Source organism: Staurois parvus, unplaced genomic scaffold, assembly GCF_062004578.1.
Source record: "Staurois parvus isolate SC_StPar_1 unplaced genomic scaffold, SC_StPar_1.0 ptg000132l, whole genome shotgun sequence".
In the NCBI taxonomy this organism is placed as follows: domain Eukaryota; kingdom Metazoa; phylum Chordata; class Amphibia; order Anura; family Ranidae; genus Staurois; species Staurois parvus.
This window is the reverse complement of record NW_028317928.1, coordinates 962,687-1,029,462: the sequence shown is the minus strand read 5'-3', so window position 1 is coordinate 1,029,462 and position 66,776 is coordinate 962,687. Positions and strand designations below refer to the sequence as shown.

The following is a 66,776-nucleotide window of genomic DNA, read 5'->3' as shown; positions in this document are numbered from 1 at the left end:
ACCAGAAGCGCAAAAGGTGTATGCGCATATATGTAAATATCCAAATGTAATCATCTGGGTCTAGGCGAGGATGGCGGAATCATCTGGCACACCATAGGCACACAAGGCAATTCCAATCACTCACAGGACACTCTCTGCTCCTGCTCTCAGGGACAGCTCCAAGCAAGCATCAGACCACCAGATCAATATCATCAAGAACTGGGGTAATATCCACCTTAGAGGCTTATATAGACCAAGCCAGAGACATATGAAGCATTTTCTTGTGTCCACTAGTTTCCCTGAAGGCAATAGATATTGGATTTTTATATAAATTGGCCACATATGTGCAGTGCACACTCCATGCAAACCATGGACACTCAAAGCAAATGGGCAGAGAATGGGCGCAGGTGGGTACATCCATTCTACAGCATCCATTAAGAACAGGGGAGGGGGAAAGTTCTGCATCTGGCACTAAATGAAACCATCCTGTTACTGTCAACATGCTAAGGAAATTTCCAAACTAAACTTTTTTTTTTTTGCAATGAAAACTGAAAAGAGCCATGAATAGAGGGTATCATTCCAGAGGAGTAGGTAACCCTAGATAGACTCTGTTTGCATGCAGATGGCCTTAGTTAATGTCCACCGGTGATGCTGGATTTCCATAACTGAAAGAACTGTAATCCAGTGAATGAGAGGGGTGGACCATCCCTGGTCCACCTAAGAAAGTCAGACTTAGAAAGAAAGGCCTAGTACTAGGTGATTCTGGAGGTCCTCCTGCCACGAAATGGGGTGGGATGTATTTGACTTGCTACAGCTTCTAAAGCACACTGGGAGAAGCTCATAGTGTGCTGAGAAATAGTAAGCAGTTTCAGTCCAAGAGAGGAGCCAAATTATTATTATTATTATTATTATACAGCACTTATATAGCTCCGACAGTTTGCTCAGTGCTTTACATAATGGAGGGAGACAGTACAGTAACAATACAGTTCATTACAAGAGGGATTAGAGGGCCCTGCTCCTTGGCGCTTACAATCTAGGAGGGAGGGGACAATGGTACAAGAGGTAATTAGCTGTGGGGGATGGAGTGGTCGGAGTAGTGGATTCCAGTATTAGCTGGGGTCGGGGTAGGCTTCCCTGAAGAGATAGGTTTTCAGAGTGCGCCTAAAACTGAGCAGAGTAGGTGATAGCCTGATAGATTGGGGTAGGGAGTTCCAGAGGATGGGTGAAGCCCTTGAGAAATCCTGGAGACGAGCATGGGAGGAGGAGACAAGGGAGCTAGAGAGTAGGAGGTCTTGCGAGGAGCGGAGAGTACGGTTTGGTTACTGCATATTTGTAAAAGATAAAATAAATAACAAGCATTAAAAAAAGCTATGTCTTATTTGATCAACTTTCTAATCAGCTGTTTATGAGCAATATGTTCTGCTATGAAGTAAACAGAAAAGGATGATGAAATCCCGTAATTTTCATCTTGTCAGTGAGGTAAGACATGGAGCAAGAATGGAAGATTGCACAACACTATAACAGCTCCCAGAAGGAAGAAGAAATTGAGGCTTTGTATTACACAATGGCAGGTGTAACTGGAACACATCTGATGTCCTCAAATGACTGCATACTTTAAAAATATTTTTGTAGACTTTCTTACTTGTCCCAAAAATGTATTGGTTTACTTTAGCCCTTTTGTGACCAGAGGTCATTGATGCCTAAATGCCCTGGCCAAATTTAAAAGCTTATCAGTTAACTTTATTTAGTTATATTTACCTTCACAATAACGCTATGAATAATTCGCACAGCTAAATACTTTTACAAAATATGTAAGGTTTTTTTAAATTTGGTACACTTTTTAATAACAATTTTTATTTTTTTACAAAATTAAAAAAAATAAAATATATTTTTCTTCTTTTTGAATGTGAACTAGATCCAAAGGGTCATGTTAATCATTTTAAATGAACTGTAGTGCAATTCTGCAAATTGGAAAAGGCACTGAAATCTGCATAAGTGTGAGCCCAGGGTAACACTTTTTCATCAGTTAACAGTTTTGTTTTACATCAATATATACAATTTGACCATCAGTGTTAAATTATTATTATTATTATACAGGACTTATAGTATATTGCGCCGACAGTTTGCTCAGCGCTTTACATTATGGTGGGAGACAGTACAGTAACAATACAGTTCAATACAAGAGGGATTTGAGGGCCCTGCTCCTTGGAGCTTACAATCTAGGAGTTATATATAGTATATATAGTTCTGTCTCTCCTAAGCATTGAAAGTGTGATCTCTGTAACTTACAGTTGTGATGAGATAATGAGATAGTGATAACTCCAATCTTAGTTGAACAACACAGGCAGTGACTCAATCAGATGACACCTTGTAGATCTTGTGAAGTTTGTTCCATAAATTGAGAGAATCTTACAACGATGAACATCGGATAGGTCAAATGATCATAATGTGATCTGCTTCATGACATGAGGCTAGAACCTGAAATGCATTACTGGGAAAAGGGGAGGGTTATTTATACAGCAAGAACTAAACCAAAGGAAAGAGAGGAGCAGAGACAAAATACAAAGAACACTTAAAGGCATATGACAGTCATGTAAAACATGATACATATATATATATATAGATATATATAGATTATATATAGATATATATAGATTATATATAGATATATATATATATATATATATATATAAAATTAAATGAAAAACAATAATGCTTATTTGCTGCGTTCCCACATCAACATAAACATAGCATATAAAGCACAGCACAAAAATACATAATTAATATAGATTATTAATCAATAAACAAACATAAAAAAATGTAAATGCATGTAGTCTTATTTATTATGCGTGTATGCTTGCTGTCTGTATAGTAAATGTGTGTACCTAGTGTTCTTTTATTCATTATACTTGTATGCTTGCTGTTTGTACAGTAAATGTGTGTTTATATTCATACAGTATTAAAGGAGAGGTCTATATATTAACAATACAGATCTCTCCCCTGTCAGCTCCAGCATGCTGTTTTGTTTTGCTCTGCATAGCAGAGCAATACAAAGCAGCATGTTTGCACAGTAAATCACGCCCAGCACACAGTTAACTTTTTGATCTCCCCAGATGTTAACCCCTTCCTGCCCAGTGCCATTAGTACAGTGTCAGGGCATTTTATTAGCACTGATCACTGTATTGGTGTCACTGGGGATATCAGTAGCAGTTAGTCAGTTCCCCCTTCCCCCCCAGTGTCAGAATGCCCGCCACAGTCCCACTAAAAGTCGCTGATTGCCGCCGTTACTAGTATAAAAAAAATTCAAAATCCCAGTATCTATACCGCCATTTGTAGACACTTTAACTTTCATGTAAAGCAATTAATTTACACATATTGGGTTTTTTTTAACAAAGACATTGAGCAGAATACATTTTGACCTAAATATATGACGTAATCTGATTTTTAAATTTTTTTTACTGGACATGTTTAATGGCAAAAAGTGAAAAATATTGTTTTTGTTTTCAAAATTGTCGGTCTTTTATTTTTTATATGTTTATAAAAAATAAAAACACAGAGGTGCTCAATTACCACCGAAAGGAAGCTTTATTTGTGGGAAAAAAGGCCGTAAATTTCATTTGAGTGCACCACTGCACGACAGCACATTTGTCAGTTAAAGTAACGCAGGGTCATATCACAAAAAATGGCCTGGTCAGGAAGGGGGGTAAATCCTCTGGAGGGCAAGTGGTTAAGGGTTCCTCCAACCAAGGGCAGACTGACAACTCATTGGGCCCCCAGGCAATAGGGGATCATGGGTCCCCCGTATCCTTGCCCACACTCAAAGCACACCCAAAAAAGCCTATAAAAGTTACCAGGGGCATTTCATGGGGCCCCCTACTGACCCCGGGCCCTCGGGCAGTGCCTGACTGCTTGAATGGTCAGTCCGCCCCTGCCTCCAACAATTCACCTTAAAGAAAAATGAAACCTGTCACTATCAGCTGAGGGAGTCATCTCTTTTGAACACATTTTGCCTCCAGGTACAGCCCATATTTGTTGCATATGAATTCAAACAAATTAATATGCAGCATTACATTACGCAGATTTTATTACATGACACTTGAATCAACTGGAAAAACAAGTCAAACTGGAAAACCCAGATGTAAAAATACGATTACTATGACATCATTCAGATATTTTTATCCTGAACATGTCCTTTTACCATGTTGTATATTTATCATTTAATAGTTTATGTAACTCTAATAAAAATATGAAGAACAATTTCATAAATGAGGAAATATCTGCAGATACAATAAACGTATTGTCATCAAGTAGCGGAAGCAGGCAAAGGAGGCAGTACCTTTATACCAAAGAGACCAGAGGCGGACTGACCATATGGAAACTCGGGCACCACCGTGGTTAGTAGGGGCCCCCATGAGATGCCCCTGGTACCTTTTTCATAGGCTTTTTTGAGTTTGGGCAAGGACACAGGGGCCCCATGATCCCCTATTGCCCAGGGGCCCCATGAGTTGTCAGTCCGCCCCTGGAAGAGACCTGATCATGAGAAAGAAAGGCTAAGGTTACACTTACTAAGTACTACCTATAAAAATCTTCCCAAACACATAAAGAAACATCGAATATCCATGAAAAAATCTACTAGATACAAATTATAAATGTCAGATGATATGGGGGAGATTTACTAAAATTGGAGCACTCAGAAGCTGTTGCAGCTGTGCATGGTAGCCAATCAGCTTCTGACTTCAGCTTGTTCAATTAGGCTTTGACAAAAAAAAAATGGAAGCTGATCGGTTACTGAGGCAGAATGGAACCAAATAAACCACTCATGTGACCGCAACGGATGATCAACCACGCTTCTACGTCATGACATCATCGGAATCCCTCAAGAGTTGGTTCTGGCCAGCTGAGTGGATTTGCTTAAAAAAGGCCTGGATTCTTTCTTGGATACACAGAATATAACTGGATCAGGGGCACCTCATGACAACTCATGGGGCCCCCCGGGCAATAGGGGATCATGGGGCACCTGTGTCCTCACCCACACCCAAAAATCCTATGAAAAGGTACCAGGGGCATCTCATGGGGCCCCCTACTGATCCCGGGCCCTCGGCAGTGTCCGAGTGCTTGAATGGTCAGTCTGCCCCTGAACATTTATAGGTAAAGTTGATCCAGGGAATATCCGATTGCCTCTCGGGGGATCAGGAAGGAATTTGTTCCCAGCAGGAGCAAATTGGATCGTGCTTTGCTGTTTTTATTTTTGCCTTCCTCTGGATCAATGGTGGGTGTATGAATATAACTTTTTTTTTGGTTGAACTGGATGGACTTTTGTCTTTTTTCAGCCAGACTAACTACGTAACTATGGAATTGGCGCCATGCGTCCAACGTGGGGTATGGCACCGATTCACATCAGAAGAGGAGCCCACCCCAACCCCCGCGACCAAGTATAGAGAATGGGGAAGGTACAGCTCAGTGTGCATCACAGCACCTGGGGAAAGAGGAACCCCAGCAAGCCCTACAAATCCAAAAGTGTCAAAAATGGAGACAAAAAGTTGAATTAACTGTCAAATGCATAAAATGGTTTTTGTTCTGTTTTCTTTTTTTTTCCATTTTGGAATGGGGTTTCCTCCCTGATGATTTGCTGTATTGTTCTGTTTGTACTCCCAAACTGTATTTTTTATTCTGCTAACAACTTTAAATAAAGAATTTAAATAATTAAACATATTGTACTCACAAAAGTGGTATAAAGACATATTTCTCGCATAACTTCCATAAGGAATATTTCCTCCATTCATTAGTGCTTCATTTGAAGAGCGACCTCTAATATCCTGGCTAACACCCCTTCATTAGAGACAATTTCAAACTCAAATGACTGGCTTGACCACGGGAGCAAACAACAACAATGCAACAAAGTACATACTAAACCACTTCTTAGTACATCTCAAAACACAAAATTCTAAATTCCCTATCAAGAGCTAAGTCCATGGTTCAAAAAATGTCCCACCTACAAAACTCAGAGAGAAATTCAGATGGTATTCATATATTCCAGCCATGGGTTCCAAATTGTGCCGAATTTCCAGAGGCATGCAGGGCTTACACAAATCACTTTACATTTTGGCAGTGCTTCATTGAACAACATTGGGAATGTATTGTGGGAAGAGGGTTGAGAATCTCAACATAGAACTGTTCATTCCCTTCATACACTTGGTGTATAATAGTAATAACAGGAGTGAATGTCACTGAATTATAAGAGATTTCAGAAAACAACATGGCCTATCTATAAAGCTTAGGTGCTATGCAACCACTGGCCAGTAGAATGTTAAATGTAAAGTGTGCCAAATGTAGAGCCTTTTAACTTGGCATGGGAACACTTAACCTTCAAATGAAAGTATTTGTAATTCTGGAGAGGAATAACACCCACAAAGTCTCCAAGGGTGACTAAGGCTCGGTTAACACTGCCGCGACTTGGGATCCGACTTGTGAGACCCCAAGTCTTATGGCATGTGAAATCCCATGTTAGTCAATGGGAGCTGTCTTAATTAGCACTACTGAAGTTGCTCCAACTTTAGAAAAGGTTCCTGTACTACTTCAAGGTGACTTCTATCCTACGTGTGCCCATAGACTTTAATGGAAGTCAGCTCCTCATCTATATTGATGTGATTTGGATCTGACATTACAGGAAGATTACCCAGGCATTCCTTGAAAGTTTCTTCAGAGTTGCTTCAAAGTAGTACTCAAGTCGCCTGTCAAAGTTGCACTGTAAGTCGAGCGACTTTCAGGTCATAGTAGTGTGAACAGAGACTTAGGATGGAGGGATGAGGACCCCATTAAATATCATTCCACTGGTAGCAGCAAGGTCCTAGGGTAATAAACAGGTTCAGTGCCCACAGGTTGAAGGCCTTTAACAATTCCCCTTCAGGTAATTGGGCTCTCCTCTCAAGCCTGCACCTTCTTTTCAGGTCTCCCTGTTTGCCTGTCTTTCCACCCCAGTCTTGTTTCCCCCAAAATCACTCTGACATCACTTTCTGTCCTCCATGGGCTGAACCATGCAGCCAACGATAATCAAAAACCAAGAGAAGGGAAAGCACCTCTAAGTGTAGACTTAGGTAGAAATTTTATTCAAACTCACAAATGGCCACAGCAGATCTGTGTATCCAGCTGTAGTAGGGAGCTTGACAAAGGAGTGTGCAGGCCTACATTGGCATTGCGCATGCTCAGAAACGCGTTGCTTGTTCCGGGTATGTCATCACAGCAGCACTGCGGTCCTGGTGGTTTCCAGCCCTGTCCTTGGATGGTGGATAGTTTCCCAGCTGGCGTCCAACCCTCTGACAGCTGGATACACAGATCTCCTGTGGCGTTTCTCTCCCCAGAGAAAAGCAATCAAGTCCCGGTTTTATTATTATTATTATACAGGATTTATATAGCGCCAACGGTTTGCTCAGCGCTTTACATTATAGTGGGAGACAATACAGTAACAATACAGTTCAATACAAGAGGGAATTGATGGCCCTGCTCCTTGGAGCTTACAATCTAGGAGGGAGGGGTGAATGGTGCAGTAGGTAGTAACTGTGGGGAAGGGAGTGGTGGGAAGAGTAGAGGATTCCAGTATTAGCAGAGGGCGGGATAGGCTTCCCTGAAGAGATAGGTTTTCAGTGATCGCCTAAAAGTAAGTAGAGTAGGCGATAGTCTGATAGATTGAGGTAGGGAGTTCCAGAGGATGGGTGACGCCCTGTAAGAGTCTTGGAGATGAGCATGGGAGGAGGGGATAAGGGAGCTAGAGAGTAGGAGGTCTTACGAGGAGCGGAGAGTACGGTTTGGGTGATATTTAGAGATAAGATTGGTTATGTAAATTAGGGCAGTGTTGTGGATGGCTTTATATGTCATTGTTAGTGTTTTGAATTTTATCCGTTGGGCAACTGGGAGCCAGTGGAGGGATTGGCAGAGAGGGGTGGAGGACACTGAGTGGAGGCCAGTGGAAGGATTGGCAGAGAGGGGTGGCAGATACAGAACGGTTAGTAAGGTGGATGAGTCTGGCAGCAGCATTCATGATAGACTGAAGAGGGGATAGCCTGCCATGAGGTCGGCCAATGAGGAGGAAGTTACAGTAGTTGAGGCGTGATATAACAAGGGAGTGAATAAGTTGCTTAGTGGTTTCCGAGGTTAGGAACGGTCGTATCTTGGAGATGTTGCAGAGGTGAAGTCTACATGATTTTGTCAGCGATTGGATCTGGGGCTGGAAGGACAGATGGGAGTCTAGTAACCTGGCATGAGGGGATGGACTGATGATTGTGTTACCGATATTTATGGTGAAGTCAGTGGAGGTGGCATGGGCTGGGGGGAATACTAAGAGCTCAGTTTAGGAAAGGTTGAGTTTGAAGAAGTGGAGTGACATCCAAGTCAATATGTCACTTAGTAGGCTAGTGATGCGAGTGGAGACTGAAGGGGTGAGGTGAGGGGTAGACAGATAGATTTGCGAGTCATCACCATAGAGATGGTACTTGAAGCCATGGGAGTTTATCAAGTGACCAATGGAGGAGGTATAGATGGAGAAGAGAAGGGGTCCAAGGACAGAACCTTGAGGGACCCCTACAGAGAGAGGGAGTGAAGAGGAGGAGGCAGTGTTATAGGTAACACTGAAGGAGCGCTGCGATAGATAGGAGGAGAACCAGGAGAGAACGGAGTCTCTGAGGCCAAGAGAGTCTAGTTTTTTGAGGAGGAGGGGATAGAATTGTGTCAAAAGCCATGGAGAGGTCGAGTAGTAGGAGTATTGCATAGTGGCCGTTGGTTTTAGCAGTTAGTAGGTCATTGGTGAGTTTGAGTAGGGCAGTTTCAGTGGAGTGTAGGGGGCGAAAGCCAGACTGTAAAAGGTCCAGAAGGTTGTTGTCGGTGAGGTAGGAGCTCAGGCGATTGTAGACTAAGCGTTCTAGGAGTTTAGAGGTAAATGGCAGCAGGAAAATGGGTCTTAGATTGTTCAGGTTGGTGGGGTCAAGGGAGGGTTTTTTAAGTATGGGAGTGACGTGCGCGTGCTTTAGAGAGGAGGGGAAGGCACCTGTAGAAAGGGAAAGATTGAAGATGTGAGTGAGGGAGCATAGGATGGAAGAGGAGGGTGACTGAAGGAGTTGTGAGGGGACAGGGTCCAGGGGGCAGGTGGTGAGGCGGGCTTCTGAGAAGACCTTAGTGACCTCTTCGGTGGTAGCGAGGTCAAAGGAGGAAAGTGTTGAGGGAGGTATGGTATGAGGAATGCAAAGTGGGGTGGGTGTCTGTGTAGTGGTGATGTCCCTACGAATTGCATCAATCTTGTTTTTGAAGCGGTTTGCAATCTCGTGGGCGGTGAGTGAGGCGCTGGGTGGCAGTGCAGGCGGAGAAAGTAGAGAGTTAAAAGTAGAGAAGAGCCAATGAGGACTGGAAGAAAAGGTATTAATGAGAGTGACAAAGAAGGCTTGTTTAGCAGCGTGAAGGGAGGAAGTGTAAGTTAAGAAGGCAGATTTATAACGGGTGAACGCTTGGTGGGATTTGGTTTTACGCCATAATCGCTCCAGCGTGCGATTGTGTCGTTTGAGATTTCGGGTGTGATCAGTCTGCCAAGGTTGTAGCGGTCGGGGTCTGGTGCTTCGTGTTGTTAGGGGAGCAAGCAAGTCTAAAGCGGATGAAAGCGAGCCTTATGATGAGCCTTCTGTTCTTTTCCAGTATGTGAGTGGCCATTTGAGTTTTAATAAAATTTGTGCTTAAGTCTACACTTAGAGGCGCTTTCCCTTCTCTTGTTTTTTGTCTTTTAGAGTCTGCTTCTTGCTCCAGCGATCAGCTTGCCCAAGTGGTTGGACTTATGGGATTTTATATATCTTCTTATTGCTTCTTACTGGACTTTTTACTTTCTAATAACCCCAGGTGTGCTGATCAAATTGCTTCTACTCCTCGACCTGTCTGCGACTTTCGACACGGTTGACCACCCCCTCTTCCTCAAAAAACTGCACTCTCTTGGCCTCAGAGACTCCGCTCTCTCCTGGCTCTCCTCCTATCTATCACAGCACTCCTTCAGTGTTACCTATAACGCTGCCACCTCCTCTTCACTCCCCCTCTCTGTTGGGATCCCTCAAGGTTCTGTCCTCAGGCCCCTTCCCTTCTCCATCTACACCTCCTCCCTTGGCCAACTGATACACTCTCACGGCTTCAATGATCACCTCTATGCCGACGACACGCAAATCTATCTCTCTACCCCTCACTTCACCCCTTCAGTCTCCACCCGTATCACAAGCCTACTGAGCGACATATCGGATTGGATGTCACTTTACATATTCAAACTAAAGCTCTACAAAACTGAGCTCCTAGTTTTCCCCCCAGCCCACCCCCCCCTCTGACTTCTCCGTCAGGACCAACAACACCACCATCAGTCCCTCCCCTCAAGCCAGAGTACTAGGTGTCATCCTAGACTCCAATCTGTCCTTCCAGCCCCAGATCCAATCGCTGACAAACTCATGTAGACTTCACCTCCGCAACTTCTCCAAAATACGACCGTTCCTAACCTCGGAAACCACTAAGCAACTCATTCACTCCCTTATTATATAATGACTTGACTACTGTAACTCCCTCCTCATCGGCTTACCTCTCCGTAGGCTATCCCCGCTTCAGTCTATCTTGAATGCTGTGGCCAAACTCATCCACCTTACTAGCCGCTCTGTATCCGCCACCCGTCTCTGCCAATCCCTCCACTGGCTTCCGATTGCCCAATGGATAAAATTCAAAATGCTAACATTGATGTATATAGCTGTTCATAATACTGCACCAAACGACATCACCGATCTGGTATCCAAATACCACCCAAAATGTACTCTCCGCTCCTCACAAGACCTCCTACTCTCTAGTTTCCTGGTCTCCTCCTCCCATGCCCGTCTCCAGGACTTCTCCAGGGCTTCCCCCATCCTCTGGAACTCCCTACCCCAATCCATCAGACTATCACCTACTCTCCTCACCTTTAGGCACACTCTGAAAACCCATCTCTTCAGGGAAGCCTACCCCGCACTCAGCTAATTACTGAACTCCTCCACTCTCCCTACCACTCCATCCACCACAGCTATTTCCTCCTGTACCACTATCCCCCCCCCTCCTAGATTGTTAGCTCCAAGGAGCAGGGCACTCAAACCCCTTGTGTATCGAATTGTATTGTTACTGTACTGTCTCATGTACTGTCTCCCATTATAATGTACAGCGCTGAGCGAACTGTTGGCGCTATATAAATCCTGTATAATAATAATAATTATCAAAAAAAATCTACCTTTCCAATCACTTTAAAGGCTTTATTTACATGGCCATGAAAAAAATCACATGTCCAAGTGAATTTTTTTTACGGCTATAAACACGGCTGCATTGTTTTCAATGGCGCCAATCACACAGGGGTGTAAACGTGCATTCAGATCCGTACCATAGAATCCAAAAATCTGTGTCTAAGAACATGTGCTTTATGTGCTTACATGTATAAACACATGAATACACATTTATAAGTGTGTAAATTAAGTCTAAACAAAGAGGGAAAATAAATAATCATTATGTACACATACATGACCTTACGTGTTTCAAAGCATCTATACACATGGGTTTTACAGATTGTTACGCTGGAACTTTTTTACTAGGAAACACATATGTACAGTGAGGAACAGAAGTATTTGAACACCCTGTGATTTTGCAAGTTCTCCCACTTAGAAATCATGGAGGGATCTGAAATTCACATTGTAGGTACATTCCCACTCTGAGAGACAGAATTTTTTAAAAAAAATTCAGGAAATCACATTGTATGATTTTTAAAAAATGTATTTGTCTTGCACTGCTGAACATAAGTATTTGAACACCTGAGAAAATCAGTGTTAATATTTGGTACAGAAGCCTTTGTTTGCAATTACAGTGGTCAAAAGTTTCCTGTAGTTCTTGACCAGGTTTGCACACACTGCAACAGGGATTTTGGCCCACTCCTCCACACAGATCTCTTCTAGATCTGTCAGGTTTCAGGGCTGTAGCTGAGCAACACGGAGTTTCAGCTCCCTCCAAAGATGTTCTATTGGATTTAGGTCTGGAGACTGGCTAGGCCGCTCCAGAACCTTGATATGCTTCTTACGGAGCCACTCCTTGGTTATCCTGGCTGTGTGCTTTGGGTCGTTGTCATGTTGGAAGACCCAACAATGACCCATCTTCAATGATCTGACTGAGGGAAGGAGGTTGTTGCTCAAAATCTCACAATAAATGGCCCCATTCATCCTCTCCTTAATACAGTGCAGTCGTCCTGTCCCCTTCGCAGAAAAGCACCCCCAAAGCATGATGTTACCACCCATTCGCTTCACAGTAGGGATGGTGTTCTTGGGATGCAACTCATCCTTCTTTTTCCTCCAAATACGACGAGTGAAGTTTAGACCAAAAAGTTCTACTTTGGTCTCATCTGACCACATGCATTTCTCCCATGCCTCCTCTGGATCATCCAGATGGTCATTAGCAAACTTCAGACGGGCCTGGACATGTGATGACTTGAGCAGGGGAACCTTCCGTGCAATGCATGATTTGAAACCAGGACGGCGTAGTGTTCTACCGACAGTGATCTTGGAAACTGTGGTCCCAGCTCTCTTCATGTCATTGACCAGCTCCTCCCTTGTAGTTCTGGGCTGATTCCTCATCTTTCTTATCATCAGTGATACCCCACGAGGTGAGATCTTGTATGGAGCCCCAGTCCGAGGGAGACTGACAGTCGTCTTTAGCCTCTTCCATTTTCTAACAAGTGCTCCAACAGTTGATCTATTTTCACCAAGCTGCTTGGCAATTGCCCCGTAGCCCATTCCAGCCTTGTGGAGGTCCACAATTTTGTCTCTGGTGTCTTTTGACAGCTCTTTGGTCTTGCCCATGGTAGTAGTTGGTGTCTGACTGACTTTGGGGACAGGTGTCTTTAAAGAGCTCAGACAGGTGCTACTAAGATAGATTAATGAGTGGAGTAGAGGTGGCAGTAACAGGTCTTCGAGAGCCAGAATTCTTGCTGTTTCTTAGGTGTTCAAATACTTATGTTCAGCAGTGCAAGACAAATAAATTCTTTAAAAATCATACAATGTGATTTCCTGAATTTTTTTTTAAATTCTGTCTCTCAGAGTGGGAATGCACCTACAATGTGAATTTCAGACCCCTCCATGATTTCTAAGTGGGAGAACTTGCAAAATCGCAGGGTGTTCAAATACTTCTGTTGCTCACTGTAAAAACATAAGTAACATTTTTATGGCCATGTGTTGACAGGAAAAGATATTGCCACCTAGGGACAGTCTTCTCATTGCAACTTGCTGCACCTTAGCATAGTAGTTAGTTTTACTTTTCTTCATTTTATATATTATTTATTACAGGTACTTATATAGCTCTGTCAATTTATCAGTGCTTTACATATATATTGTACATTGACATCAGTCCCTAACCTAAAGTACCTAACTTCCATTCATACTAAGGCCAATTTAGACAGGAGCGAATTAACCTACCAGCAGGGGCGGACTGACAACTCATTTGGTCCCTGGGCAAGAGGGGATCATGGGGCCCCTGTGTTCTCGCCCACACTCAAACCACACCCAAAAAGCCTATGAAAGGTACCAGGTGCATCTCATGGGGCCCCCTATTGACCCTGGGCCCTCGGACAGTGCCAAATGGTCAGTCCGCCCCTGCCTACCAGCATGTCTTTGGAGAGTAGGAAGAAACCCACGCAGGCACAGGGAGAACATGCAAACTCCAGGCAGGTGGTGCTGTGCTTGGGATTAGAACCATCGACCCTAGTACTGTCAGGCAGATGTGCTAACCATGTAGCCACTGTATCTCACAGAAACTTGATTTGAACCATCGACCCTAGCACTGCCAGGCAGAAGTGCTAACCATACACACAGTATCTCCCAGAAATGAGTCCCCCCCTCACATTTTTGTAAATATTTGATTCTACCTTTTCATGTGACCACACTGAAGAAATGACACTTTGCTACAATGTGACGTAGTCAGTGTACAGCTTGTATAACATGTAAATTTGCTGTCCCCTCAAAATAACTCAACACACAGCCATTAATGTCTAAACCGCTGGCAACAAAAGTGAGTCCACCCCTAAGTGAAAATGTCTAAATTGGTCCCAAAGTGTCAATATTTTGTGTGGCCGCCATTATTTTCCAGCACTGCCTTAACCCTCTTGGACATGGAGTTCACCAGAGCTTCACAGGTTTCCACTGGAGTCCTCTTCCACTCCTCCATGACGACATCACGGAGCTGGTGGATGTTAGAGACCTTGCACTCCTCCACCTTCCGTTTGAGGATGCCCCACAGATGCTCAATAGGGTTTAGGTCTGGAGACATGCTTGGCCAGTCCATCACCTTTACCCTCAGCTTCTTTATCAAGGCAGTGGTGGTCTTGGAGGTGTGTTTGGGGTCGTTATCATGTTGGAATACTGCCCTGCGGCCCAGTCTCCGAAGGGAGGGGATCATGCTCTGCTTCAGTATGTCACCGTACATGTTGGCATTCCTGGTTGATATAGTTAGATATGTTTATCATTTATACATTTCCATTTTATAATGATTTATGTACTATATTTACACAAGGCTCCCAAAAGTTTTATAATAAATTGTGATTATTTGTGTCTTTTAAATTGTCTTTTTATTTTTTTAAAATGTGATTTTTCTATTTCAATGGTTTTTATTAATTTTTTAAACAGTATAAAACAGAGGCAATAAAACACGCCCACACAGGGGCTATCAATTGCACAGATAAAAAAAATGCAAAAAAAAAAGGGAAAAACAGTGCTCCAACGCCAACAGGGCAAAAGGTATGCCCACGCAGGGGCTATCGATGGCACATAGGTTACAAAACATTAATGTAACTGACTATAACAACTAGAGGCAGCTGTCCAGTCACACCAAAAACAGAGAGAGAGAGAAAGGAAGAAAGAGGAAAAAAAAAAAGGGGCAAAGAGCAGGGGTCTAAGAGCCCCAATACCGAATGCCATTACATCCCCAGACTAGCCAGGGGGAGTGTGGGAAAGGCATATTGCACCCACAGCTCCCATATTTTCAAAAATTTACGTTGGGAGTCGTTGCATATACTCGACATCTGTTTATTGAGCATCATAGTGGTCATACGATCCCGCACCCCCCAAAGAGGGACAAACAGACTCTTCCAGGCCTGAGCAATTGTTCTAGTGGCCGATAAAAACAAATAGGAAGTCAACTTCTGCTGGTGAGCCAAGAGGCCTGGTATGGGGCAATGAAGCAAGGCATACCGAGCATCCCGATGTATGGAGAGATGGAACAAGGTGAAAAGGAGGCCAAACACACGAGACCAAAAACGAAACAGTCTCAGGCATGACCACCAGATATGCAATACATCTCCACGATGGCCACAATCCCGAAAACATTGATCACTACAGGCAGGGTTAGCCCGGGCAAACCGAGCCGGAACCCAATACCAACGTAACAATACCTTATAGGCTGCCTCCAGTGTGGTTGTATTAAATGAGCATTTAGCTATGAGTAACCAGGCCTTATTCCAGTCCTCCGGATCCACAGCCATTCCCAGGTCGCGCTCCCATTGAACAACATATGAAAGAGAAGTATGCGACGAGCGTCTGTTCAGAGCAGCATAAAGAAGGGATATAAGGAGCACCCGGACGCTGTGCCCCACAGCGAGAGCAGCCAGTGTCGCAATTGAAGGTATCGAAAGAATTCCACCGAGGGGACATTCCAGGATTCCAGAAGAGAGTTCCAGGTGGGAAAGGACCGAAAAATCAAAAAGTGTCGCACCTACAAAAAACCATTAGTCCCCCACCAAGAAAACGCCCTTGGGTGATCTAAACCCGGAGGGAAAAGAGGGTTGTTAATAATTGGGAGCAAAGGCAGAAAAGGTGACATCAGGCCACCAGAGTAATGTACCAAGTCCCAGACTTGTAAGCCATGAAGTAACATCGGACTCAGTGCCATAGGGAGCAGAGCAGAGGGAAGCCATAGAAGCGTCGACGTTGCGATAGGGGCACAATTAGATAGTTCCAACAGGACCCAGAGGGGGATGTCGGAAGAGGCGTGCAACATAGACAGCGGGGCAATCTAGCTCGCCTGATAATACTTAGTTACATGAGGCACCCCAAGACCACCCTGGAGTCTATGAGCAAAAAGCGTATTTCTGGATACTCTGGGGTGCTTATCGGCCCAGATAAAACGCATAAACTTTGCCTGAAGCAACCGAAGAAAAAGAGGGGGAACCCGCACTGGGAGTGTGCGAAAATAATACAACAATTTCGGCAAGATGGTCATTTTCACCGAATTAACCCGTCCTATCCAAGACAGGTGCAGAAATTGCCAAGAATGCATAAGAGAGGATAGAGAGCTAAGCAATGGATAATAATTCGCAGCAAACAAGGAGTCATAAGTGGGGGTCAAGGGAATGCTTAAGTATTCAAGAGAAGAGGAAGCCCATTTGTAAGGGAAGTGGGATTGTTGGCGCGAAACCAAATCTGAAGCCAAAGTAATATTGAGGGCGACAGTCTTATCCAAGTTGATACGGAGACCCGAAATCAAGGAGAAGTGCTCAAGAACCTGTTGCAAATTAGGAAGCGTCGTCAGAGGGTTAGTAAGAGTCAGGAGGGCATCGTCCGCAAAAAGGTTCAGCTTAAACTCCTGTCCCGCGTAAGAAACCCCTGATACATTGCAATCGGTCCGAAGCGCTAAAGCCAGTGGCTCAAGCGCCAGGACAAAGAGCGTTGGGGACAGGGGGCAACCCTGTCTCGTCCCTTGCCCAATAGGAAAGGGATCTGAAAAATACCCAGCGTATTTAACGGAGGCCAAAGGAGAAGAATACAAGGCCTGAATCCAAGAAAGAATAGAATCCCCAAAACCCTGAGACAGCACAAACCGCAAATATTCCCAGGATAGAGAGTCAAAGGCTTTATATATGTCTAAAGACAGTAAGAAACCCGGGATTTTCCGCTGTTGCAGAAAATGTATAAGATGGACCACCTTACGAACGTTATCACCTGCCTGCCTCCCAGGGACGAACCCTACCTGGTCCCTGTGGACCAGGCTATGCAAATATTTATTGATGCAAAAACTAAGGATCTTGCCCAATATCTTCAGGTCTTCATTAAGAAGAGAAATGGGCCAGAAGGCTTGCGGTTCCTGTACATCATCGGTCGTCTTAGGAATCATGGCGATATGCGCTCTAAGCGCATATGGAGAGGGCAAGGAGCCCTGTCGTAACGCATTAAAATAGTCAGCCAAAAAGGGCGCCAACAGGGCTGAGAATTTCTTATGATAAAGACCGGAAAAGCCGTCGGGACCTGGGGCCGTGGTGGACCGTAAAGATTTGATAGCTTGGAGCACTTCTGGTACAGTGACACCGGTGTTAAGGGCCACCTGTGCTGCCTCGGATAACCCAGGAAGTCAGAGATCTTGAAAGAATGCCTCTGCTTGAGCCACGGGGAAGGGATCTGGTTAGGCGCGAAAGGAAGTCTGAGAAACGGGAAACAATCTGCTGGGATTTAGAAGTACAGCCACCTGTAGGAAGTCGCAGTCGAATCGGTTTATGGGGTTTCCCCACAGAATTGAGTTTCCTGGCCAGCATTGGGCCCAGCTTATTAGCACAGGAATAAAATTTGTGTTTGGTCCAACTCAGGGCCCGTTCCGCCTCCAAAGAGGCAAGTAGGTCCAACTCTGCTGCCAGAGCGTCCCGAGCGCGTTTATGGGCCGCAGATGTAGATGACTTCCAACGCGCATCTGCAGAGGCCAGGAGAGAATGAAGCTCCAAAAGTTGGCGCTCCCACTTCTGGATCGCCGCCAGCTGTATAACATGACCCCGCACCATGGCCTTATGCGCCTCCCATAGGGTCACAGCCGAAGAGACCGATCCCAAGTTTTCCGTGAAGTATGTTTCGTAAGAAAAATTCTATTTGTTGGCAGGTAGTCTGAGTGGTCAATAAAGAGTCATTGATGCGCCAATGAAAAGGGCGCTGTTCTGACCCAGAAAGGGCCAGAAGGAGTACCAAGGGATCATGGTCTGACCAGGGTGAGGAGGGAATAGTTATCCTCCGAACCAAGGGAAGCTGCTGAACATGCATGAATATATGGTCAATTCTACAAAAACTGTCATGAGGATTGGAATAGAATGTAAAGTCGCGCTCGGTTGGGTGAAGCTCCCTCCAGACGTCCGCCAGCCCCGCCGTCCGCAAGAGAGAGCGCATACTTTCCTCCAGCACTAAGTCATGAGAAGGGGCCGCCCCCGTGCGTAGCGCCTATCCAATGTAGAATCCAAGGTAACATTTGAATCTCCCAAAACAAGAAGAAGACCCTTGGAGTGTTTGGAAACAATGGTGCAAAGATGCGAAAAGAATTTATGCTGAAAACGATTAGGTGCGTAGTAAGAGACAAAAGTAACCTCCTGGGCCCAAAGGGTGCCTTGCAGAAGCAAATACCTGCCTGTGGGGTCCGCTAAATTCCTAGCACAGACAAAAGGGAGATTGCGTTTGAAAGCTATCAGTACACCCCGACGCTTCTCAGGAGCCGAGGCCGTGTAAAAGGTGGGATAGTGAGGTGAAAGATAACGCGGAGCGGAGGACTGAGAAAACCTGATCTCTTGTAAACATACCACATCAAGTTGTTGCAATTTGAGGTGATGAAAAACTTTAGCCCGCTTCTGAGGCGAACTGAAGCCTTGAACATTTTGCGAATGTATTTTCAAAAGGGGCGAGGCCATGGCGGCAGCAGCATAGCACGCTCAACAAAAAAAGCATAAAGCAGCCAACAATTTCTACTCCCACTGGCAATCGGACCGTGGCGTCCCGGAACCCTGCATAAAACAAAAACAAAAAAAACAGAGAAGAAAAAAAAAAAGAAAGAAAAGGAGAAAAAGACACAAGAAGTATATACAACAGTGCAATCATGTCACGCCAATGGTGACGTGCATCCTACACTCGAAGGATACCAATTAGGGGTGGCTCTACCACCAGACACATGGCTGCAAATGGAAACATCAAGAACATAAGCCCTCAGGGGGCAAAAAGACAAAAGGGCATTGAACATAATAGCACGGGGTAACAAATAAGGACACTATGAGTCCCAGGAGCGAGAACCTCCGTGATGACCTCCCCATAGAATCCCGGAGAACCATGGGGGCCAACCGCCTCCCACCCAACCGGGCCTACCAGGTCAACCTCCCACCCTGGAGCCCGAGGGAACCAGCACCCCATGCCACCAACGGAGACCCGAATAACATCAACCGGACCCCAAATAGGCTGGAACAGCAGAAAGTCATAATCCTCAAGTCCAGGAGGAGACCCCCTCCCCCCCAACCAGGGATGGAACCCAAGGGAGCAAGCTGGATTAGTCCCAACCTGGAATGCCAACAAACCGGGAAAGCCCAGGGGCCAAACTCATGGTGCCATCAGAGAAGTCCATCGGTGAAACGACACGTGGGAGGTCCAAGATGCATCTTCAGCCCGGAGAAGAACAGGAAGGACTTGATCGCGAAGGGGTCTGAGGGAGGGCCCGCTTCCTGTTGGACGACCGCTCCCAGATGTGGCCCGGAGGAAGCGGCCTCGCCGGGGATCCAGATGAATGAGCTGGGCTCCGATCAGCAGCTTCTGGCGAAAGAAGGTGTAAAGATTGCAAGAGAGAATGGGCCTCCTCCGGCGTAGCAACCGAGTGACTGTGGCCCTGGTAGTTGAAGGTGAGGCAGAATGGAAAGCCCCATGCGTATTTAATACTATGTTTCACCAGGACCGAAGTGAAGGGCTTCAACTGGCGGCGCTTCTGAAGAGTGGTCTGGGAGAGGTCCGCGAAGAGCTGGTAGCGATGCCCCTGGAAGCTGAGATCAGGGTTGTTTCTGGCCACCAAGAGGATCGTTTTCTTAGTGCGGTAATAAGTAAACTTGATAATAATGTCCCTCGGGGGCCCATCCGGTCGTCTGGGGCCCAATGCACGATGTATGCGGTCAAATTTGAGCCAGTCAATGGGGATAGCGGGCGTCAGCTCCTGAAACAGAGCAGTAGCAGTCGAAGTGAGATCTGTGACCGTTTCCGGGATACCCCTTAGCCGCAAATTGCCACGGCGGGAACGGTTTTCGAAATCCTCAAGCCGCAGCATCGCGTCCGCCAATTCTTTCTTGAGGTCGCACAAATCCTGTTTGTGATTTTCAATGACCGTGGCCGCAGCGTCCATTCTATCCTCGGGATCGTTCGTCCGGGTGCCCAACTCCCGAATTTCTTGCGAAAGACGGTCGGCCAGCTTGGAGGTAGCAGAGGACAATTCCGCCTGCAGCATAGATTTAAAGCGGTGCAGGAGCTCAGCATCCCACAAGGATGGAATGGGAGACTGCTGGGATGTCCCTGCTGCCAGGTCTTCCATACCGCTAGGATCCACTGGTAGCGGCAGCGGGGGACCCACAATCAAGGTCAGGGCTTCATTTGCTGCCTCCGGCGGGAGCCGCGGACCCGCGGCCGGGGTCCTGGAAGCCTCCGGCGGTGGCCCAAAATCGAGGCGGCTTCAGCCGCGACCTCCGGCGGGTAGGCCGCAAATTCTGTCGCAGCCCGCCGGTCACTGGAGGCACAGGCGGCCGGAGTTTTCTTGCCCATAGGGGCACACAGAGGACAAGGGGCCAGCTAGCAAGCAGGGGGACCCCCCTGAGGGTCAGAAATCGGCCAATGTGTCCAGCGGCCGAGGGAGAAGATTAAAAGGCAGCCAACATGGCTGCTGCTCTTGAGCGCCCCCCCTAAAATGTGATTTTTAATTATATTTGTTAATTAGTTTGCCTTTTGAAATTGTTCCTAAAATAGGCTAATGCGATGGCAATATTAGTAAACCCGCTCTACTAGAAAGCCCTATAATAGAAGACGTAGCCAGCATTATGTTGGCCATGGCAAGTGGGTATTGCACCTTGAAATAATTTGCCTTAGTGACAGAACGCTCCGATTCTGATAGTGTGAGGGGTAGAACTCTACCCAGGGCTTTCCTAATGCATGGGCATCCCTGGGCTCAGCCCAGAGGCCCCAAGTGCATGGGGGCCCCATGATAATTTTTCATTACATCATATTTGCCAATGTCCTGAATTTGTTGGGAAAGTCACACTTTTTGCTAAGCTGTCCCAGAATGGCCTAGGCAACGTGTTGGAACCTGTACTGTGCCCTCTTGATCCAAGTATTGTGTCCTGAATCCTGATCAATTGCTCCCCCTCCCTGTACTGAGAGCCCTTCTACCCCCATTCCTGTACTGTGCCCTTTGTGTTGGTTAGTCTTTAATTTATGGCGTGTATTCTTATTGTTTAAAATTGATTTTATTGAAAGTACTAATAAATACAATGTTTAATTTAATCAGTTATTTATACTTTAATTCTTGAGAGTAGGTGTGTAAATTGGGGCAGGTTGGTAGGGAACCCAGTGCAATACTTGCCCAGGGGCCAATGATGCTATCAAGACAGCCCTGACTCTACCCTCCCAGTTATGAAACTCTGGATGTTGTTTTGGTGTGCAGCCCCACCACTGGCCAAACTCTTTGCTTCTACATTGAGGATTGGTGTATTGGGCCATAGATGGGCACTGTATATTTTTAGAGTACAATGAGTGCATCCAATTATTAGATTTTAGCTGATTGAAGTTATTTTGTTTCATTAGGTCAGTGCATTATATATTGGTGGTTGTTTCCAAGTCAATTAAGGAGAGCTGTGAGACCTGTGTGACGCATTAAGTGATCCCTTTGTCTTTAGGATTTATTATAATCATTTCAACTGTTTGTTTATAACAAAGGGTGGAATTGTTTGCATGTTTGGTAACTTATTACGCTTTGTTCTTTTAGATTGCGCATTTCTCCGTTCACCTGGACTAAAACAAAATGAAGGTCGTTATGCTCGAAGTTTATTTCTGAGTTGATGGATTGTGCTGAAGCGGGGCCAATTATTTTTTCAGTTTATATCTGTGATGACATATTGTCCTGTGAAAAAACAGTATTGGAATATTTTGTTATCACAAACATATTTCCATGTCTTAAAACATATAGAAATCAGTGAGTGCTTAAAAATAGCTGCTATTGCACATAAAAGGCAACCAAATAACCTTCAAAAGACATGTAAAATATAAACATGCAGCACTTGTAAACCCACATAAAAAAGGCAAAGTAAAACACATACAAAATGGTGCTAAATTAATAAGATAAAGTGGGATATATCATCAAGGTGCTACAGTGACTTATAGTCCTTGTGAACGTGAATAAGTAAATAAATAAATGTCCATAAATCTGTGACAATCTGCATTCAAGTGATCATGAATTATATGCAATGTAGTGATAGAGTATTCGGTGATGATATTCGGTGATGTGCCAGGGGTATAGTAAAAATATGTACTCACCTCAGTCCCGGCTCGGACTGCTCACTTTAATCCGATTGGTGGAGATAGGTGTTTCCGGAACTGTGGCCTACGCGGGGACATCCTGCACATTTGGTGGTCGTGCCCATGATTGATTGGCTTCTGGTCTAGGGTTTTTGGTTTGCTATAAAACACTGTTTCATATTACGGTCCTTAGGGATACAAAGGTGGCCCTCCTGCATTGCCCAATTTTGGGTATGTCTAGGTCTCAGCAGAAATTGGCATCCTATCTTTTTATTTTGGCCAAACGTGCTATAGCTCAAGCTTGGAGAACCCCTTCGGTTGTCTTCCAGGGGGTGAAGACCCGGATGAATGCTATGTTGTTCAATGAACAGATGTCTAGCATTCTTCATGATTCTCATCCGAGATTCCTTAAGGTTTGGGAACCTTGGATATGTTATTCCTTGCCATCCCTGCCTCCTACTAGTTATGGCCTCCTATAGTCGCTGCCTATGCTAGTCCCGGATCCGTGATCCTTCTAGTTTCCCTTCTTTCATGTTTTCTTTCTGATTCCCTTTTGTTTTATTTTATTTTTCTCTTCTTCTAACCTTTTTTCTTTTCTCTTCTTTTTCCGATATGTTGGATTACTGCTGCTATTTGGTTCAGCTTTTTGCCGTCCCTTCTTGATGTCATTGGACATTTCATTATTTGACTAATACAAAGTCAGCAGGATGTCTCTGTTTATGTGTTATTGTTCTGCTCTGCCCCTGCGATGGTGTATTTTGAGCTTGTTGTATTCTTAAAAACAAAACTTTCTTAATAAAAATATTGAAACAGAAAAATACGTACTCACCAGATGCGTATTTTTAATACGCATATATGTATAAGATATGTTTCAGCCAGAGGTCCCCTTTAGGTGGAACGGATGATGCAGTCTGGAAAACGAATCTCCCTCCTCTGGATCCTAAGCAGCCCTGCAGCTGTCTTCCTTATGTGTAAAGTGTATTTCAGCCAGAGGTCCCCTTTAGGTGGAACAGATGATGCAGCCCGGGAAAGGAATCTCCCTCCTCTGGATCCTGAGCAGCCCTGCAGCTGTTTTCCACACTAGGCTCTGCAAATTATTTAGATCGGTCTAGAGCCAGAAAAGATGTAGCCCATAGTGTAGTAATTTCCACTAATGGCAATATTTATTAAGATTATGTAGCCATGTACACGGGTAAGTAGATAAAGAGTAGATAAAAACAATGCATCAGGTCTCAGTTATAATGTGGATTCTGATTTTGGTTCTCCTCCCTGTCAGCTCCAGCACACTGCTTTGCATGGCTGTGCATAGCAGAGCCATACAAAGCAATGTGCTTTCAGAGAAGCACAAACACAGCACACATGGTAAAATGGCACACAGCACACAGTTAACCCTTTGATCTTCCCAGATGTTAACCCCTTTCTGCCCAGTGCCATTAGTACAGTGTCAGCGCTTTTTGTTAGTACTGATCACTGTATTGGTGTCACTGGGGATGTCAGTAACACCGAGTCAGTTCCCCCCCCAGTGTCAGAATGCCCGCCGCAGTCCCGCTATAAGTTGCTGATCACTGCATTTCTAGTAAAAATAAAAAAATAAAAAACCCAGTATATATATACACACCGCCATTTGTAAATGCTATAACTTTCACGTAAACCAATTAATTTACACGTATTGGGATTTTTTTTTAGCAAAGACATGGAGCAGAATACATTTTGACCTTAAATTATGCCGAAATTAGATTTTTTAAAAAATTTTTTACTGGACATGTTTAATAGCAAAAAGTCACAAATGTTGTTTTTTCTCAAAATTGTTGGTCTTTTTTTTTCTATAATACAAAAAATAAAAACCGTACAGGTGATCAAATACCACCAAAAGAAAGCTCTATTCGTGGGAAAAAAAGGACATAAATTTAATTTGGGTGCAGCGTTGCATGACCCCACAATTGTCAGTTAAAATAACGCAGCTCCGTAAGGCAAAAAATGGCCCGGTCAGGAAGGAGGGGAAATCCTCTGGAGGGCAAGTGGTTTACCTATGCTACAAAAAGATACAAAGATTTTTTTTAACAAGCATTGCTGTTAACCACTTCCTGTTCGGCTGTTGTATATAAACGGCCAGACGGTGGCAGTGCAGGGTCGGGTGGCTGTTTATAAATGGCCTCCCCGGACCCTGCTTGTGCACGCTCCCTGGGAGCGCACAGCACCGCGATCCGGTGCCCGCTGTATCCTCCGGACACAGTGGAACACCAATCATTGGACGGGACCTCTGTGTGATGTCCCGATCATGTGATCACTGATTGGCCAATCAGTGATCACATGCAGAGTAGTAAGCAAGATGTGTGTGACACTTGTGACATCATTGCTTACTACGTGTGAAATCTGTGAATGATCACAGAGATCACATGGTACAGGGCTATTTACAACAGCCTTGTACCATGTGACAAGCTGTGACCAATCACAGCTCGCTCAGTAGTTCTCAATGGATGGACTTTTGTCTTTTTCGGCCAGACTAACTGTGTAACTATGTGTGAGAGGCAAAGTGGTTAAACTCCCAGCACAGGTAAGATTTGTATTTGTAGGAATTTTTGTAGTGTCAAATGATATTGGCTGCTTTTCATGCGTTACCACCTTGGTTATGTATATTTCCTGAAACCTTTGTCACTAGTATAAGAGAGCTAAAGGTAATATGAGAAGCTGCTATTTCTGTAAAAAAAAAAAAAACCAAGCGCTTCCTGATACGTACATTTGGATTTACACTTAGAACGCACCAAGCAGTGAGTATACATGGAATGTTTTTTTTATATGGCACTGACATATAACATGTCTACGGCGAGTTTTTATATTTCCTCCAATGCACATGGACACTTAGAACTAATGAATACTACTGACCCGCTCTATTTATCGGCTTGATCCAAGGCAGGCATTATATGAATGTTTTTTGACATTCCTGTCCTTAAAGGAAATTTGTCGCAGAGAATCAAGGAGGCTATTATTTATTTTATTTATTTCAGGTACTTATATAGCTCCGTCAATTTAAGCAGCGCTTTACATATATATTGTATATTCACATCAGTCCCTAACCCTCAAGGGACGTACAATCTAAGGTCCCTAACTCACATTCATACATACACATACTAGGGACAATTTAGACAGGAGCCAATTCTATTATTGCTGATCATTCCTTCTGAAAGAACTAACTTTGGCTGTCATATTTCCATATTGTGTGTGTGAACTTGTAGATTGGAGGTGCTAGATCCAAGCAGTATGTTGTTTATTTCTAGAATTATTATTATTATACAGGATTTATATAGCGCCATCAGCTTGCTCAGCTGGGTCCTGGGAGACTGAATATAGTGAATGCGGGGTCCGGGGAGAGCCGATATAGTGAATGCGGGGTCCTGGGAGACTGAATATAGTGAATGCGGAGTCCGGGGAGAGCAGATATAGTGAATGCAGGGTCCGGGAAGAGAAGATATAGGGAATGCAGGGTCCGGGGAGACCGGATATAGTGAATGCAGGGTCCGGGGAGACCGGATATAGTGAATGCAGGGTCCGGGGAGAGCCGATATAGTGAATGCGGGGTCCAGGGAGAGCAGATATAGTGAATGCAGGATCCGGGGAAAGCGGATATAGTGAATGCAGGGTCCGGGGAGAGAGGATATAGTGAATGCAGGATCCGGGGAGAGCGGATATAGTGAATGCGGGGTCCTGGGAGAGTGGATATAATGAATGCAGGATCCGGGGAGAGCGGATATAGTGAATGCGGGGTCCGGGGAGAGCGGATATAGTGAATGCGGGGTCCGGGGAGAGTGGATATAGTGAATGCAGGATCCGGGGAGAGCGGATATAGTGAATGCGGGGTCCTGGGAGAGTGGATATAATGAATGCAGGATCCGGGGAGAGCGGATATAGTGAATGCGGGGTCCGGGGAGAGCGGATATAGTGAATGCGGGGTCCGGGGAGAGCAGATATAGTGAATGCAGGGTCCGGGGAGACCGGATATAGTGACTGCAGGGTCCTGGGAGACTGAATATAGTGAATGCAGGGTCCGGGGAGAGTGGATATAGTGAATGCGGGGTCTGGGGAGACCGGATATAGTGAATGCAGGTAACGGGGAGAGCGGATATAGTGAATGCGGGATCCGGGGAGACCGGATATAGTGAATGCAGGGTCCGTGGAGAGCGGATATAGTGAATGCAAGTTCCGGGGAGAGCAGATATAGTGAATGCAGGGTCCGGGGAGACCGGATATAGTGACTGCAGGGTCCTGGGAGACTGAATATAGTGAATGCAGGGTCCGGGGAGAGCAGATATAGTGAATGCAGGGTCCGGGGAGAGCAAATACAGTGAATGCGGGGTCCGGGGAGCGCGGATACAGTGAATGCGGGGTCCGGGGAGAGCGGATATAGTGGATGCAGGGTCTGGGGAGAGAGGATACAGTGAATGCGGGGTCCAGGGAGAGCGGATATAGTGCATGCAGGGTTCGTGGAGAGCGGATATAGTGACTGCAGGGTCCAGGGAGACCAGATATAGTGAATGCAGGGTCTGGGGAGAGCGGATATAGTGAATGCAGGGTCCGGGGAGACCAGATATAGTGAATGCAGGGTTCAGGGAGACCGGATATAGTGAATGCAGGGTCCAGGGAGAAGGGATATAGTGAATGCGGGGTCCGGGGAGAGCAGATATAGTGAATGCAGGGTCCGGGGAGAGCGGATATAGTGAATGCAGGGTCCGGGGAGAGCCGATATAGTGAATGCGGGGTCCGTGGAGAGCAGATATAGTGAATGCAGGGTCCAGGGAGATCAGATATAGTGAATGCAGGATCCGGGGAGAGCGGATATAGTGAATGCAGGGTCCGGGGAGAGTGGATATAGTGAATGCAGGATCCGGGGAGAGCGGATATAGTGAATGCAGGGTCCTGGGAGAGCGGATATAATGAATGCAGGATCCGAGGAGAGCGGATATAGTGAATGCAGTGTCCGGGGAGACCGGATATAGTGAATGCGGGGTCCTGGGAGAGCGGATATAATGAATGCAGGATCCGGGGAGAGCGGATATAGTGAATGCGGGGTCCGGGGAGAGCAGATATAGTGAATGCGGGGTCCGGGGAGAGCGGATATAGTGAATGCGGGGTCCGGAGAGACCGGATATAGTGAATGCGGGGTCCTGGGAGAGCAGATATAGTGAATGCAGGGTCTGGGGAGACCGGATATAGTGACTGCAGGGTCCTGGGAGACTGAATATAGTGAATGCAGGGTCCGGGGAGAGTGGATATAGTGAATGCGGGGTCTGGGGAGACCGGATATAGTGAATGCAGGTTACGGGGAGAGCGGATATAGTGAATGCGGGGTCCGGGGAGACCGGATATAGTGAATGCAGGGTCCGTGGAGAGCGGATATAGTGAATGCAAGGTCCGGGGAGAGCAGATATAGTGAATGCAGGGTCCGGGGAGACCGGATATAGTGACTGCAGGGTCCTGGGAGACTGAATATAGTGAATGCAGGGTCCGGGGAGAGCAGATATAGTGAATGCAGGGTCCGGGGAGAGCAAATACAGTGAATGCGGGGTCCGGGGAGAGCGGATACAGTGAATGCGGGGTCCGGGGAGAGCGGATATAGTGAATGCAGGGTCTGGGGAGAGAGGATACAGTGAATGCGGGGTCCAGGGAGAGCGGATATAGTGCATGCAGGGTTCGTGGAGAGCGGATATAGTGACTGCAGGGTCAAGGGAGACCAGATATAGTGAATGCAGGGTCCGGGGAGAGCGGATATAGTGAATGCAGGGTCCGGGGAGACCGGATATAGTGAATGCAGGGTTCAGGGAGACCGGATATAGTGAATGCAGGGTCCAGGGAGAAGGGATATAGTGAATGCGGTGTCCGGGGAGGGCAGATATAGTGAATGCAGGGTCCGGGGAGAGCGGATATAGTGAATGCAGGGTCCAGGGAGAGCGGATATAGTGAATGCGGGGTCTGTGGAGAGTGGATATAGTGAATGCAGGGTCCGGGGAGACCAGATATAGTGAATGCGGGGTCTGTGGAGAGCGGATATAGTGAATGCGAGGTCTGTGGAGAGAGGATATAGTGAATGCAGGGTCCAGGGTTTGGCAACAATTTAAGGCTAGGTTCACATCGATGCAGGTTGCAGTTGATGCATTTTCTGGGTGCATTTCGCATTTTTTTCACACCTGTTTTTAATGCATTTTGTATATTTTGTGCTTTATATGATTTTACCTGATTATCAAAAAGCAAACAGCCACCGGCATCCTTAACAACCAGTGAAGAATATGATTGTTAAGGAGCAGGAGGGCACCCCGTCCTTGACAACCGATAAGTCATCACCGCTGACAGCTGAATATAAACAAACCTATTGCCGGCAAGTAAAAAGATTTTAAAATTGGGAAAACAACAGCTTACCCCTCCCCCCCAATCCATACCAGATTCTTTGGTCTGGTGTGGATTTTAAGGGGAACCCAATGCCAAATTAGAAAAAAACGGCGTGGTGGCCCCTGCAAAATCCATACCAGACCCTTATTCGAGCAAGCAGCCTGGCAGTTCAGAAAAGGGGGGTGTGTGAGGCCCCCTCTATAACCATACCAGGCCACATGCCCTCAACATGGGGGGGTGTTTTGGGATGAGGGCCCCCCCAAAGCACCTTGTCTACATGTTGATGATGACAAGGGCCTTTTACCTACAACCCTGAACTGTGGTTGTGGGGGTCTGTGGGCGGGGGGCTTATTGGAATCTGAAAACCCTTTTAAACAAGGGTGACCCCAGATCCTGGCTCCCCCTATGTGAATGAGTATCGAGTACAACATTTTTTTAAAAAAACTGCTGACCCGAATAAAGAAAAAAAAAGAGCTCCGCTCCCGATGAAGGCTCTTGCTGTCTGACAGCTCTTAAATAAGCCAGGGGGTGGAGCCACCTGAAGTCACTGGGTGACCCTGCCCTCTTGCAACATTATTGACCCAGCATGCCCTGGTCGATGATGTCACAAGGGGGCGTGTTCACCCAGTGATGTTATCCGGTGGCTCCACCCCTTGGCTTACTTAAGGGATGTCAGGCGGCGGGAGCCTACGTTGGAAGCAGAGCTCTTTTTTGTTTGTTTTTTTCGGGTCAGTGGCTTTCATCGTGATTGATGTTGGATCTTCTTCAGGGGTCAATTTTTTTTTAAATAAAAGACTTGTCAAAAACTGTGGTTGGTTTTTTATTCACTTTTTTGGTGAATGAGTAGGGGTACAGCCAAGGATTGTGGGGAAGAGGCCCTTGTCCCCATCAGCATGGGGACAAGGTGCTTTGGGGGGGGGGAGCCCCCTGCCCCAAAGCACCCTCCCATGTTGACGGCATGTGGCCTGGTACGGTTTGGGGGGGGGGCTGGGGGGCTCGCTAATCCTCCTCTTTCCTGACCTGCCAGGCTGCATGCTTCGATAAGGGTTTTTTTACAAATGTTTTTAATTGCCGGCAATAGGTTTGTTTATATTCAGCTGTCAGTGGGGGAACCCTGCTGACAGCTGATGACTCATTGGTTGTTAAGGACACAACGGCTGCCTGCTTCTTAACAACCGTGTGGTTTACTGGTTGTTAAGGATGTTCCTTAACAGTCAGTTTAATGTCACACAAAACACAACATGCAAAATCCATCAAAAATACAATACTTGCATTTTTGGTGTGGTTCCATTGAAGTCTATTACCTGCAAACCGCAATCTGCTGTGGAAATAAAGATGTAAAAGTGAGCGCTCTAAAAACAGCAGCTAATGCACCAAAGGTAACCAATATAAAACCTTCATCAATCAAATAAATAAATAAAGTGCAGCACTAAAATGTCAGTAACAAATGATATTTATGCAAATAATCACAAAGTGACAGTCCGTGCAGGTCTAGGTAAAGATAGTAACAATCGCAATCCAGTTTCGGTGCTCCTAAAGTGATATGGCAAGAGTACGCACTCACCAGATGCGCAATGGTAATGCGCATTAAAGCAGTAATGGTCCCCTCTAGGTATTGGATGTCGTCCTGGACAGGAAAGATCCACCCTCTGCATGTAGGTGGTGCTGTAGGAGCTCTCAGAAGGAGATGAAACTAGGCACCCGGAGGCCCCTTTAATGGGTGGGTGAATATGGAAGCCTATTTAACAGGATCTCCTCTCTGGATAATAATACAGCACTGGATCTGAGTGGCTCTGGAAATTATTAGCTCCACATAGGAAGCCAAAGAATAGTGTCCATAGTGTAGTATTTCAATTATTGTAGAAATTTATTAAAACATATATAAAACAGCAGGATAAGGGCAAGTAAAAACAGCAATGTGAAATGGACTGACAGTCCAGATACCAAGATGGCCGCCGGGCCTCCACGTGGCTCCGGCGGTGTGACGTCACGACGTACTGGCTCCGCCTAACACGTTTCGTGCGCACGCACTTCTTCAGAGATGGATACCAAAAAAACACACAGATGTGAACTAGATCCAAAGGGTCATGTTAATCATTTTAAATGAACTGTAGTGCAATTCTGCAAATTGGAAAATGGACAGAAATCTGCATAAGGGTGAGCCCAGGGTAACACTTTTTCATCAGTTAACAGTTTTATTTTTTCCCTTTGGGATAAAGGTTTTACATCAATATATACAATTTGACCATCAGTGTTAAATGGTTTGTCTCAACTCACTAACTGCCACTTTTGCTGGATAGCTTGATCTGTTAATGGAATTTGACAAATAACAGACTTACTGGCCGAACTACCAGGTGAAAATAAAGGAGAAAAGCTTACAAATGAAAACTAATGCAGCCATATCTAAGAATTGGTAGGCTGCAATATAAAAAATAGGGTTTAACAGCTACTGGGTATTGAGCTACTGGGGTCTGTAATACCAGCTATCAGTATTATTGGGCACAGTAAAACAAAAGCTGGGCACTGGGAAAATCTTGCTGGGCACTAGATTAACAACTACTGGGTATTGATCTAGGGGTAGAGAATTCCATTATTGTAAATGTAGACATGGTAATCTGTCATAAAGGCTGTGATTGTGAAACAGTTTGCTGTTTATTGGGGACCCACCTACTATGGTACACATTGATGCTAATGACAAAGTCAGAAGAAGATTGAGCATCCTTAAAAATAATTTCAGGCAGGGGTGTAGACATTCCCCAGAGTGCCCTATACAAGTGCCCAGTGCCGCTTAGCTGCTGGTCAACAGCACATAGGGCATAACGGGGGGCGGGGGGGCATGCTATAGCACCCTATAACACCTTCATCTCACAGAGATCATTATTTTTTTCTGACCACCACTCAGGGGCGGACTGACAACTCATGGGGCCCCCGGGCAATACGGGACCATGGGGCCCCTGTGCCCTTGCCCAAACTCAAAAAAGCCTATGAAAAAGGTACCAGGGGCATCTCATGGGGCCCCCTACTGACCCCGGGCTCTCGGGCAGTGCCTGAGTTCCCAAATGGTCAGTCCGCCCCTGCTTCTATGAGTTCCCAACCAAGTGCAAAAATCTTGAGTACAGCAATGAGGAACAACAACAGAAGATAAAGAAATGTTGAGTTAAAAACACAGCAGAGGTCTCCGATCCAGAAACATGAAAATCCAGTTTAGCTGATGATATGGGAATTGTTTGCAGCATGCCAGATACTCAATTTTCTTGGTTATAGAATAACAACAGGTAAGTTTGATAGAATTTATATAAAGGTACCAGAGTTTGACTATAAGTAGGGGAGGGTTTTCATGGGGGCAACTAGTCTGATGGTAGTTGAGGAAATAGACAACTGTTTTGCAGTAGACCACCTGGAGAGTAGAATTAGGATGGTAGTATGGAGGGGTTACTGCACTCAAACGAACCTGAAAGAATGTGTAGAGAGCTGTAGGAAATTAAGAAGGAAAGGATAGGTTGAAGAAAGAAAAGAAGTAAGAACTGGGTGAGAGGGTGGAGACCCTCTAGGGAGGTCAGGGAAAGAGAAAGGAGTGTCCCTGGGGGGAGTATGGGCCCACCAAAGGTGTTATCAGGGTTATGTTGTGTGTAAAGCAATTGACAGGGGAGTAACAATGTGGTATCAAAGTTAGGTGGTAGATAGTTCAACACCCAGGGGTCCCAGAGTTTCTCAAATTCGGCTACTTTATCCAGGATCATTGCTTGTGTGACCTTGTTTAGAGCCGCAAGGACACAGAGAGAAGGAGTTTTCCAGGCTTTCTCTAGTCTTTGTTTAGCTACAGTGGTGACTTGGAGTAATAATTTAAATTGTTGGTTGGTTATGGTCTGCTTTTTCTTGTTCAAAAGAGCCACAGTTGGGTTGGAAGCAGGGGCGGACTGACAACTCATGGGGCCCCCGGGCAATAGGGGGATCATGGGGCCCTTGTGTCCTTGCCCAAACTCAAAAAAAGCCTGTGAAAAAGGTACCAGGGGCATCTCATGGGGCCCCTACTGACACCGGGCCCTCGAGCAGTGCCCGAGTTTCCAAATGGTCAGTCCGCCCCTGATTGGAAGCGATGGGAGAAATTTAAAAGTTTAGATAGAATGGCAAAAATATTTGACAAAAATGTACTGTGGGACTGGTTTTAAAGTTTTTAAACATCTTTTTTTGTTTTTTAGATTTCATGATGTCAGATCCTGTGAGTGAAGGTGTACCTCCTCACTATGAGTCTCTAATCAGGAGACTCCATCGGAAGTCCCATCCGCAGTCCTGGTGTCAAATGTGCCCATAGCATCTTGCTTACAGAGCATCAATCCTCCTCCCCCCATGTACTACATCCCTCCTACAGCCCAGACATGGAGTTCCCCTAGTGTGGCACCACAATGGCATCTCTCCATCATGTCCCAAAACACAAAATCGTGTTTACAATTTTTCCAAACCTACCTGAAGGGAGTAAGTATTAAAGGTGATCATATGGCAGGCAGTTTAGTCATACAGGGAGCTCAGGAAATTATGAGAACGACATATAAAAGTGTACCTATTCTTTTGCAATAGACAATATGAAATACAGGGGGAGAGTAGAGATGGAAGAGGCTCTCCATTCTTTATTTATTATTATGATGTTTTTGTTGGTGCTTTTGAGGACATCAAAGTTTTTAATATTTAAAATAGTACAGATTTACATCCAAAAGCTGTGTATTGCCCACTCATTCAAGTGTATGTTACCCCAAAAGTTCAAATTTGATATAGTGTATGTGTAACGCTTACCCCTAGAGGAGACCCTGATGTTTGAGTCTTCGAAACCCCTCTAACTGGCCAGTGTAATGGTGATCGTTGGGGACCAAAGTTCTGGTGTTGGAGACCCTTATGTTTGAGTCCTATGATTTCGGACTGCAATGACACTTCTCCTCCGACACACCAAAACTGAAAAGGAATATATATTTGGGCAACCCACAGGACAAATTACTAAACAAAATGGAGATAACCGTGAACAAGTCCACAACAACAGATACCATTATTGTTTAACTCTAAAAGTAATTGGCTGACAAAATGTCTTTGCCCCTAAGCTCTAAAACCAGGGTGGTACAGAGAACTAAAGGCCCACTAGTCCATTAGTCTCTGCAAACCCCTCTAACTGGCCAGTGTAATGGTGATCGTTGGGACCCAAAGTTCTGGTGTTGGAGACCCTTATGTTTGAGTCCTATGATTTTGTTGGGGCCCAAAGTTCTGGTGATGGAGTGCTCATACCTGAGTGAATCCCACAAAACCAGGCTTAGGTTCCCAGACTGTATCCTAAAAATAGGTGACCCACTGTCCAATTAAGCAGTGAGAAGAATGTTGTGGCCAGCAGCCTCTCACCATAGAATGATCTGTGATTTCACTTCCTTCTGCTCTCTACTTGGTACTGATGATGTCAGCTGCAACTCAGGACTCTTCCATAGACCTTGGGATGTCAGCAGTGGCACAAGACTCAGTGACAGCAGTCCTCTCTAGTCTCAATGGCAAACTCTAAGGTCCCTTTCACAAGGGGAGGACTCCGTTTTGATCAGCAAGGGAATCTGTCCGCTGATCCCCTTCTGGTCAGAGCTGATCAAGCAGATGACAGGTCAGTTTCTGCAGAGTGGACACAGACAGAGCCCACTCTACTCTAAGGGTGGTCGGGAGGAAATAGACTCCGTTGTCCATTTACACCTGACTGCCCTCCAATCCGACCCCCTTCTGTTTTTTTTTTTTTTTAGCAGACTGGCTTGGACCTGGAGGTAGGTAGGTTTAAATGGACACAAGTTCATTCACACCCGCCTGTCAATAGTGGTGAAAGGACCATCCAATTAAGTCCACCTGATAAAGTAACAGGCGGACCTGATCGGACCCTTCACATGAAAAGGGCCTAAAGCAGCCGGCTCTCCAAAACAGCAGCTCACTCACCTCTCAGCTGTGGCAACAGAGTCTCTCCCTCTCTCTGACACCATGGATACCCCAGCAGGCAACTCTCTGACACAGCAGCTCACTCATGGTCACCTCTCACTATTCCCCACACAATTCATCTATTACTTTTTTATCATCCTTATATAATGTATAATTTGTATTGTTTTATTTGTGTTTATGTTGATATTATATATAACACCTGTTTTTTTTTATGATTAAGTTTTTTTTAGAACTTGTGTGAAGGTTTATAGAACTACCTATGTGGTGTATTTTAGTATATTATTTTTACATATTAACATAGTCTGTTGGACTTCTCTTCCAACCATTATGCATGTTGAAATATATATATATTTATAAATTACAAAATATACGAAAAATATTTTTAAAAATATTTTTTTTTTAAATATATTCTTTAGATTTTTTTTTACATATAAATAAGTCATTTTAACATATATTTTTTACATATATTTGTAAATGCAGTACAATTTGTATTTTTAAAGACAAACAGTATATTTGAAATGGTATTTTTAAAAATATTTTTCCTATATTTTGTAATAAAAAAGCATCTCAACATACAGTATATATATATATATATATATATATATATATATATATATATATACAGTATATATATTTTTGTTTATTGAAATATATTTTGAAATAAATATATATATATATATCTATATATATATAGATATATATATACTGTATATATATGCTGTATGTTGAAATGCATTTTTATTACAAAATATATGAAAAAATATTTTTAAAAATACATTTTAGAATATATTGTATGTCTTTAAAAATACAAATCTACATTTTTGTACTGCATTTACAAATATATGTAAAAATATATGTTAAAATGACTTATTTATATGTTAAAAAAAATCTGAAGAATATGTTTAAAAATATATATATATTTTAAAATATTTTTCATATATTTTGTGATATTTCCCGCCCGCCATATTAGGTAATGACGGCACAAGACGGTTCTCTCGTTCAGGGAGGACGTTATATGATGTCCTCCCACTCTAACCGCGCATGCGGCGATCGGCAGTATGCTGTGTCCTCCGGACACAGCGGATAACCAATCAACGGAAAGAGCTGAATATGTCAGCTCGGTCATGTGATCAGCTGTCACGCTGACAGAGGAGAGGAGAGCCGGTAATCGGCACTCCTCAGAGGGGACATCTAAACAGATCATCAGGGCACTGATGATCAGTGTGCCCTGATGATCAGTGTAGCCCCAGCAGTGCCACCTGTCAGTGTTCATCAGTGCCACATCAAAGCCACATATCAATGCCTACCAGTGCACATCAGTTCCACATCAATGCCACATATCAGTGCCTACCAGTGCACATCAATGCCACATATCAGTGCCCATCTGAGCTGCCTTTCAGTGTCATCTATCAGTGCCAGTCAGTGCCACCTACCAATGCCAGTCAGTGCCACCTATCAGTGCCAGTCAGTGCTACCTATCAGTGCTGCCAATCAGTGCCACCTATCAGTGCCAGTCAGTGCCGCCTATCAGTGCCAGTCAGTGCAGCCTGTCAGTGCCGCCTATCAGTGCCTGTCAGTGCCGCCTAACAGTGCCAGTCAGTGCCGCCTATCATTGCCAGTCAGTGCCACCTATCAGTGCCAGTCAGTGCTGCCTATCAGTGCCACCTATCAGTGCTGTCTATCAGTGTCATATATGAGTGGTGCCTTTCAGTGCCCATCAGTGATGCCTGTCAATGCCCATCAGTGCCACCTACCAGTGCCTCCTTATCAGTGCCCAGCAGTGCAGCCTATCAGTGCCTATCACTACAGCCTCATTAGTGCACATCAGTGAAGGAGAAAAATCACTTATTTACAACATTTTATAACAAAAACTAAAAAAACTACTTTTTTTTTCAAAATTTTCAGTGGTTTTTGGTTTGTTTAGCAAAAAATAAAAAACCCTAAAAATAAAAAATAAAGCTCTATCTGTCTAAAAAAAAAAGATAAAATTTCATATGGGTACAGTGTTGCATGACCGCGCAATTGTCATTCAAAGTGTGACAGCGCTGAAAGCTGAAAATTGGCCTGAGCAGGAAGGGGGTATAAGTGCCCTGTAGGCAAGGGGTTAAAAAACGCATTTCAGCATGTTGTCAATAGCCTTGTACCGTGTGACCTCTGTGATCATTCACAGATTTCACACGTAGTAAGCAATGATGGCAGAAGTGACATCTTGCTTACTACTCTGTATGTGATCACTGATTGGCCAATCAGTGATCACATGATCGGGACCACAGAGGTCCCGTACAATGATTGGTGTTCCGGAGGACACAGTGGGCACCGGATAGCGGTGCTGCGAGCTCCCAGGGAGCGCGCACAAGCAGGATGCGGGGAGGCCGTTTATAAACAGCCACCCGCTCCTGCACTGCCACCGTCCAGCCGTTTATATACAACGGCTGGAAGGGAGGTGGTTAAAATATATTGGCGTAGGCCAATATATTTTAAATATATGTCGCATGTATAATTTTTTTTTCTAAATATATTGAAAATATATTTCTCTTCCATATGGGTCTGCCCTGAAAGAATCCCAATCTGGGTTGAATTATCCGCTAGGCAAATCAGTTCACATAGTATCTCTAGTAGACCAATTAAATATCAATGGAAATTAGCAGAGTATTTTTCAAAGCTGCATGAAACTAATTAAACCTCGTTTTTTTTTCCCCCTTCAGATTGTGGTCATTGTAGCGGCCATCCTGCAGATTTGTTTTGGCATTCTATTGGTCTTTATCTACTTGGCTTTCTCGATTCTAAGTGGCATTACTTTTTGGGGCTCTGTGATGGTAAGTGCCATTACCAGGGGCGGACTGACCATTTTGAAACTCGGGCACTGCCCGAAGGCTGGGGTCAGTAGAGGGCCCCATGAGATGCCACTGGTACCTTTTTCATAGGCTTTTTTGAGTTTGGGCAAGGACACAGGGGTCCCATGATCCCCTATTGCCGGGCAGCCCCATAAGTTGTCAGTCCGCCCCTGACCATTACAATTTATAATTTAACACCTATTGGCCAGTCATAGATTAGCTTTTACCAATATGGCAGGGAAGGGTTTGAATCAATGGAAGATGTTGGCCTCCCATTGGGGAGTTTTCCCTCACTGCCTGTCCTGGTGACCACTGTCGTTCGATCACTGGGACAGGAAATGGGGTTTAATCTTCCCTCATGAGAGCAAAGACAAAAAAGAATAACCTGTAAAAAGTTCTAACCCTTCCTGTTCACTTTCCAAAAAGAAACATGGCTGACGTTACACTTAAGATGGCCATAAGTAAAAATTTTCCATTTAAATATGCACAAGTGTTTTAATAGATTAAGCCCCTGTCAGTGGCATCACTAGGGGGGGGTGCGGGCCACCCCGGGTGACACCATCACAGGGGGTGACACCAAAATGAAAAGAAGAGCTGTCAGTGGCTGTCATCCATCCGAGCGGAGTGTCCCCCATTCTCATCCCTCCAGCAGCCCCACGAACAGCCGAGCCATGTGGGGGGTGAGATGTCGGGTTTATTTGAACAGCCGAGCCATGTGGGGGGTGAGATGTCGAGTCCCGGTGGGGAAGGGTGTCTGATCCTCGGGATCACATTGGCTGCTGCAGGCCAATTCACACCAAGCCTGTCCTCCGTACACCGGAGCGGAGCCTGCCCCCACCCTCTGATTGGACGGCTCCTACTCTACATGTCTCCTAAATTGTAAGCTCTAACGAGCAGGGCCTCATTTTCCTCTGGTACCAAATTGTATTGTAATTGTAATGTCTGCCTTCATTTTGTAAAGCGCTGAGCAAACTGTTGGCGCCATATAAATCCTGTATAATAATATAATAATGTCTGTCCATGAATGGTAATGACCCCACCCAGAGCCTGCCCCTCTGCATCACACATCACTAGTCGGTCCCTGCACAGGACATCCTTCCATCTTCCAACACAGAGCCCAGGACCGGGGTGACACCACATGTTGCCGCAAAGGGTGACACCAACCCTAGTGACACCTCTGGTCCCTGGTGTGTGATGAATGCCTGTAACGGAACTGACCCCAGACTGCACTTGGATACTTCCGTTAGAATACCGTTTCCCCATCCGAACACCGACCACAGACACCACAGCCAACCATACAAGACTAGACGACACCAGTATTGAAGTAAACCAGGAGGTAGACTTGTTTATTTGAACAGAGATACAAGATATATACACTCAGGGGACAAATCCCCCCTCCCTGCATAATGATACAGGGCGGGGCAATCTACATTTAGTAACAAGAGACACACAGGTATTCAAACTTCACACCAGCAGACAGTCCCATCAGGAGGGAGGGCTGCTGGAGACAACCCCCCCCCGCCCCACTAAGCTAATACACATAAACACATACATCCCATAATAGTTTGCTCCCAAGCCAGACAAACAATAAAACAATGGAATGCAACCACATAACATTAACCATTAGCCGCCCGGACAATGGCCGTTTGGCGGCTTCAAATGTGTCCCTGCATTCCGGGTGCACGCCATTTGGCGTGCTCCCGCACATGCGCCATTTGCGCTAATGCAGAGCGGCGCAGCAGCGCGATCTGTCACCGGCCGTGCACCTCGGACACGGCCGATGACAGATCCGAGTACCGGCTCCTGTTGCTGGTATCATGTGACCTGCTGTGACCAATCACAGCAGGTCACATGACAGTTGTATACAATGGATGGCTTCATTTATGATGCCATCCATTGTATACTAGTGCCTAGCTGTGAATGGTCACAGCTAATCACATGCACATGTCATATGATTAGCTGTGACCAAATCACAGCTAAGCACAAAAAAAAAAAAAAAAAAAAGCTGAATGAATCGATTTCATTCAGGTAAATGCTTGCTTATAGCAAAGTAATTCTTTGCTATAAGCAAATTGTGTAAAAAAAAAAAAAAAATACTGATCACTTCCCCAAAGTAGTACAATGTTACTATGGTAACATTGTACTACTTTGGTCATAGTAAAATATGAAAAAAAAAATCTTAAAAAAAATAAAAAAAATGTAATAAAAAATTAAATATAATAAAAAAATAAAAAAAAATAAAAAAATATATATATTGTTTTCATACTGTCACCAGTCAGTGTCCCTGTTCACCGCCATTCCAGTTATATGATGACGCTGTACTGCACTGGTGACAGTATGTAAAAAAAAAATAGTGAAAATACTTTTTTAAATTTTTTCATTTTCCGAAAAATTATGACAAAAAAATACAACTTCAAAAAACTCGCCATGCCTCTTATGAAGTACGTCGGACTGTCTACTCTGCAAAAAGGGGTCATTTGGGGATATCTGTACTATTCTGACATTCTTGGACCTCAAGAAATTAGATTGGCTGTCAGTACTTCAGGATTGATCAATATTCAGATCTATACCATAGTTTGTGAACTCTATAACTTTCCTACAAACTAAAAAATACATCCTAATTTGGGTTATTTTCACCAAAGACATGTAGCAGAATACATCTCGGCCTAAATTTATGAAGAACAATTATTTATTTGTAAACTTTTATAACAGAAACAAAGAAAAATGTGTTTTTTTTCAAAATGTTTGGTCTTTTTTTGTTAATTTAGCAAAAAATAAAAACCCCAGTGGTGATTAAATACCACCAAAAGAAAGCTCTAGTTGTGTGAAGAAAATGATAAAATTTTAGTTTGGGTACAATGTTGTATGACCGCGCAATTGTCATTCAAAGTGTGAGAGCGCTGAAACCTGAAAAATGGCCTGGGCAGGAAGGTGTAAAATTGCACGGTATTGAAACGGTTAAACAATCAACAACCCCCACCCCACCTATGTATGTCTACACAATATTAGGACAGATCACCCTGTACCCCTAACAGGCACAGGGTGACTTACACATAAGAGGGATATGGGGAGCTGAGACAGGGGTCTCCCCACCTCTCCAAAGTGAGCTGGGTTCCATGGGCCCCCCCACCCAAAGTAACTCCCGTCACAATGCCAATATACAGGTTTAGCCTTCCAACATGGATTGGTAGCTTTTCTCGCTAACAGTTGGATATCTGTATGCTTCAGTACAGAGCTATTGACAAAACTTTGAGCATTTGGTGGGTTGGCTGCTGGTACACAATGACGGCAGTATATAGGAGGGCCTAGAGCAACCTTTCTCAACATCTTAACCCCTTGGAAAACCTTTTAATAGTTTTCAGGTCTTGTGGAACCCCAAATATTCTTTGTAAACTGCGCTCAGTGCACAAGAAATAATAAACAAACAATTTTTACTATAAAGATAGATGAATACATTTTGGCCAAGATTTATGAAGAAAGATTATTTATTTGCAAAATTTTATAAGAAAACACTTTTTAAAAACATTTTTGGAATTTTTCATTTATATAGCAAAAAAATAAAAATCCCAGTGGTGAATAAATACCACCAAAATAAAGTTTTATCTGTCTAAAAAAAATGCTAAAAAATTCATTTGGGTACAGTGTTGCATGACCGCGCAATTGTCATTCATAGCGCAGAAAGCTGAAAATTGGCCTGGACTGGAGGGGGGTGAAAGTGTCCGGAATATACTGTATGCGGTACTGTGAGATATAGCATGAAGCTCTGTGAGTCTTGATCCTGATCCCCTTGACAATGTCTGTTGAGATGAAATCTACGTCGGGGTGGGACAGAGTTTTGGACTGACATCACCCACGCTAGCTGGAGTCGGCACCATTGGCAATTTTTATTACATTCGCTTTATGTAAAGATACATTGTAAGTCATTTTTTGGGTTTTATCAAATAAATCTTTTTAACGGTACCGCACTATTGGAGATTTATCTCTTTTAAACCCAGTCCCTAAAAGACTAGGAGGAGATCACAGTACTCCCTTGTCGGATGATCTGGATCAAGACTCAAACAGCTTCATGTTACATCAGACCACCTATAACCTGGGGTCTGTGCATCTGGTAAGAGGCTGTGTGCACTGGTGGTGGATTCACATCTCACTGGGTTTATTTAAACAATAAATTCACCTTTTAACAAAATTATTGACTGCCCATTTTTTTGCAGGTTAAAAAAATGTGCATTTATTATTTTTTGTTTCTGGAGCCTCTAAAGCATTGCCCCAGCGACCAGCAGATTGCTGGTGCCATGAAGGTCTCCTGCAGACCTGTCAGTGAATCTGTGTGCCCATACATCCCGTACGGACAAGCAGATACTTACTGACAGGAAGTCTCAACAAACTACCGGGAGAGCACCGTGGTAGTTCATTGAGAACTACAAGCCGACAGCTGCAAAGGCTGTTGGGACTTGTAGTGTTCTTATTCACGGAATGCTGTAAATGAGTGATGCGGCCATGCGGGCGGGTCCTCGCACGGCTGTGTTTTCTTAAATTGTGACAGCTAGCGGGGGGGGGGAGAGAAGATGCCCCCCACTAGCTGTCATAACAGGGAGCAAGAGGAGCGGGGGCCAGGTGAACTTATCCTTTAAGATAATATGGACATTTGATTTCACATAGGATCGAGGTTAAAGCGGAGCTCCACCCAAAAGGGGACGTTTCGCTTTAATGCTTTGTCCCCTGCTCCCTGTTAAGGATTGGCACCTTTTGGGGAGCGGATACCCGAATTTAAAAAGGAACCCGCTCCCACTTCCAGTGCGATCGCCTAAGGCGATCGGAAACAGAAGTTGTCCTCTCCCCTCCCTCCCCGTAGTCTTTTGGGACACCTGACAGGTCCCAGAAGACTATGGAACTACTCGCACAGTGGGCACCCAGCTGTGAAGCCGCAAGCTGTCACAGATGGGTGCCCACACTAAAGATGGCGGCCGGTGAAACCAGCCGTGGTGAGGACATCGCTGGACTGACTATTTTAAAAGTCAGCAGCTACAGGTTTTGTAGATGCTGACTTTTTTTTTCAACTGTAACTCCACTTTAATTGAATCGGTTTATGGACTCATGTTTGAATATTTTATATAGTTGTGGAACCCCTGCTAAATCCATTGGGGGTCAGTGTGAAAAATGCCTCCCTTACTGGTTTATGGCCAATTTGTTTTTAAAAAGCATTAGATCAATCAGATCTAACCATAAAGAGTACCTGTCAATCTTTATTGTTATCACAAGGGATGTTTACATTTCTTGTGATAGCAATAAAAGTGATCTAAAATTTTTTTAAATAAACAGTGTAAAAATATAAAAAAAGTAATAAAATAAATATATTTTTATATGTAAATGGTGTTCGCACCATACGTGTGAGGTATTGCCGTGAACAATATAGCGAGAGCAATAATTTTAGCACTGGACCTCCTTTGTAACTCAAAACTGGTAACCTGTAAAAATGTTCAAAGCGTTGCCTAAGGAGATTTTTAACCATTTGCCGCCCGCCCTATGGCCGAATGGCGGGCGGCAAATGTCATCAGCGTTCCAGGTGGACGCCATATGGCGTCCTCCCACACAGCGGGAGGCGCAGCGGCACGATCTGTCACCGGCCGTGTACCTCAGACACAGCCGATGACAGATCTGAGTATCGGCCCCGTTGCCGGTACCATGTGACCTGCTGTGACCAATCACAGCAGGTCACATGACAGTTGTATACAATGGAGGGCTTCATTCATGCCATCCATTGTATACTACTTCCTAGCTGTGAATGGTCACAGCTAATCACATGCACATGTCATGTGATTAGCTGTGGCCAAATCACCGCTAAGCACAAAAAAAAAAAAAACCCTGAATGAATCGATGTCATTCAGGTAAATGCTTGCTTATAGCAAAGTAATTCTTTGCTATAAGCAAATTGTGTAAAAACAAAAAAAAAAAAATACTGATCACTTCCCCAAAGTAGTACAACATTACTATGGTAACATTGTACTACTTTGGTCATAGTGAAATATGAAAAACAAATCTTAAAAAAAAGAAAACAAAATTTAATAAAAAATAATAAAAAAAATAAAAAAAATATATATAATTTTTTTTTTCATACTGTCACCAGTGTCCCTGATCACCGCCATGCCAGTTATATAATGACGCTGTACTGCACTGGTGACAATATGTAAAAAAAAAATAGTGAAACTAATTTTTTTCATTTTTTAATTTTCCGAAAAATTATGACAAAAAAAATACAACTTCAAAAAACTCGCCATGCCTCTTAGGAAGTACGTAGGACTGTCTACTTTGCAAAAAGGGGTTATTTGGGGGATATCTGTACTGTTCTGACATTTTTGGACCTCAAGAAATTAGATTGGCTGTCAGTACTTCAGGATTGATCAATATTCAGATCTATACCATAGTTTGTGAACTCTATAACTTTCCTACAAACTAAAAAATACATCCTAATTTGGGTTATTTTCACCAAAGACATGTAGCAGAATACATCTCGGCCTAAATTTTTGAAGAACAATTATTTATTTGCAAACTTTTATAACAGAAACAAAGAAAAACTTTTTTTTTTTTTTAATTTTTGGTCTTTTTTTGTTAATTTAGCAAAAAATAAAAACCCCAGCGGTGATTAAATACCACCAAAAGAAAGCTCTAGTTGTGTGAAGAAAATGATAACATTTTAGTTTGGGTACAATGTTGTATGACTGTGCAATTGTCATTCAAAGTGTGAGAGCGCTGAAACCTTAAAACTGGCCTGGGCAGGAAGGTGTAAAATTGCCCGGTATTGAATTGGTTAAGTACCGTAGCTTGGTGCCATTCCATGACCATGCATAGTGTTAAAGCATGATATGTTAGGTATCTATTTACTCGGCGTAACATTATCTTTCAAATTTTACAAACAAATTGGGCTATATATTGTTTCTTTTTCATTCATTAAATTTTTTTTTTAAATCGTGTTTGAAAAACCAGAAGTAAAAAAAACTAATTTTTTTATTCCATAGGTGTTAAGGCCTAAAACATAATCCAATAATGACAATGGGGGTACCATCATCCAAAAATTGGTAACTAGCCAAAAAGAGGGAAAAGAGGAAAAAGCTCAACTCGTGGACTATCTCTGTGCCCAATGGACAAGGGATTCACACATTTAAAATTGTAAACATATTTTTATTACAGACATATTAAAATCGTCAAAAGAACACAAAAAGATCAACATCCCCACAGTAACATTTTACAATCTCAGGCTCCTATTAAGCCACGCTGATTTTTCATCTGACAATTAAAAATGACTAGAATCCAACAATGGATTGTAGGTGCCAAATGAAAAGAAATGGGAAACGTTTTGGCTGATCGTCCACGTTTCGCAACAATCGGCCCTTCCTCAGGAGAAATGTGAGCTAATATTTATGTGAGACAAAACATAAATACACATTAACAATCAATTCAAAGAACATCTTTTATATACAATATAATCATGGACAATGTTCAGTAGGGGCGGTTATGAAACTGCTTACTCACAACCAAATGGGCAGAAACCTAGGGAAGCTAGTAGGGATACCAAGGAAGAATGCCTGAAACCCATCCAAGATTATATTGTACGGTATATATATATATTGTATATAATGATTATATTGAGGTACGATCCTCAAGTTGACATGACTTGGTCTACGTGTTTCATAGGACAACCCAATTGGACGCCTACCAACCTGTGAGAGAAATCCCCAGGGCTCAAATTAAAAAAACACTCTGTAAAATTATAATGAAAAATATTAGATAGTAGCCCAAGGGAAATGGGGGAATTAAAATGGATGATATCTTGGGAAAAAACGTCAGGTGTGTGCAGTCTCTTCACAAACCAGAGATCACAACTGATAGTACGTGGCACTTATGCATAGCAGGGGGTCCTAGAATGAAGTCTACAAGATTTGTGCACAGAACATCCATTTCCCATGGCTAAGTGCACTCTGAAACACGTTGTCTAACCTCTCAACACCATCCTACTACACAGAAGGACCTCTATCTTGACTCCAACACAGCATGCCCACTGAGAACCAGCCAATGGTTTGTGTACTGATCGTGCAGCCTTCATTCTTCATTATGTGTTAATGCCAAGTACTATCAGATTTGACATCTACTTTTAAGACTTAATTTACTAGTCTTCCATGCTGCTGTTCTATATTTTGCTAATTAATCTCTTAGAAAAACAAAATAGGGTGGTATTTTGTTGAGCTTGCATGAATGCTTGCAAGCTCAACATTCTTGAAAGCTAAACAAAATGCCACCCTATTTTTTTTCCTGTATCCTCTGAGAGATTATTTCCTGTATCCTCTGCTCCAACTAGTGGCCAAAATGCAGCATCATTTTCTCATTGAGGTATTACACAATCGGGCAATAGAAGGAGCTGATGAATTCATCTCAGAAAAATATGGTGACATTTTATTCACTTTGCACCAATGCTTGTGTTATTTGTGAAACTAATGTTTTGAAATAATGTGGATTTGTTATTTTTTTGCAGTACATCATTGCTGGATCTCTGACAATTGCAGCTCGGACAAAACCCTCTTCGGTGAGCTTTTTTTCTTTTTTAATTTACTACATTGCTGGAAAGTGACATTGCTATAAGCAGGGGCGGACTGACAACTCATGGGGCCCCCGGGCAATAGGGGATCATGGGGCCCTTGTGTCCTTGCCCAAACTCAAAAAAGCCTATGAAAAAGGTACCAGGGGCATCTCATGGGGCACCCTACTGACCCCGGGCCCTCGGGCAGTGCCGGAGTTTCCAAATGGTCAGTCCGCCCCTAGCTATAAGGTGTTTATATTCTTTTCTTCAAACTTTAAAAAAAATTGAAGGAAGTGGTTTGAAGGCGTTACAAAGGCAATTTATTAATTGGGGTGGGGGCAGAATCAGGGGTGGACTGACAACTCATGGGGCCCCTGGGCAATAGGGGATCCTGGGGCCCCTGTGTCCTTGCCCAAACTCAAAAAAGCCTATGAAAAAGGTACCAGGAACATCTCATGGGGCCCCCTACTGACCCCGGGCCCTCGGGCAGTGCCCGAGTTTTCAAATGGTCAGTCTGCCCCTGGGCAGAAGGTTTCATTTAGAATAAAAGGTTATAAAACTTGTAGTTTGGGAAAAAAGCAATATTGCACTTTTGTCCCAGGGATAGTGTAAAGAATACTTCTGGCTGAGAACCAGAGGTGAGAGAACCCTGAGCAGTGCCAAGACAAAGTCATCCAGCTCCCAGGGCGAAGATGCCATGCGGTGCCCCCCCCCCCCCCCAATGTATGAACATTATGTGCCAGCAAAAATCCCCTCCCTCCCCTCCAAAAAAACGTGAGCACCAATCTTCATACTTACCCCCTAAGCATAAATTCCCTTTGGAAGCCAAAATTCTCCCTAAACAAAAATTCCCCATTTTCAGTACAAATTTGCCCTCCCAGCTCAAATCCTCTCCCTCCCCAAATTCCCCCTCCTAGCACAAATCCTACCTCCCAAATCCCCCTTCCTAACAGAAATCCACCCTCCTAGTACAAATCTCTCCTCCAAATCACCCCTTCTAGAACAAACCCCAAATCCCCACTGAGCCCAGGGCAGCCATCCCTCTTGCCCACCCCTTGCCCCGGCCCTGACCCTGAGGTCTGACAATAGCTAACCTGTCACCTTCCTCATAACATGCGTAGCACCCTCTACTTTTAGCTAGTATTTTTGCTGTGAGTCAGAGGCTTGTTAAAAACCTGGGATGAGTCAGCCTGGGAGTGAAGCAGTGAGGTTACCTCAGAGCAGGCTGGGAGGCTCTACAGGTCAGGGCTTCTGGAGCCCTCCCACCCTTCTAGAAACTGGAGGAACTTTCTAGAGGAGGGGCGGAGGAGGCCTAGATTTGCATGTTTAAGTGAACTTCCCCAGGCAGGAGGCCAGTCATGATGGCTAAGAGTAACCCCTAAATGTGGAAGAACCTGAACAGAGGGGAGTTAGTTGGTGCTGGGTGAAAGATATACTGAAAGAAGGCGCTGGCGCATGGAGCCTGGGAGGGGGCCCCAGGGAGGGCAGCCTACCTACAGGCTGGAGCAGACAGAAGGATCTCTATTGCCCTACAGTCTCCAATGTAGGAAAACCTGTTAGCAGCGAAGGAGCCAGCCCAGCGTAAGGTCTGAAAGCAGCTGCAACCCACTAAGCTACAGGAAAAGGACAGTGTTAATACTTCTTCATCCCTTGGACCACAGAAGAGAGAGGGTAGTCAGGTGTAATACCCAACTAGTTTTCATCTGGGACTACTCTATGGTAGATTTTGGAATCCCTTTCCCAGGGATACCCTCAGGACAGCCGGGTGAATGAGGAGATGATTGTTGATTTTTGGTCTATATTTTGGGTTTGCGAAGAAGTTGTCCTCAATTTCTGCAGTTTTTTTGGGCATCCCATATACCCCTAGACCCCATCCAAGTTGTTAACCCATAATAAAAACAAGCTCAAGGACTGTTTTACTGCCTCTGAGAAAAAGTGCAGAAAATGCATGTTGCCTGGCTGTGCAGAGCTTAGGGGGACCCATCAAAATCCTGAGTGTTCAGCACTAGCAGACTCAAACAAACTTTAAAGTATCAAAGCAGCTGGGTGGAAAATTGTTGGCTGAACAGTGACTGCATCCAGTCAGATGCTGTCTGATATAGTCACTGTTCAGGTATCCAGACACCCACGGCTGGTGCTACCACTAGGCAAACTAGGCAGCCATCTAGGGGCACAGCACGGTTTCTTTACTCTACGCCATGGTCAGATCTAGAGGGGTGCTGGGATGGGCTTTGGGGGGATTTGGGTACGGTGGGAGGATTTTATGCTGGGAAGGGTAATTTGGAGGGGATTTAGCTAGAGGAGGGATTAGGGTGAATTTGTCCTAGGTGGGGGGATTAAAGGAAGAGGAGTAATACTGGGAGTGGGGGTTTGGGGGGGATTTGTGCTATGTTAGGGTGGCAATTGGATGGGACTTGTGTTAGGGTGAGGATTGGGGGAGATTTGTGTTAGGGTGAGGTTTGGGGGGGAGATTTGTGTTAGGGTGAAGATGGGGGGGGGGATTTGTGTTAGGGTGGCGATTGGAGGGGATTTTGTTAGGGTGATGATTGGGGGGATTTGTGTTAGGGTGAGGATTGGGGGGGATTTGTGTTAGGGTGGCGAATGGGGGGGATTTGTGTTAGGGTGGTGATTGGGGGAGATTTTTGTTAGAGTGGTGATTGGAGAAGATTTGTGTTAGGGTGGGGATTGGGGGGATTTGTGTTAGGGTGAGGATTGCAGGGGGATTTGTGTTAGGGTGAGGATTGGGGGAGATTTGTGTTAGGGTGAGGATTGGGGGAGATTTGTGTTAGGGTGAGGATTTGGGGGATTTGTGTTAGGGTGAGGATTGGGGGAGATTTGTGTTAGAGTAAGGATTGCGGGGGGGGATTTGTGTTAGGGTGGGGATTGGGGGAGATTTGTGTTAGGGTGGGGATTGGGGGAGATTTGTGTTAGGGTGAGGATTGGGGGAGATTTGTGTTAGAGTGAGGATTGGGGGAGATTTGTGTTAGGGTGAGGATTGGAGGGATTTGTGTTAGGGTGAGGATTGGGGGATTTGTGTTAGGGTGAGGATTGGGGGATTTGTGTTAGGGTGGGGATTGGGGGATTTGTGTTAGGGTGAGTATTGGGGGATTTGTGTTAGGGTGAGGATTGGGGGGGGATTTGTGTTAGGGTGGGGATTGGGGGGGATTTGTGTTAGGGTGAGGATTGGGGGGATTTGTGTTAGGGTGGCGATTTGAGGGGATTTGTGTTAGGAGGGGGGATTGGGGGAATATGTGATAAGAGAATAGAATGGGGGGGGGGTTGTGCTAAGAGAATGGATGGGTGGGGAGTTGTGCTAGAAGGGAGGATTGGGGGAATACGTGCTGGGGGGGGGATGTTGGAGGTGTGTGCTGGGAAGGGTGATTTCTGCTAGGAGAGGGGATTGAGAGGAAATTTGTGCTAGGAGAGGGGGATGAGAGGACTTTCGTTAGGAGATGGATTGGGGTAGTTAATTGTGCTAGGAGGCGGGATTGAAGGGATTTTTGCTAGGAGGGGGAATTTGTGGGAGATGGTTCGTGCTAGGGTGGAAAAGTTGATGCGAAAGAGGATGTGTGCTAGGAGGGGTAGAGTAGACCTATAGGTGAAGTTTTATATTTTTTTTGGGGGGTGGGGGGGTGCAAGTAGATGGTCTTGCCTAGGTGTTGCAGCAGTCTGAATACAGCAGCCAGCAGGGGACATTTCTCTGGATGGAGAGATCCATGCATGTATGGCTTGCTTAAATCCATCAGGTTCCACTGACCACTAAAATATCACTTTTTTGGAGGAATGATGTTATATAATTGATTTACACTTGGCAAATATTACTTGAATAGGACTGTTTATGTTATTGCTGTATCATTGGCATATTCTTCCCGTTATCTCCTTACAGATCAGTGGCTCTCTGTGCATGAACATCATTAGCTCCATTTCCAGCATGGCGGCTCTGATCTTAAATGCTTTCGATTTGGTGAACGCCGTGATTGTTCCAACGATCTTCCCTTCCAACAGTTACCATTACTTCAATATGCGCACCAACTTATCAGTCAGTCACCGATTTGTAAGTGTTATTCTGGTGATTTTATATAGAGTTTTTTCTATATTTTATTTATTACATTATCCGTTAACTGCTAGCCTACCGGGCACTTCTACCCCCTTCCTGCCTACCAGGCACTTCTACCCCCTTCCTGCCTACCAGGCACTTCTACCCCCTTCCTACCTACCGGGCACTTCAACCCCCTTCCTGCCTACCAGGCACTTCCACCCCCTTCCTGCCTACCGGGTACTTCTACCCCCTTCCTGCCTACCGGGCACTTCTACCCCCTTCCTACCTACCGGGCACTTCAACCCCCTTCCTGCCTACCGGGCACTTCCACCCCCTTCCTGCCTACCGGGTACTTCTACCCCCTTCCTACCTACCGGGCACTTCAACCCCCTTCCTGCCTACCGGGCATTTCTACCCCCTTCCTGCCTATCGGGCACTTCTACCCCCTTGCTGCCTACCGGGCACTTCTACCCCCTTCTTGCCTACCGGGCACTTCTACCCTCTTCCTGCCAACCAGGCACTTCTACCCCCTTCCTGCCTACCGGGCACTTAAACCCCCTTCCTGTCTACCGGGCACTTCTACCCCCTTCCTGCCTACCGGGCACTTCTACCCCCTTCCTGCCTATCGGGCACATCTACCCCCTTCCTGCCTACCGGGCACTTCTACCCCCTTCCTACCTAGGGAGCACTTCTACCCCCTTCCTGCCTACCGGGCACTTCTACCCCCTTCCTACCTACTGGGCACTTCAACCCCCTTCCTGCCTACCGGGCACTTCTACCCCCTTCCTGCCTACCAGGCACTTCTACCCGCTTCCTGCCTACCGGGCACTTATACCTCCTTCCTGCCTACCGGGCACTTATACCCCCTTCCTGCCCAGGCCAATTTTCAGCTTTCAGCTCTGTAGCACTTTGAATGACAATTGCGCGGTCATGCAACACTGTACCCATATGAAATTTTTATAATTTTTTTGTGACAGAGCTTTATTTTGCTGGTATTTAATCACCTCTGGGTTTTTTATTTTTTCTTAAACAAACCAAAAACCCCTGAAATTTTTTTTTTTAACCTCCTTGGCGGTATTCCCGAGTGTAGCTCGGGGTAACATTTCAGTACCACAAACGGTAACCCCAAGCTACACTCGGGAATACCATGCGGCACTGCTCCGGCATTTGTTCTTCACTTACCTTACCCTGCGCTCCCACGATGTGTCCCCTGCAGCGTCCCCGGCCATCTCCTCCGGCCGATGCCGGCATCCGGCTTCTGTGTCCTGTCCCTGTGACGTCGGGACGTATGGGCGCCGCTGGCGGCGGGAAATTTAAAAATTTTAAAAAAATGTCTTTTTTTTTTTTACATTTTACATAGTAAAACATTGCTGTCTCAACCAATTTCACATACATTTTGTCCCTAATGCTTTGTCCTGTGCCCTGCCTGCATTTTGTCTGTTCTTTCTGCCTGGAAACTGAGAAATGTCCATGGCATCCAAAAAGTGTCCCTTTAGGTCAAAAGCGGTTTAGATCAGCTAGAGAACAGCGATAGTAAATCAGAACCACTTGCAGAATTGAGTGATAATGATTTGTGGGGAAATTCTCCATCAGACACTGAAAACGATTTTGCGACTTTGCTCAGCAATGTGCTAACTTGGCGCTATATTTCACATTTCAGTGTTTTTGGTTTGATTATATTATTGAATTAAATGTATTATTATTATATTATTATTTTTTATGATTATTAAATTATAATTTATGATTACGTGTTTCAAATTTTATCCTACCCGGGATGTTTACTAGACTCTTGTTCGTACAGATTTCAGTGAGTTATTCCTAAAAATTACAGGCCTACAATAAAAAAACTACATATTTCCATGCAAAAAAATGGTACCGCTTTCAGCACCAAAAACACTGTTCAACAGGTAAAAAGCATAAAATTAGCTAATCTTACATAATTTTGGGGTGCTGAAAACGAAAATGACCCTAAAAAATGTTGATTGGCTCTAGTTTCCATGATATATTCACCCATCTAATGACGTAAGCCATTCAAAATTATGATGCAACTTCAGCTGCATATTGCGCAATTGATACTGGTGACCAATAGAAAATTGCATGTATACTGAGATGATGCAATATTAGCCTTTAATTGCATCACTTCACTGCATAAAAGCTGCAGTATCTGTAGCTGATTGTAGTTTGACAGCGTCTTTACATTTCGTTTTATGCTTATATAGGCTACTCAGTAATGCCTCGAACTTGTGTGAATAAAGCAGATAATTTCTGCTATATCTGCGGTGAAATAACTTTTATCTCACAAAAAAGGAGGATAACAGGAATGATTAAGAAAGCCTACAACTTGTATTTTGGCTGCAAGATAGGAGACCAGGACAAGAGCTGGGCACCACATATATGCTGCAATTCTTGTGGGACGGCACTGGAGCAATGGTTGAATGGAAAAAAGGCATCTATGCCTTTCGCTGTGCCAATGATTTGGAGAGAGCCAACAGATCATGTTAGTAATTGTTACTTTTGTATGGTGCCTCCAATTGTAAAAGGGCTAAATAAGAAGAAAAAGTTATCTGTGCACTATCCAAATATTCCATCGGCAATACGTCCAGTTCCTCATGGAGAGGGGCTACCAATTCCTAAAGCACCAGAATCCTTCGTGGTTGAGTCAAGTGAGGAAGAACCTGAAGCGTGTAGTCACGTGCAGTTGTAAGAGATAGCCCTTTCCTCGAATACAAGAGAAAAGCCAAGAGAAGCAAAACCGACACAAACTGAAGACAAAACTAGTGAGAATCCTAAGTATTAAAATGATTCAACTTAGCTTATGGCTATAATTTTTCTTGGTAATCCTATGCAATATATTATGCCATTTAGGCTTTGTTATGTAGTCAATATCACTTGCTTTATATTTGTGGAAAGACATCTATCTATATAATTATTGTGCATTATGTAGTCATTACGCCTATAGTAGAAAACTTTCCGTTTACAGAAAAACTAGAGCCAATTGACAAATTTCATTGTTATATTTGAACTCAGAATGTGAAATTCATTAAGAAATGGATCCTTTTGTTTCCAAAACTGGCAAAAAATAAAAATTTGTTTAACAGTGAAATTGGAAAGAATCATACTGCCAAGGAGGTTAAAAAAGTTTTTTCTTAATTTTTGTTATAAAATTTTGAAAATAAGTGATTTTTCTCCTTCACTGATGTGCGCTAATGAGGCTGCAGTGATGGGCACTGATAGGCTGCACTGATGGATACTGATAGGTGGCACTGATGGGCACTGATGAGGAGGCACTCGTAGGTGGTACTGATGGGCATTGACAGGCATCACTGATGGGCACTGAAATGCACTGATACATGGCAATGATAAGCAGCACTGATATATGGCACTGACTGGCATTGATAGGCAGCACTGACTGGCACTGTTAGGTGGCACTGACTGGCACTGGTATGTGGCACTGACTGGCACTGATAGGCGGCACTGATAGGCAGCACTGATAGGCGGCACTGACTGGCACTGTTAGGCGGCACTGACGGGCACTGATAGGCGGCACTGATACGCACTGATGAGCGGAACTGACTGGCACTGATAGGCAGCACTGACTGGCACTGATAGGTGGCATTGATTGGCTGCACTGATAGGTGGCACTGATTGGCATTGATAGGTGGCACTGATTGGCACTGGTGAGTGACACTGAAAGGCAGCTCAGATGGGCACTGATATGTGGCATTGATGTGCACTGGTAGGCACTGATATGTGGCATTGATGTGGCAAAGATGGGCACTGGCACAAGGCACTGATGAGCACTGACACAAGGCACTGATGGACACTGACAGGTGGCACTGCTGGGGCTACACTGATCATCAGTGTCCTGATGATCAGTGTAGATGTCCCCTCCGCGGAAAGCCGATTACCGGCTCTCCTCTGTCAGCGTGACAGCTCGAGAGGAGAGGAATGCCGATAACCGGCATTTCCCTGTTTACATGTGATCAGCTGTGATTGGACACAGCTGATCACATGACCGAGCTGACATCTTCGGCTCTTTCCGTGTTTGCTGATCCGCTGTGTCCGAGGGACACAGCGCACCACTGATCGCCGCGCTGCGGCCTCCCGGAGCCGCGCTTGCGCGGTTAGAATGGGAGGATGTAATATGACGACCTCCCAGAATGAGAGAACCACCTTACGTCTGTCATATTACTATATGGCGGGTGGGAGGTGGTTAAACATACTGTATGTATACTGATTCAATTATTATTATTTAAACTAGCAACAGTGTGCCTGTTACGGAATTGGCAAGCTTGGGTATATTACGAAGAATATAAGATCATTGTTTTACCGGCTGTGAGTGGGGTTGTGGTGGATGGGGAGGAAGGCGGTGGGGTGGTTTGTTGAAGAGGGGGACAGAAGAGGCAGTGAGACCAGACTGTGGAGGAAGGAGACAGATTTGGCAGTGACATTGGATTGTGAAAGCAAATATATACACACACATAGTACTGTGCAAAAGTTATAGGCAGGTGTAAAAGAAATGCTGTAAAGTTAGAATGCTTTCAAAACCCTATGTTTTAATTATTTTTATCAATTTACAAATTGCAAAGTGAGTGAACAGAAGAAAAATTCAAATCAAATCAATATTTGGTGTGACCACCCTTTGGCTTCAAACCAGCCTCAATTCTTCTAGGTAGACTTGCACACAGTTTTGTAGGAACTCAGCAGGTAGGTTGTTCCAAACATCTTGGAAAACTAACCAAAGAATTTCTGTGGATACAGACTGCCTCGAATCCTTCTGTTTCTTCACGTAATCCCAGATAGGCTTGATGATGATCAGGACTATGTGGGGGGCAAACCATCACTTCCAGGACTCCTTGTTCTTCTTTATGCTGAAGATAGTTCCTAATTTCTTTGGCTGTATGTTTGGGGTTGTTGTCCTGCTGCAGAATACATTTGGGGCCAATCACATGCCTTTCCTATGGTATGGCATGATGGATAAGTATCTACCTGTATTTATTGAGGACTAATCCTGACCAAATCTCCAACTCCATTTACAAAAGTGCAGCCCAAACTTGCAAGGAACCTCCACCATGCCTGCAGATACTCACTGTTGTACCGCTCTCTACTCCGCCAACAAACTGCCTCCTGTTACAGCCAAATATTTCAAAACAGGGGTGAACTGGCAGCTCATGGGGCCCGCAGGCAATAGGGCATCATGGGGCCCCTGTGTCCTCACCCACACTCAAACTACACCAAAAAAAGCCTATGAAAGGTATCAGGGGCATCCCATGGGGCCCACTACTGACCCCGGGCCCTCGGGCAGTGCCCGAGTGCCAGAATGGTCACTCTGCCCCATTTCAAACTTTGATTCATCAGTCCAGAGCACCTGTTGCTATTTTTCTACACCCCAGTTCCAATATTTTCATGCATAGTTGAGTTAGCTTTGTTTCCACGTCGGAGGTATGGCTTATTAGCAGCAATTCTTTCATGAAGACCCATTCTGGCCAGACTTCTCCAGACAGTAAGAAGGGTGTACCTGGGTCCCACTGGTTTCCAAAAGTTCTGTGCTGATGGCACTTCTGGACATAGGGTTGCTACCTCATCCCTTTAAAACCGAAGACATATTAACTACACAGGTTCTGAAGCTAATTTATTGCAGATAAAGACCTAAGTGTGTTTAATTACCGCCTTAATCAGCCACAGAACCTGTGTAATTAATATGTTTTTGGTTTTAAAGGGATGAGGTGGCAACCCAACTGGAAACCTTGCAGCGTCGAAAGGAAGTAAGCATGATGTGTCTTTCATCTGCTGCATTACGTTTCCTTGGCTGACCACTGCGTCTCCGTTCCTCAACGTTGCCTGTTTCTTTGTGCTTCAAAGAGCTTGAACAGAACATCCAGAAACCCCAGTCTTCTTTGAAATCTGTGCCTGGTAGAGACCTTGCTGGTGCAGTATAACTATTACCTTGTGTCTTGTTGCTGCGCTTAGTCTTCCAATGATGTATGACCTGTGACACAACTTCACCGTAACAGCAGAGTTTGCCTGTTCTTCATCCATCTTTAAGCCTCCTATGTACAGCTGTGTTCAAAATAATAGCAGTCAGACATCACTAACCTGATCAATCACTGTTTTTGGTAGAAATGATATTTCTACATGGCAAATAATATACTAGCAGGTGTAGTAGAGTAATAGAAATCCAACAGACCCAACAGTCATGACATGCATGCTGCTGATTCTGTGTAATTGAATCACTAATTGAAAGGGGCATGTTCAAAATAATAGCAGTGTGGAGTTCTATTAGTGAGGTCATTCATTCTTTTGAAAAACAGGTGGCAATTATTGCCCTTATTTAAGGAAGGAAGGCAGCAAATGTTGTACATGCTGGTTACAGTGCATTTCTCTCTGAAATTCTGAGGAAAATGGGTCGTTCCAGACATTGTTCAGAAGAACAGCGTACCTTGATTAAAAAGTTGATTGGAGAGGGGAAAACATATAAAGAAGTGCAGAAAATGATAGGCTGCTCAGCTAAAATGATCGCAAATGCTTTAAAATGGCAACCAAAACCTGAAAGATGTGGAAGAAAGCGAAAAACTACCATTTGAATGGATAGAAGAATAGCCAAAATGTCAAGGACTCAGCCAACAATCAGCTCCAGGAAGATGAAAGAAGGTCTAAAGTTACCTGTGAGTACTGTTACAATTAGAAGACGCCTATGTGAAGCCAAGCTATCTGCAAGAAGCCCCCGCAATGTCCCACTGTTGAAAAAAAGACGCGCTGAAGAGGTTACAATTTGCCAAAACGCACATTGACTGGCCTAAAGAGAAATGGCGCAACATTTTGTGGACTGATGAAAATAAGATTGTTCATATTGGGTCTAGTGGCCGGAGACAGTTTGTCAGACGACCCCCAAACACTGAATTCAAGCCACAGTACACTGTGAAGACAGTGAAGCATGGTTGCGCAAGCATCATGATATGGGGATGTTTCTCCTACTACGGTGTTGGGCCTATTTATCGCATACCAGGGATCATGGATCAGTTAATCCAATAGAAAACTTGTGGGGTGACATCAAAAATGCAGTTTCTGATGCAAAACCAAGAAATAGAGAAGAACTGTGGAATGTAGTCCAATCATCCTGGGCTGGAATACCTGTTCACGGGTGCCAGAAGTTGGTTGACTCCATGCAACACAGATGTACAGCAGTTCTCAGAAACAGAGCTTATACAACTAAATATTCATTAAGTGATTCAAAGGAAAGCAAAATCTTCAAACATTTTTCAGTTTATATAGTGAATGTTTGAGTTTGTAAAGAAGAATACAAACACTGCTATTTTTTTGAACAGTCTAATATTCACTTTTCTTAAATTTTTTTAGAGGAGCAACACAAATTTGATATATTTTTCTTCATGTTTTGATTTGGAATAGAATGTGTAGTGTTCCCAATGCATTTGTGTGTATGGAAATAAAAGCTATTAGAAGGATTTTGAACTTTATTCACTTTTTTCAACACACTGCTATTATTTTGAACACAACTGTAGCTGTTTCTGTTTCGGGTAATGACTATGTTTCAACCTACATTTGAAATTGATGATCATTGGTGCCTGCTTGGAATAATTGGTTAATCATACACCTGACTCTAATCCTACAAAATCCATGACTTTGTACAAATGTGTCTTTCATCTGCTACATTATGTTTCCTTGGCCGACCACTGTGTTTATGGTCCTCAACTTTGCTTGTTTCTTTGTGCTTCAAAGAGCTTGAACAGAACTTCCACATGTACAAAGTGTGCAAGGGTAAGAATTGATGTCGGATTGAAGCCAAAGGGTAGTCACACCAAATATTGATTGGAAATAGATTTTATCGTCTGTTCAACTCACTTTGCATTTTGTAAATTTTTAAAAGCAATTAAAATATATATTCTCCAAAGCTTGGAAACTCGGGCACTGCCTGAGGGCCCGGGGTCAGTAGGGGGCCCCATGAGATGCCCCTGGTACCTTTTTCATAGGCTTTTTTGAGTTTGGGCAAGGACACAGGGGCCCCATGATCCCCTATTGCCCAGGGGCCCCATGAGTTGTCAGTCCGCCCCTGCTCCAAAGCATTCTTACTTTACAGTATTTCTTGATACCTGCCTAAAACATTTGCACAGTACTGTATATATATTATTTCTTTACAATTATTTAAAGGATACATGATTTATAGATGAGTCCAGAGCTGTCAATGAAAATATTACTCCTAAAAAAACACTGGTTTGCTATCATATTTTTTTTTTTTTGACAGGTTGTTGTTACTGTTATTCTTTGTGTAATGATTGTGATAAACTTTCTGCTCTTCTGTGTCACCATTACCACCTCTGTTTCTGAATGCCGAGCTCTTTCAACAAGACAAGTCCAAAGTGTTGACCAGGTAAGAGATGTATGGGATTACTGTAAAAAAAAGTGTCAAGTCAAGGGTCCAGCAAAATCTACCATGTGCCAGCTTTGGAAACCCCCTTTGCTTTGAGATCCTGGCTCTCCTCTGTGGCCTTAACTAGGACTGTGTTTAGACATCATCCTGCTATAGGTACGTAAGAATGGTAACACCACAGGCTCCACCTCTTTCATCATTTTTTTTTTTTCTAGCAAATGTAGAAATATTCATATTGGAGAGGTTCGGTTGTAAACATAAAGGTGTATGTATTGGAAATCGTCCAATAGGGATACTTGCTACTGTGACTGTAAGGCTTACTTTACACTTGCAGTCGGGTGGTGTTGGCATTACAAATAGGTGGCTGAGTCTTGTTTGTAATGCACCTCAAAAGCTGCCAGACAGGGGTGTCACCTCACAGTGCGGCAAAAAAGTATCCCCCTTTTTGCAGTATTGCTGCCGACTGCGACATGCTCAAGTAAATGGGGCCACACCACAACCAGTTGCCATAGCAGTGCGCTATTCCCATTCAAAAAAGCCATTTAGCTACCAGGGAAAAAATGGCTGTCAGGAGGTGGCAGTATCACCTCCTGCATGCCTGTCAACTGCCCTGCACTGTGCCCTCTTCGAAGGAGTGATTTGTGGTAGATCGCTTTTCAAAAAGCAACGCAGGTGTAAACAAGCCCTAACCTTAGGTTCACACCTAAGCGTTTTCTGCAGCGTTTTGTGTTATGCAGAAACGCAGTACATTACATTTAACATGATTTCCTGTAGGACATGTTCACATCTGTGCATTTTCACCTGGTGCATTTTTTGGAAAGGGTCAGGGGCTTTTTTGAACGCAAAAAGTTGCATTTTTGGTTCCATAGACTTCAATGGAAGCTCTGCACAAAAGCATGTTGCATTATTTCTACGTTTTTGTATGCATTTTTGTTGTGTTTTTGATGTGTTTTGCGGTTTAAATCTGCCTAGCAACAAGAAAAATGAAAAAAAAAAAAGCAAAATGCATTAAAACTGCAGTAAAACGCTTCAAAAATGCAGGTGCAAAACGCAATGCAGAAACGGCTCAAACGAACCTTGCATAGGTATGAACCTAGCCTTATGCAGGCCATAGATGGGTCGAAAATCGGCCGATTTTTCGGCCGAAAATAAAATCGGCCGATTTTCGGATCGTTAGTGGGCTATTTGTTCGGCCGTTTTTCGGTATTTTGGCCGTTTTTTTTTTGGTTAAGTTGGAAAAAAATCGTCCGATTTTGCCGATCGGCCGATTTTCGCGGCAATTAGTGGGCAAATCGGCCGATTTTTTACCGATAATGAGCAGTGACCTGCAAGAGGAAGACAAAAAGAAGAAAAAGAAGGAGAGGAAGAGGATGAAGAAGAGGATGAAGAAGAAGAAGAGGAAGAAGAAGAGGATGAAGAAGAAGAAGAAGAGGATGAGGATGATGAAGAAGATGAGAATGATGATGAAGGAGAAGAAGAAGAAGAGGATGAGGATGAAGAAGAGGATGAGGATGAAGAGGATGAGGATGATGAAGAAGAAGAAGAAGAAGAAGAGGATGAGGATGAAGAAGAAGAAGAAAAGGATGAGGATGAGGATGAAGAAGAAGAAGAAGAAGAGGATGAGGATGAGGAAGAAGAAGATGAGGATGAAGAAGAAGAAGAGGATGAGGAAGAAGAAGAGGATGAGGATGAAGAAGAAGAGGATGAGGATGAAGAAGAAGAAGAAGAGGATGAGGATGAAGAAGAAGAAGATGATGAGGATGATGATGAAGAAGAAGGAGAAGAAGAAGAGGATGAGGATGAAGAAGAGGATGAGGATGAAGAAGAAGAGGATGAGGATGAAGAAGAAGAAGAAGAAGAAGAGGATGAGGATGAAGAAGAAGAAGAGGATGAGGATGATGATGATGAAGAAGAAGAAGAGGATGATGAAGAAGAAGAAGAGGATGAGGAAGAAGAAGAAGAGGATGAGGAAGAAGAAGAAGAGGGTGAGGATGATGAAGAAGAGGGTGAGGATGATGAAGAAGAGGATGAGGATGAAGAAGAAGAGGATGAGGATGAAGAAGAAGAGGATGAGGATGAGGATGAAGAAGAGGATGAGGATGATGAAGAAGAAGAGGATGAGGATGAAGAAGAAGAAGAAGTAGGATGAAAATAAGAGGAATTCCAGTCCAGCAAAAAGTGTCCCTGCAGAGAGCTCCGCTATTTCTTTGACAGTTCTCTGACAGTTCCTTGACATTTACAGCGGTTGCAACATTGTATCTATTTGTTTCCGAATAAAAACATCCTAAATGGAAACAAATAGATACATTGTTGCAACCTCTATAAATGTCAAGGAACTGTCAGAGAACTGTCAAAGAAATAGCGGAGCTCTCTGCAGGGACACTTTTTGCCAGCTGTAGCCGGGATGAAAATTGGCCGATTTTTTTTACCATTGATGGTAACGTCGGCCGCTTGAACGACCGATTTTTCGTTTTTTAAAAGAAAAATCGGCCGTTTTTCTCCCCGTCTATGGCCTGCATTAGAGTGGCTATCTTCTGGCTTTAGAGAGATTTTCTCTTACTTCCTACTGCATCTCTAGGACAGGACGAAGCGAAATCTCCCCAACATGACACAGCCAGCAAAAACGAACCCTGGCAGGGGTTTTAACCCTTTCCTTCTCTATCCAAAACATATACTTTTTGGCGGAGCTATTTTGTTCAAAATATAAATAAAAGGTAAAGCTTTATTTATTTATTTTTTTTTAGATCTGGATGGTGGTGGTGAGGGCTCACATTGGGAAAATATCCTCTCCCTGTTGAGTCTATAGGACAGGAAGTGTAGAGAAATTTCCTGAAACACACGTAGCAAAAAAAAAAAAACTGACAATAGTATTAGCCCTTTCCTTCTCTTTCCAAATTATATTTTGGCTTTAAATGTACTTTAAACATTCACACCACTAAATAAGATAAAGGAGATAGTTTTGTGCTGCTTGACTCTACCTTGTCTCCAGTTTTAAGTTTTTCCAGCCTCAAACTTTCATATCAAGTTTCCGTCAACTAAGCCTAATGCCAGCCAAATGTTTTATTCTGATTTCTATAGAGTGGAGAAAAGATAAAGCCTTTGTCAGGTTTTTTTTTAGTCACTTGTGTCCCTAGGATGATGGGAAATTTCCCCAATGGGAACACAAATAAAGATGTATTTTTAGCAGATTGAGGTTCCTGTTGGAAATATGATTGCAGTTGCCTAATTTTTGTACGAGTATTACAGGTACAAGAAATGAGGGAAAATCTCCCCAATGGGGTCACAGACAGAAATGAGATCCTGACGGAACCTACCCCGGCCCTACTCCAAAGTAAATGTTATGAGTTAGGATTTAAGTCTTAAAAGTGGGTCTTCAGCCATAAAGTGAAAGTTCCTCTTGCCCATCCCTCCTCTGTTCCGTTACATGTATAGTGGCCTTTTCGTTTATTTGTATGAAAAAGGTTTTAGACCCGCCCTGATACAGATTATTCGCCTAGGCAAGTGCAGGAACTTAACCACAACCCCCCAACGCCCCTCCCCAACACACATTTCCAAACAGCATCAAATAGTGGGAGTGGTGAAATTTAACTAACAGCGGGAGGGTCTTAATGGGGCATTAAATACCAGGAGTGCATTATGTACCGAGTTCAGAGTTTGGGGGGGGGTTAAACACAGAGTTCAGAGTTCACAGGCGTGCTCTGCATACAGAGTTCAGAGTTCACAGGCGTGCTACATACAGAGTGCAGAGTTCAAGGGTGCGCTACATACAGAGTGCAGAGTTCAAGGGTGCGCTACATACAGAGTGCAGAGTTCAAGGGTGCGCTACATACAGAGTGCAGAGTTCAAGGGTGCGCTACACACAGAGTGCAGAGTTCAAGGGTGCGCTACACACAGAGTGCAGAGTTCAAGGGTGCGCTACACACAGAGTGCAGAGTTCAGGGGTGCTCTACACACTGAGTGCAGAGTTCAGGGGTGCGCTACATACAGAGTATGGCCTTGGCCATAATATTTTGGCTTCCTCCTAAAAATATCTTTTTTTTTTTAATTGTTCTTTTCTCTTCTGAAGGTGTTGGTGTTTCAGAATGATGTTGCCCTTGCCATGAATCCTGGTGCCGTTGCCGTTCCTGTAACTAACATTAATGCTCAACCACCACCACCGCCACCGGCATATCCAGTTAAAGGTTTACCAATTCATGAATAAAGAGCACCTGTCACCTTTATATTTTATGGGATGGATCAGCTTTCTGTTGGACTGCTTCCAAATTATTACAAATCAGTATCTTAGCAAAATTAGTATATTCTTACATTGTTTTTCTAAGCAATTACTTTTGTCAAAAAAGGTTTATTAATGTGTTGGACTGATCAGAAGGTGGGACTTGTCCTGAGAAAGAGGATTGTCTGTTTATATCTACCAAAACCATTTGTCTGCTCTCTGTCTATGGTTAGTCCTTCATTCAATGGTTTTGTCTTTTTATGTATTGAATGTTTCCCCATTACTTTATATATGACTATTGTTTGCTTATAGCTATAGGTAGCACATTTGTATTGCATAGCTAGGCTAATTTGAGGCCCATTCCTAAAATATACAGTATATATTTGTATGCACCACATTGATGCTATTTGTATACTACAATATAATCATCTAACATTAATTTTAGTGTGCTGACTTATTTATGGTTTTATTGATAGTTCTATGACACCTTTTTTTCTTGGGAAGTCCCAAGTTACACACCCAGCCTATACTTGTTGCTCTATTTGTTATAGATGCTTTAAGAGCAGGTTGTTAGGGCCTCACCAACAGCATGGGAGAACCAGCATGCTACGGCCCTTTTTTGTAGATGTAACATCCTCCAGTTAGCTCAGGACAGGCTGGGTGGCTCTACAGGTCAGCGCTTCTGGAGCCCTCCCATCCTTCCAGAAACTTTGAGAACTTTATGGAAGAGAGGCAGAAGAGGGGAGGAGGCCCAGATCTGCATGTTTGAGGGACTTTGACCAATCTCCTGGCAGGAGGCTTGGCATGGTGACCAAGGACAACCCTCAAATATCACAGAGCCAGGGGGGTAGAATGCAGTTTTGGGTGGAAGATGAACTGAGAGGAAGGCTGGACTAGGGAGCCTGGGAGGGGGCCCCAGGGAGCGGAAAATAACTACAGGCAGAATGCAGGACAGGAGGATCATACTGCCTCAACGTCTCCTAGGAAGGACAATCTGTTAGCTGGGAGGGAGCTAGTCCACCGTAAGGCCTGAAAGCAGCCTCCAACCCACCACGCTAGGAAGGGATAGTGTGAGTACTCCTACACCCCCTGAGCCAGATAAGGGGGGAGGGTGGTCAGGTGTAATGCTCAACTAGTTCTCATCCGGGCCCCCCTTGCCCAGGGATACCCTCAGTGCATCTGGGTGAATAGGAGAATTCATCCAGGGTCTGAGGAGGTACACCAAAGGGGCTTTAGTGCTCCTCAATTGAGACTGATGCTATTTTCTTTGGTCCACATTTTTGTACATAGTTGTAAAGGAGTTGTCCTCAAGTTCTAACGTTCCTTGGGAATCCCATATACCCCCATCTCCATCCAAGTTCTTAAACCCTAATAAAAACAACAAAATCAAGCTCAAGGACTGTTTACTGACTCCAAGTGTGCAAAGTGTGGAAAATGCGTGTTGCTTGGCTGTGTAGCGATTAGGGGACCCAAAACTCAGGGTTATTATGTAGCACTACCCTTAGGGGGGTAGTGCTACATAATAATTCTTAGTGTTTGCATGATGATACCATTTAATGTGTGAGTTGAGGCCAACCTGTTACACTTGAAGGATAATGTCCTTTTTCCTGCCAGTGACACCTGGCCGTACACTGACTAAAAAGCTTTTTTGAGGGAGATAGTATAAAACACTGATCTTCTTGCACCACTTATTTAATGCACGATACACTCCACACTTTACTCTTCAACCCAAATACATGGAGGGAAACTATTGCAAGGCCTTGCATTCTCATGGTTCAAGTCCAGTCCATAGTAGATTTCTTCTGTGCAGCAAGCCCTGACTATGGGTCCCTGCCGCTTGAAGGGTAGACCATACATCCACCAATCCACCTGTCCTCTCCTGAATTGGCTACTTCTTCTTTTACTGTTCTCTCTCTTTATACTTAGAAAGTTGACACATAGGCATACACTTTGTTCCCCGTTCCCATACAATGTAGGATTTCTCTCAAAATTTCAGTAAATCAGACCAGACCACCCACATAACCAACAACTCTGTTTACTGAATGAAGTAGGCAAGCATAGAAAGCTTCTCCAGACAATTTAGTTTCAGCATTCACAGGGCAACTCAACAGTTTATCACATGGTTAGCGTTCCTGTCACGAATCCACCCCACACACCCACAGCGACTAGCTAACCGAGGTGCGCACATGCGGCCGTGACTTGGGGTAAGATCGGATAAGGGTGACTTAATCTGAATATATATAAAACCAGCCGGTTTATACTTTCACAGCCCGCACTACCTCTGGTCACCACTAGAAGGAGACTCCAATCCAGCTGGCCAACCACACACAGGCAGATATGAATCTTATATACAATCTGGTGCATGTTAAGGGTTGGGGAGCAGCCTAGCGAGTGGCACACCCTTCTAGGATTCCTCCAGCTATCCTACAAGCTAGAACCCCAGGTGTTAATCACTCTTCCACTGTCCTCACACCAGACACACCACAAATGGTAGCTTGCCACCACCCAACAGTTTTATCCGCAGACTGGCCTGCTGGGCCACCACACACACACACACAGATCTTCGTCTGGCAGACCTGTTACCTTTACAATCTGCATGCGATATGCCAACATGCAGTGCAATTGCATACAGATTGGCAATTAACTTGACCGAGCATATAAAGACACAGCAATACAATACAATTTAATCTCTCTGGAGATAAGACACACAATTGGCTATTGACTATAAAATAAAAGGGAATAAAAAACAGAAATAAAACTTTTACCAAGAGTTATCCTGCGACTGGAGCAAGTCAGAGAAAGTCCATGATCCGCCAGTCGATAGAACTGGCTCCGTACAAATCACACCGTCCATATCCCAGGTCCTCAATTTATGGGAATATGGACATTGGCTGGACATTAGCCTTTGGCCAATCGACTCTGGGGGGTGTTCCTGTACCAGCGCACAGGACGTTCTGGGTACTGAAATGCCCAAAGTCGATTGGACCAGGAACGGTTTGAATCACCAAGTCAGGGACTGAATTTCCAACACCAGCACATCAGTCCGATTGCGACAGTACCAATCACTATTCAGCTGTAGCAATCAGGCGCAATATAACCGTTTTCTGCATTTCTCTGGGATTCTACATAGGCTACAAATACAGTTTTACATGCAGATGTAGCCTACAGTGTGTCCATTCAGAAGGGAGTATTTTCATCTCTCTGCAACTAATATTTTAACTTTTATGAGAGATGAAATATATTCCTTTGATCTGTGTATATAAGTCAAAGATCCCCAGACACATCGGAACCACCTCCAGTCTCCTGCTGTGTCATGAAGCCGAACTGTCTAGAGCCTTTTCCTTCCAGATTCCCAGAAGGTGACAAATCTTATTGGCATCCAGGTGTCCCCTCCAGTCCAGAGGACGCTCTGTCCCTTCAGATGCTAATTGGTGACCATATGTCTCTGACTTAATTCTAAACACATCTTATATTAACATGGAATGAGCTAAATCTACAATGTCATAATTCTACAGATCACATCTCAGCTACTCAAATCTTACATGTACGTTACATGTTTAAATAAAGAAAATCATCTGAGCAACTAGAACAAGTGTAAGCTCTTGTAGATTCCCCTTTTATTCCTGGTGACGAATATAATTTTTGGATTTTCCCCAACTTTAAGTCCCCATAACAACAGTCATGGACAAAGTGAGAAGGTAAATTTTATTCTTTTAGGTGTGATTGTATAAAAATGTATAAAAGAGATCAACTTAACATAAAAACTATTAACTATGTGCTTAGAAATTTTTGTTTCTTTGTATAGTTTGTAATTTTATATGTACCTAAAGACAGCAGATCTGCTAATTTACATATGCAGCATGCAGTGCTAATAACCATTTGCCGCCCGCCCTATGGCCAAATGGCGGCCGGCAAATGTCATCAGCGTTCCGGGTGGACACCATATGGTGTCCTCCCGCATATGCGCAGATCGCGTTCCTGCAGAGCCGCGCAGCGGCGCAATCTGTCACCGGCCGTGTACCGGATACGGCCGATGATGGATCTGAGTATCGGCCCCCGTTGCGGGTACCATGTGACCTGCTGTGATTGCACATGACAGTT

The 66,776-nt window shown here is 44.2% G+C and overlaps 1 protein-coding gene across 4 annotated transcripts; it reads left to right on the top strand.

Moving 5' to 3' along the window:
• Positions 1 to 24,774: 24,774 nt before the first annotated feature.
• On the top strand, positions 24,775 to 64,065 carry LOC149466119 (membrane-spanning 4-domains subfamily A member 8-like). 4 transcript variants are annotated; one of them, XM_089672883.1, is made up of 7 exons: positions 24,775 to 24,864; positions 32,888 to 33,161; positions 37,340 to 37,450; positions 45,993 to 46,043; positions 49,924 to 50,091; positions 58,337 to 58,462; positions 62,529 to 64,065. In XM_089672883.1, the coding sequence occupies exons 2-7, from the start codon at positions 33,036 to 33,038 to the stop codon at positions 62,661 to 62,663; spliced, it is 717 nt and encodes a 238-aa protein (XP_089529009.1). In that variant the 5' UTR covers positions 24,775 to 24,864; positions 32,888 to 33,035; the 3' UTR covers positions 62,664 to 64,065. The 4 variants fall into 4 exon arrangements, with proteins under 4 accessions (XP_089529009.1, XP_089529011.1, XP_089529012.1 ...); XM_089672884.1 differs by lacking the exon at positions 24,775 to 24,864 and adding an exon at positions 24,942 to 25,078; XM_089672885.1 differs by lacking the exon at positions 37,340 to 37,450.
• The last annotated feature ends 2,711 nt before the right edge of the window (positions 64,066 to 66,776 follow it).

Excerpts from the sequence above, each read along its gene's own strand:
- LOC149466119 (XM_089672883.1), top strand. The coding sequence starts at position 33,036 with ATGTACTACATCCCTCCTACAGCCCAGACATGGAGTTCCCCTAGTGTG. Across the intron at positions 33,162-37,339 it reads TCCAAACCTACCTGAAGGGA|ATTGTGGTCATTGTAGCGGC; the intron begins GTAAGTATTAAA and ends TTCCCCCTTCAG. Across the intron at positions 50,092-58,336 it reads TATCAGTCAGTCACCGATTT|GTTGTTGTTACTGTTATTCT; the intron begins GTAAGTGTTATT and ends TTTTTTTGACAG.